This window comes from Dipteris shenzhenensis, chromosome 22 (assembly GCF_047967505.1).
Source record: "Dipteris shenzhenensis isolate YYH24624 ecotype China chromosome 22, Dip_SZ_1.0, whole genome shotgun sequence".
Lineage (NCBI taxonomy): Eukaryota > Viridiplantae > Streptophyta > Polypodiopsida > Gleicheniales > Dipteridaceae > Dipteris > Dipteris shenzhenensis.
This window is the reverse complement of record NC_141617.1, coordinates 33,867,919-33,924,891: the sequence shown is the minus strand read 5'-3', so window position 1 is coordinate 33,924,891 and position 56,973 is coordinate 33,867,919. Positions and strand designations below refer to the sequence as shown.

At 42.7% G+C, this 56,973-nt stretch overlaps 1 protein-coding gene and 1 pseudogene across 1 annotated transcript; one reads left to right on the top strand and one right to left on the bottom strand.

Annotated features, from left to right (window-relative positions):
* Positions 1-7,350: 7,350 nt before the first annotated feature.
* LOC147888028 (long chain base biosynthesis protein 2d-like) lies at positions 7,351-34,810 on the top strand. The gene is made up of 12 exons (XM_087393120.1): positions 7,351-7,651; positions 7,923-7,988; positions 10,402-10,490; positions 10,696-10,841; positions 10,940-11,064; positions 11,723-11,816; positions 20,355-20,518; positions 21,020-21,181; positions 21,291-21,417; positions 21,623-21,789; positions 21,884-21,991; positions 34,531-34,810. Exons 1-12 carry the CDS (start codon positions 7,529-7,531, stop codon positions 34,618-34,620), a joined length of 1,461 nt encoding a protein of 486 aa, XP_087249246.1. The 5' UTR covers positions 7,351-7,528; the 3' UTR covers positions 34,621-34,810.
* LOC147888029 (secreted RxLR effector protein 161 pseudogene) lies at positions 27,933-28,652 on the bottom strand (annotated as a pseudogene).
* Positions 34,811-56,973: the final 22,163 nt, after the last annotated feature.

Sequence of the window (56,973 nt, the reverse complement as noted above, 5' to 3'; positions counted from 1 at the left end):
ATGATAGCCCTTATGATCCAAGAGGCTAGCAATTTATAGGTTGCTTGTTGAACGTTGATGACTCCTAGCCCTCCTTCGTTTATGAGTCTTGCACAGAAAGACCACCTCACTTTGGAGATTGTCCTCTTAGTATCATTGCCTCCCCATAAGAAAGATCTGCATATTTAGATAAACTTTTTCAACCACTTTGTGAGGGCACCAACAAGAGAGGTAAAATATGGCTCTAGGATAAATGCAATGATTAAGAACAACTCTTCTCCCAGTTAGGTTTGCTTGGAAACCTCTCCATCTAGCTAGCTTAAGCTAGAGTCTATCAAGGAACCATTCCCATCTATCTTCAATACAAATGCCCAAAAGCCTGAAAATCTTCCCCTTGTTGACTTTTTTTACAACACAGTTGTGTTAGCTGTTCCTGATCCTTTCTTGAAAGGAGAGCATACCCTGTTTTAGCATGATTGACTTTGGATCCTGAGGCTAGGCAAAACAGATCCACACATTGTAGAGAAATTTGGATGTCTTGTGCTATGTTCCTTATAGTGAGATTGGTATCATCAACAAATTGTTGATTTACCAACTGTTATCTAGAGGGCATTCTATTGCTAGAATGTTGCCCTCAGCAATCTGCTCTTTGATCAACTAGCCCAAAGCATCTATTGCTATAGCAAAGAGGAGTGGGGCCAAAGGACATCCTTGTCTTATGGATCCTCTGAGCATTATGCGCTAAGACATATCCCCATTTATGCATACTTTTGCTCAGGCGTTAGATAAAAGTATAGCCACATAGGTAGAAAACTTTTCTTCCAAGCCAATATCTTTGAGTGTTTGGAGTAGGAAATCCAAATTGAGCCTATCATAGGCCTTATCAAAGTCAATCTTAATGAAGCACACATCTTGATGGGTTTCCTCTACATGTGCACATCCTTCCCATATGTTAATAATTGCTTCCAGTAGATGTCTACCCTCGATGAAACCTTTTTGTTCCTTAAGTATCCATTTGTCCATTTTGTTCTGCAATCTTTAGTAATAGCCTTGGAAAAAATCTTGTAACTGCAATTCAACATTTTCAGTGGCCTCCAATTCTTTAGTTCAGTTCTATCTCCCTCCTTTGGTACGAGCTTGATGATTCCTCCATTTACATGTTATGGGAGAGCATCCAATTCCAAACACTCCTGCCATAATTGAAGTAGGCAAGGACCTATTAATTCTCAAAAACTTTGTAGAACTCTCTGCCCAAACCATCCTCTCTTGACGTTTTTCCATCAGCCATCTAAAAAACTACCTCTTTGAGCTCTTGGAGAGTAATGTCAGTGTCTAGTTGCATCTTATCTAAGTTTGAGACCACCTTCTTCCTAGCTTCCTAGCTTTTTTTTCCAGCCTCAACAATCTGAGGACTAAGATGGTCTATGGTGCTCAATGGACTACTGAAATGGTCGAGTATTATTTTCTCATTATCCTCCTTAGAAAGAGCAACAGGTTCCTCTGCATTTTTGAGAAGAGGTATCACCTTATGGTGTCTTTTCTTCCTTATGAGTCTAAAGTTTTCCTTGGTTGGCGTGTCTATTTTACTAGCCCACCAAACTCTGAAGTAAATTTTGGCATTCTGATTTTTTATTTGTTCTTGTTGTCTAATCTCGCCTCATTTTCTTAGTAGCTACTTCTATGCATTGATATCTTCGAGTCTGGTCTTAGCCTCCAACTCTTCAACCTCGTTTTTAAACTTGTCCATTCTTTTAGCTCTTATAGCTGCTCTCGTTTTCCTTATGTCTTTCAAGATTCTTTGAGTGCATGTTACTACATCTTGCCACCCCTGTGCATAACTGTTAGTAGCATAAAAAGTAGTCACCCATTGAGAGCTAATCTCTTGATGAATAGCTTTGAGCTCAAACAATGATGGATTTGCTTTAAACCAGGAAGCCCCTTTTTTCCGCCAGTTCATATCCAACCAAGTAAGAACTGGTTTGTGATTTGAAAGATGAGGGAAGAGAAAACTCTATTTTTTGCTTGGAGGGACAGATCTAACAGTCCTTGAGAGATGTAGACCTTGTCTAGCCTAGCCTCTCTCCTCAAGTCTCCATATTGCCTGTTGCACCAAAGCATCCTGTATCCACCAGTTGTTGTTCTTTTGAGTCTTTCCAGATCTGCGATTTGGAGCCTCTAGGACTGCTGATCCTTTCTGAAGCCATCTATCTTGATGCCCTTCGACCATGTTAAAGTCTCCTAATAAAACCATGATTTCTATCGTCTTAAGTGTCTCCCATGTTAGACGCCTTTATCATGCACCAGTAGGGGCATACACAAAAGTGACTGAGAAGTCAATACCTCTAATCTTGCACTGCAAAGAAATCCATCTATTACTTGCATCTCTGTGAATGCTAGTAACACCCTCATTGTAGTGAGAGAGTATCCCTAATGCAACACCTCCTTTTCCTTCCTCATGGGTAGTGTAGTACCAAATTCTTCTTTTATCTATGACTTTCTAGAAGTTCCTCTGTTACCTTGACCTCTTGGAGGACCAAAAAGGTGGGAGAGAGTAGATTTCCCTTAAGCCATATGGCAAGTTCCTAAGTCCTAAGTGGGTCAATTAAACCACATACATTCAGGGTGAGAAAAAAAAAGGGCTACTTAATTTTTGCTTTTACCCTTTTTAGCCTTGGGGATAGAACTTTTTGGTGGGGCTTCTTGGCCTTTCACTTGGGATATCCTTCTTTTGTTTTGAATAATAACTTGTTGCTTACCCTTAACAATCATAATGTCTTTCTTTGAAGTGTTAGGCATAGGTAGTTCTTCCTCTGAATCATCCAGCTATGTGTCACTCATAATGGCATCAAGTTGATTGAGATCATTCTCAAACTCTTGAGACCACCCTAGTTTTAAAGAGTCCAGAGCTATCTCATTCTCTCTTATCCAATCTTTTGCTTCCTTATCCTTCAAAGCCTAAAAAACATTGTTTGGAACAAGTGGTAAGGGGATCAAATTTTGCTTAGTCAATCCCTTTTCTTCTTCTGAAGACTTTCTAGTATCTACTTGATTCCTCCCTATCCACTGAATCCTGTTTGCTTTCTTCCTACTTCCCCTTAGATGTCCACTTTGTTTTTGGGGATGAGGGTGCAGGAGTCTCCTCGTGGGATTTTTCCCTGCTTCTCTTGAGAGGGCAATCTTTAACAACATGAGAAGTCAAACCATAGAGGAAGCAAGAGTTGGGAAGTTTTTTTTAAACTAGAGGTTGTTCCCTATAGATACTACCATTTCTATTGACACAATAACTAAGGTATCTGGTAGCTCTTCAGCAACATCAAGTTTGACACATACTTGAGGATTTCCTCTGGGGTTTATAAATTAATCTTTCTCTCCTCACATCAACAGAGGTCTTCCAACTATTGACCTCTTCAAGGGTGTATGTGAAGACCACTACAACTTAGCTTGATATCATGGAGCTTTTTTTATTACGCCAGCTATGCTTTAGGATTCACATAAGTTTTTGATATTTTTACCTTTGACAATAAATGCTAGGTGGCTGTAGTTTTTGAATTGCATCTATCCCTGGGGTGCTAACTCAATATGTAATATGTTACTACCCTTGTCCAAAATCCAGGGTATGGGGGGACAAGGTCCATAAATAATATGCATGGATTTCCTTTAAAAATTTTAAATATACAAGGAAAAATATGAAAATTTCATGTCCCCCCTCCCACAAAATATAAGGTATATACCTTGAAAAATATGCAAGATTTTAAGATTTGTACATACTTTTCATAATATGTGAGGCCCAAGGGGGAGGTTCTTTTGGATGGGGGGGGGGGTAAAACAAAAAATACACTAAAATATGAAAACCCATCTCTTTTCAAATGAATGTAACTTTTTCATGTGTTACCCAAATTTCAAGGTGTAAAGACATATTTGAAGCTCTTTTAATGTAAAACACAACTATGTTAATTTGAATAATTTCTACGCATGGCATATTGTGAAATTCATCTCATACTCAAGATTTTGATATGTTTTCTTACTAAAGGGAGTTGGCGCCCTAGGCATCTATCAAAACATTTGGATTGTTTTTGGATCAAGTGGGTATGAACGCACATGGAATTCATTTGAACTTGCACCCTGAATTACACTCAAGTTTGATGGTTGAAATTGCTATCACAAATGATGTTTGACTCTAAAAGGTGGGAAAAAAACTCTCAAGCTCGCTACCAAAAAACTCGTAAAAAAACCACCCCCAAGTTTTTGACAAAGAGACATCTTGGTAAAAGGGAGGATGTCTCGCCAGTTTGTGCTTTCTGTAATGCCAATTATTTTCAGCCATTTTGAGGTTACATGATTGCACACTTTTTGTGGAGGTTCATTCAAGGTGGCTGGCTAGGGCCTAGATCATTGTGTTGTTCAAGGTGGCTAGGGCCTAGATCACTGTGTTGTTCAAGTGGAAATGTGTTCTTCCTTGGGATAAAGGCATTTGAAATGACTTCCAATACCGTGTTTGGAACCTGATAAGGGTTGCAGTGATTTAGCAAATATGGAAGAATAGAAACGTAATAATTTTCAATCATAGGAAGCTTCCAGATGACTTCTTTCAGAGAGTACAAGTAGAAGCTGTAGAATTACTAGCGACTTCGAGAATACGGTAGCACATTTTCAGTTGGCCTTTAGTGCTCAAAAGCCTTCTCTTTAGAATCACATGAGTCACCTACATTCTTTTCTATTTCTTGTATATTTCACCTTTAATTTGTAATGAAATCTCCTTCTTCACTGCAAACAAAAACAAAATCATTATCACATATGGTGTTATTAGGCACAATTCCCAAAATAAAGGATAGATCGCTTTCATTTTCTCAAATATGGTTCAATCTTGGCAATCCTGTTTAAAATTCGAGTCAAAATTGTGAATTCTCTCATAGTCAAAGGCGTAGTAATGATGATAGGCCTTTAGGCAAGTGGGTTTATATTCCTTACGATGATGATGCTTTCTAGTATGCTTGTTTCAAGTCTCTTCTATCGATCTTACAAAGTTATGCTCTTTAAATCTATTGCTAATATCTACAATTTAAGATGGTTCTTAATGGTTGGTATTCTTTCCATAGAACATTTGAATTGTGGTAGTCCACTAATGTAGTTTAAATTTGTTTCATGTGAAAGATATACATGCTAGAATATGCTTAGCCCCTCCCCTCCAAGATGTATGCATTTCACCATTGGGGGCTAGAATAGATTAGGGTTGATGTTAGCATTGAGCAAAGGTAGTTAGACCTTGGGCGTGTGATCCGATATGATGTGTTATTATCATTGAAATGGCGCGCCTAGCAAGAAAGTGCTTTTACTAAATGTAACTATGTTGCTATAGATGGGTCGTTAAAATTTTGCTTATGTCACATAAGAGCACATTCCCATGAGGGCAAATTCTTAGCCACGAATGTGGTGCACCTGAATTTGGGAGGTTAGGCTTAGGGCCTTTGTTAACATCACAGTTCCATCCAAAAACCTTTGCTACTTCTTTAGGATTGCTTGTTCTTATGCTATTCCTTTGTGTTCTCCAAACTTCAATGGAAGATGTGTGAAGACACTCTAAGGACCCTTTCCCAAGTTGTGGTGACGTGGTGTGGGTCTACACATCTCGTTTGGTAGGTGTGACCATATTACCATTGGCCATTCAAGTCACAGGTAGGCTAATGGTGCTCTTGCCCTACCGATGACCACTGCAAATGTGATGACTAGGTGGCCATGTGTTAGAATGGTTGGGCTCACTGCCCGAAATTTGACTCATGTGAACACCTAGGTGCTTAGGCGGAGGGGTGATGCCCCTTTAACAAGCGATATGCCCAAACGTGGAAAGTTGAGGTCACACGTCTGAACCGAGGAGGTGGCGAGACTGCCACCTATAGCATGGGAAGAGGCCCTAAGAGGCCGTCCCCATCAATACTAGACTATTGTGGTGAGTTTGGCTGTCTGGGGAGTGTCCCCATAGGTTTAACTTCACCATCTTAATTGTCTACATCGCTCTACATTGACGAAGGTTTGGGGGATGGGGATGGGTACCCTCCACAGCTCCATCCCAGGATGTGCCAGCTATTGGGAGCCTTGCGCTACCAGCCTGCCTTTCTTGAGCCACACAAAGTTAAAGTTTGTAGGCGCAACGTGAACTGGGGGGTGAGGCAAAATTTATTAGTTGCATCATTGGCTATAGCCAGCACCTCCTTCTTCCTATGCATTATCTGTCCCACACTTCCCCTAACAAGGGTCATCTATGATGCCCATGGTGGAGTGGAGTCCCTAAACACCACTCAATGCTATGGGGACGGCCTCTAAGGGCGTGTTTCCACTGAGCTAGGTGCGATGTTAGTCTCGCCATTTGAACCCTGTGGGGTGGTTCGGCATTCATGCCACACACAGAGAGGAGCAAATGTGAGCAATATGCAGGGAGGCAAAGTCTAGACTCAAGGAGAGATGACAGGAAGCCGAGGTGGAGGAAGATGGTTGGCAGCCCACCTTGAAAGCGACTTGTGCACTCGGAATGCTACATTGTGGATCCAATGTTGCACCTAGATGCTCCAAAGGCCACCTCGGTTCAGCCATGGAAATCAAATAAATGTCAGCGCTACGACTGCAGGGAAACGGGACCAAAGAGGACGTTCTCGTGAGGTAACAGAGAAATAGGAAGAATCACCATTCTATATCCTAGGAACATCCAGTGAATATTTAGCTACTCAGCTTGTCAGTGAAATTCTAGGCAAGGAGCATCAAAAACCATGGCGGTTCATTGGATGTACTGTCCTGAAATCTTCAGTGAAGCAACTTTCACAGCTAAATTACCATCAAAATCCTTGAAGTTAGCTGTGAAAGGAGAGAGCTATCGTGCAAACCTACGAAGAGGGAGGACAACTATTTTTGGCCTGTCGTAGGTAGCCTTAGTTAAGGCTTCAGTTTTGGAGATGGGCAAAATTCAAAAATTTTTAAAATTTTTATTATGAACTGTTGACTGGTCCACTTGTGTGTTTTTTATTTTTTATGATTGATTATCTCCACTTATTCCTCCCTCTTTCTCTCTCTTTCTATTTGAAGGCCCCCTCCCCCTCTCTCTCTCTCCCCCTCTTCTCCTTCATGCACATTGAAGTTGTCTCTCTCTCTCTCTCTCTTCCAAGCTAAGCATTTGAGGCACGTGTTTTGAATGCTTTACGAGCATTCATCACTATGCTTTAAGTGTGAAAGGGAGAGAAAGGGACTCGAGTGTAAAAGCGCTCTAAGTGTGAAGGGGGGGGGGCTAAAGATAGGGGGAAGGGCAAGGCCGAATTGGGAGGTATTAACTATTAAAGGGTCAAAGGTGTGCTATTAAGGGTCAAAGGTTACAAAGAAAGGGGGGGGGATCCCGAAAAGGGACAGTTAGAAAGAGAGGGGAAGGAAGGACAGGCTTTGTCCGCCATAGCCAGCCCTTCAAAAGCAAATCAAACAGGCTATGGCGGTTTGCTCACTTTTTCTTCCTCCGATTTGTATCTAGATTTGTTTCCCTCATATCCTCTTGCTCCTTTTCCATCCGCTCGCCATGGTTGAGATCCCTTACTTCGCTGCCATCACCACCTATTTCAGCTACGGCTTGCTCTTCGTCCTCGGCCATATTCGTGATTTCTTCCGCACCCTCTTCCGCACTGACCATTCTCACCCCCCGGTATGCTCCCTTTCCCTTTTCCGGTTTTTTGCAGCCCTGCATTAACATTTTTTCCCGTTTCCTCGGCATTGCTGTCCCGCCCCTGCATTTCCTGCGGATCTGATACGATGCGTCGCACGAGTACTTGCAACATTGAATCGTTGGCTTTTCTCCTGCTTGACGTTTTTCCCAATGCCGTTATGGTGGAGGAAAGGAATGGACAATATCATTTCAATTTGATTGCACGGACCCGCTTTCCCTCAGTAGCGCTTGTACTGCTTTTTTCTCGCAGGGATATGCTCCTCTTTGCCGCGATTTTGAAGACTTCTACACCCGAAGGCTGTATCACCGAATCCAGGTACTTGCAATCTCCGACCTGTTTCGAGCTCTCCGTTGCTTTGTGAGTGTTTGACTGTAGTCTCTTTTTAAAAGTGAAGAGAGGTTGCCCGACTTGTCGAGCTTAACGATATTTTCGATTCTGGATAGAGGCCCTTCTTGACAAATTTGCACTGGAAGAGACTTAATGTTTCCATACGTGCAGACATTCCATTACAAGTTGCAAGATCTTTATTTGTTTACATTCCTTTTGACCATAGGGAGAGACTTCTGTTTAAGTACGATTCGACAATTAAGAAGCCTTCAGCTCGAATCGTTCGTATTATAGTAGCTCCTTCTAAGCGATAAGCCCTATCATCGTCTGCTGGCGACCCAACCCAGAAATTGACATTTGCTTAATAGAAAGGTGTGGCAGAATATGAAAGTAGGGCCATGGTGGAGGAGTATGACATTTGCAATATCCTTTGTGGGCTGAAGCTGTAATCATCGCAGCATAATTACATTAGATGCCTGACAATAGATCTCATTAACAAACAACTTATCCGATATGTATCAATGCTCCAATTCGAGATAGCATTACTGGAGAGAGGAAACAAACTTTATCAAATTTGAAGCAGCGACACCTGCCGGTGTCTCACGGTCTTTCACTTGAAGAGAAACAAGTATGTGTGTTTCTAGCACGTTGGCTTGTTGGACCACCAAGTTGAAACAGCCGGGCTAGTAGGGGATACATCCAAAGGCTGAACCCTGGTTGTACGCTTTGGTGCTTGACATAATTCAAATGTCATCTGTTTAGGTCTCCGCAGTCATAAGTACTCAAATAGGCTAATTTTACCACGCTTTACACAAAGATCGAGCTGGAAGACCTGAAGTTTAGAATAAAAAAGCTAGTGGCTGAAGTTTTCAAGCTGAGATTTGACAAAGATAGATGCAAAGTGCTAAAAGTTGAGAAAACAGCCTTATGCTTTGACTTTTTGTGGCTAAAAAATAAAGATCATGACATAGGTTTCAAAAAGAAAAGATACTCAAAGGTAGTAAGTGTGGAAGATGTTTGCTCTTGGATAGATTTTCTTTTAGATAATCTTTACATCACAATAGGTGATTCTTTGTTTCAACAAATTATAGGAATCCCATGGGCACTAATTGGAAGATGTTTGCTCTTGGATAGATTTTCTTTTAGATAATCTTTACATTACAATAGGTGATTCTTTGTTTCAACAAATTATAGGAATCCCATGGGCACTAATTGTGCAGTCTTTTTAGCAAACTTTTATCTTTTATTTAGCACTAATAGCAAGCGGGGAGCTGAATAGCCCGTTTTTCTTTTAGTTTCAAAAGAGAGTTTGTTTGAGTATGCTTGTGCTTTCTTATTTTTGCCTCTTTGTAGAAACGATGCGCACAATCTTAGATATGAAGTCTTTTATCTATGGTGTATCGGCCTTAGATATGCTTAGAATGATTGAACATAAGCTGAAAACAAAAAGCGGGGAGCTGAATAGCCCGTTTTTCTTTTAGTTTCAAAAGAGAGTTTGTTTGAGTATGCTTGTGCTTTCTAAGTTAGAAATGTATTTTTGCCTCTTTGTAGGAAACGATACATAAGTGTAAAGGGCCATTTAGCTTTTTATGTTTTAAATAAGAGAGAGAGATTTTGTTTCTTGACTTGCTTGTTTATTTTTGCTTAGTCACCTGCTTTCTTTCTTCTTTATTTATTGTTTTCTTTCTCTTTTGTTTATTTGACGTATTTTAGTAAGCATTGGGTTTGCCCAAGAGACTCTGCGGGTCTTTAGAAACCCAGTATAGCTGCTTATGCTTGGGCACTGATGATGACATAAGTGTTGCTTTGCTTGCTAAGTATGTCTTCCTTTTGTTTTTCATAAAAGTTTTTGTTTACCTCTTTTTTCTTCTCTTTCATTTTCTCTTTAATTTTCTGTGTAGAATTTTGATCTTTAGAACAACAAAAAATCTAAATTTGTATGATTGGACTTATTCTAGTCTTACAAAGGTATATAATTCTACTGAAGCTCCGACTGAGTCAAACACTAAAGTCGGGTGCTACTTTGGTTTATTTGTAATTTTAGGACTGCTATGCATTTCTAGAATATATCTAGAAATGGGTACCTCGTTGTCCGTCAGTCTTTCCTCAATTAACGAACACCTGTTTTTTCTACGATGCTATTGCTTTTCTTGAGCAGTTGGTGCCACGTGTTAGGATTCTTTAAGCCTTGAAGGCTCTCAGATTGATGAAGGCAACAAATACCTGCAGGTTGATTTCTGTGTGGAGTGTAGTATTATGACTCAATTGCTGGGAGGGAATGTTGCATTTTACACCCCATCTTCAAACAAAAGTTATGTTAAACTTGTTGTCTATAAGCCAATGTGCTAGCAGCAGGGAATACAGTATTCTCTGTTTGATTACATTTTGTTGCTGTGTGTAGGATTGCTTTAATCGGCCCATTGCAAGTCCACCAGATGCATGGATTGATGTGGTAGAGCGTTATTCGAACGACAACAACAAGACTCTCATGTAAGTGATGCGTTTCATTTGGGATGTATCAAATATTATAATTTATATACATAAATGTTTTGGATGACCATTATCGGTGCTGTGGAGTTATTTCCAGCTAAATTCATATGTTGAGAAATCAAAATCAAAATGATTTTCTTTAGATCATATGTCTGCTTTTTCCATGCGTGACTTGCTAATGAACTGGAATGTGTGTTTCACGCAGTCGAACTGAAAGAACACGCAAATGTTTGAATCTTGGTTCGTACAACTATCTTGGTTTTGCTGCTTCTGATGAGTACTGCACACCGCAAGTGATCCAATCACTGCAAATGTTCTCTCAGAGCACATGCAGCAGCCGAGTGGATGGTGGTGAGATTTTGGAAGCTCATATCAGATATTCACTGCTACTGTCAAAATACCTCTGTGTGATCCATGTTCAACACGTGTATGTGGTTTAAACGTGACAGGAAACACGATATTGCATGAGGAGCTTGAAGCGTTGATAGCAAAATTTGTTGGAAAACCTGCAGCAATGGTCTACGGCATGGGTTTTGCTACCAACTCAACAACTTTGCCTTCTTTGATAGGAAGGGTAATCTTGCGCATATTCTAATCCATTTCAATGTTTCAAGAATGTGTCGCTTTCAAATGTTCTGGCAGTGGAGCTTTTTTGGGTGTGGAGAATTGTACTTTTGTAATGTTCCCTGTGCTTAGTCAGTTGATCTTTTGTGTACCTTAAAACATACACACTGCTATGGGAGCAATTTTAAGTTATATGTGCCATTTCACATACACTTTTGTAAGAGCCTTGATGGAGCATGTGCCTAGGCTTCTTGTTCTCATATGCAATCAGAGCTCTCTCCTTAATCTCTTAGATCTTTGCCTAGCTCAAAAAAAGGACTCTTCCTGTGTTATCTCATGAGAATGGGACACAAGCTGTCCCTCTCTTTTATTTTTTCAAAGTCCAAATTCTAAATTTCATCTGCGAAGTCCAAGTCTGTTTCTTAAAATCTTCATGTCACATGTATTATTTTATTATGATGAAGTTTTCGGCTTTGCTTAACATTCTAGAATTACTGAAAATTATGGCCTTAAGCTTATTTCATAATTAGTTGTTGCTTATCCTTATAAGAGGCCTAGCTTTGTTTCGCTTCAACCTGTCCTGAGTATTTTCCTGTTACACGTTTTGGCACAAGCTCAAATTTGGATCTTGAAATGATTATGTGTCACATTGATTGATATTGGTGCAGGGGGGCCTTTTAATTAGTGATTCGCTTAATCACTCGTCAATTGTTGCTGGAGCACGCGGTTCAGGTGCCAGAGTTTTTGTTTTCCAGCACAATAGTAAGAAGCAACTGTTCTTTAATATCATTTGTTGCTTGGTGTGCCTTGGCAAGTCGTATTCTTATGTAGTTCATGTGTTTCTGTGACAAAGGCCAATCCACTTAGTAGTTTTCAGCCTTTAAATGGCTTTGTAATAGTAGTACTTTTAGTAGGATTGCTACGTGGCATCCTTATAAGCATATTCCTATAAAAGGGGGCCTTGCTGTACCTTGTACTCATACTTGAATACCACTTAATGTACAGTCATTACAGCTGAGCCTATTCGCTCTAAGACAAACTGAACTAGGATTCCCTTTCCTAAACAGTTGCTTGTCACAAGCTTTGGATACCTCGGGTTTCCAGGTATCTTCCTAATGATTTGCACTTTGATTCATGTGTAGTTGCTGTTCTGTCAGATTTCTAATGGCTGCTACACTCTAGAGTTAGCCTTTTTAGTGGAATGAAGGCTGGCTGCTAGCTGGCTTAGCTACATTCGTATCAGAGCACTTTTCATCGGATTTGGTGGGGTAAATTTTTGTCAGTCCATTCTGAAACAGGCACCGGAGGCATTCACATTTGTTATGCCTTGGATTTCAGAACAGCCCCACAGAGGCCACTCCTGATGTCTGGAAGAGCGAATCAGATTTTGTGATTTTAATAGTTATGTGGAGCAAATTGCAGCTTTCAAAGCTGATTTGCAGAAATCATTTGCTATGACAGATATGGGCAGGTTGCATTACTATCTGGGCATCTAGTTTGCTAGTTTTGAGGGGGTTATAGTGATGAGCCAATCCAAGTACGTTGGACAGCTCTTACAATGCTTCCAGTTTGAGGATTGTAAGGCGGTTTCTACACTGTGTTTTCACTAGTTATGCATGCCTTCTCCTTTAGTCTTCACAAGAAGTTGTAGCTTGAATGAAGAGATTTTGGACTGCTTTTTGATTTGCCTTCTCCTTAGTGCTAGCCTTCATCATGTGAGTCTGCCCTTCACCTCCGGAGTGCCGATAGAAACTCAGTACGAAGACTTTGTATAAATGGATGCTCAATTATGTGTGGGTGTGTGGGTTGTATGTGCGAGAACATATGTTTATACTATGGTCTGCACCCACTGTTGGGCGTTGATGATGTCAGTGGGGGTGTCATAGTAGGGAGCCCCTGCTATGCGTGATGGAGTTTATGGTTTTCAACGTTATGAGTGACTATCATGAAATTGAAAATGCACTTTGTTGTGTTTTTAGAGGATGAGTTTGGGCATGTTCTTGGATTCATCTAGATACATGCCTTCTCCTTTAGTGCTAGCCTTATGCCTTCTCCTTCAGGGCTAGCCTTCACATGCGGAGTGCCGATAGAAACTCAGTATGAAGACTTTGTATAAATGGATGCTCAAGTATGTGTGGGTGTGTGGAATTGTATGTGTGAGAGCATACCCCAGTTGTTTATTCCTACTGCAACACCAGGAAGGCTCCAAGACATTGTCCTAACCGAAACAAGCGCATCCTTATTGCCTCAAGCAACATTTATTGATTCATCCTTCTCACAAGAAGATGAAGCATCAGTGATTGCAAGGCTAGATTGCTTCTTCTTCTTTGATCCAGCATTCAGAAATATCATGATCTGGTTTTCTACAATAGTTGCATCTCGTCCTTTTCATGGCATCTAAAGCATTACCACAATTCCACATGATGTTGCCATCTTTGCATTACCCTTATGATAGGTAGCAAATGCATGATCACCAATGATAGAGGCAGGGCTTTGCTCTTCCTTTAACAAAGTTGAAGCTATAATGGATGGGATTGCCCATGGCCGCCTCCCTCAATGTGGTTGCAAACCCTATGATAAGAGTTAGGGACTGCACTAAGTTTCATGGACACAATCTGACCATTTGGCATAAGTTTATCAATGTTGGCCAACTGCTCTTTGAAGTCCTTGACCTTGGTCAAGTAGGCATCCATCTCATCCATTTTCAAGGCATCCAATTGCTTTTGCAAGTGTGCAACTCTTGCTTCATTGACAAAGAGACAAATTTATCCCAAGCATCCTTGCTGTTCTGCAAGATTTGATGTAAGGAATTTCATAGACGTTGCTCAGCATGAACTTGTACTCTTTGCCATCCCATCTGGACTGATCTTGAGTTGGAGGCAAAGGAGCAATAGTGCTAAAAGAGCATTACCACCACCCTTAGGTGCATGTGATGCAAAACCTGCAATGATATTGTCACGAGGACGTGAAAGGGACAAGGGACAATAGGGCAATTTAGAGGACCTTTAGAGGCCTCTTAGGTGGGAAATGTGGAGGGACTATATAAGTCCCCATCCACCACTATTTGTGTACTTTTTGATGTGCATCTACTTCCATTTCCTTCCTCCTATGTGCTGCCTCTCTCTCCCAAGCTCTCTCTATCTCTCTTCCCCTCTCTCTCTCTCTCTCTCTCTCTCTCTCCGCAAGGCATTTGACACGGTTCCGAGAGCCCACCTCATACGGCGCCTACAAGACGTGGGTTATGACCAGGAGATCATTTGGCCTGTCATGGCACTTTATGAGAGAGTCTCAGGGAGAGTCCGGGCAGGATTTGGGTGGACAGACGAGATCATGAGTACTATTGGGGTCAAACAAGGGTGTCCTTTATCACCTACCCTGTTTGGCCTCTACATTGACGAGCTTGAGACAGTAATGCAGACACAGGGGGGTTGGTTGCTCTCTTGCTAGCACGCTGATCTGAATATTGCTTTATGCAGATGGCGCGGCTCTTTTGTCTTCCTCAGCAGAGGGGCTCTAGAGACACCGTGACACAGTACAGTCCTTTTGTGTTTCTCATGATTTGAAGGTCAACTTGGGTAAAAATAAGGTTATGATCTTCAATACATCTCGAGCCGTCATGCGCTAGGAGCACTTCGCATTTGATGGGTCACCTGTTGAGTTAGTTTCATCATACACGTATCTTGGGGTTGTCTTCTCCGGACCCATCTTCACTATGAGACCTGCGATGTAGGCATGCTTGGGCAGAGGATACGTTTCATTGGCTAGACTAGAGAGCCAGTGCTTCCACTCGCATTTTTAGGATCCACGGACCAAGGGGCTGCTTTTTGACTCACTGGTCTGCCCAGTGGGGATGTATGGCAGCCCTTGCTGGGGGCCAGACTTGTTGGATACAGAGTGGGCTCGTGTGAAGTGGCTACTGGTTCTCATGTTATCACAGATGATTCGCGGTAAGCCATCCGTTCCTCACCAAATCATTGAGGCTGAGTTTGGGTCATCCCCATTACAGCTAGATGCTGCATTTCAGGTCATCACGTATCTGTACTGAGTCAGGGGGTATGGGGATTACACTTCTGGGCGCAGCAGGCTACCATGGCTAGCATTGTCCTCCACTTTCAGCAGGAGGGGACTAGAGATGCTGGTATGCACCCACAGAGAGATGGTTTGAGTGACTGGGGCTCCACACGGATAGACTCCTTGCCTTCCAGTACAGCATGGACGCTTTGTTTTCTCCCCTCCTGTCACACGAGGTCAACTAGGTTATCTGTGAGGATTTCTTACAGCTACACACATGGTTGGGACCGAGCGAAGTCCGAGTGAAGCTTAGCTTCTGCTTACATATCACAACGGAGGGTTTCATTGACCCACTAGGATACACACATATCTATTTACCCCACTCATTGAGGATCGTTATAAGGCAGTTTCGGGTCTCTTCACATAGACTTCGTATCGAGAGCAGTAGAGCAGAGCGGCTTCCTAGGGAGAGGCGCATATGCACATTATGTGACATGCAGGAGGTTAAGACAGAGGAGCACTTCATCTTCAGGTGTCCTGTTTACTATGAAATCCGAGGGCATTTCTACTGCCTTTTTAGAGATAGCTATGGGGTTTTGTCCCGCCCAGACCAAAGTTGCTTGGCAGGCTTCATTCATGAGATACTCAGGCACCGCAAGAGGATACTTCGATCACGGAGACAAGAGCAGACTTCTTCCTTGGCTGAAAGCTCTCACGGAGTTCTTTCAGCCAGATCACATGGACCCCCACGAGACGAGGCCTCGATATGACCGTGACCTACAGCCAGTGACTCGATAGCTCAGACAGAGGGTTGATTTGCAGATTACACTTGGGGATATTCCCTCCCTGTTTAGAGTCGGAGCCCGACCTACAGGGGTTACTGTAGCACTTGTTAGGCGCAGAGCTATGACCAGGAGACGTCACAGGTTCGCACCCGTGAGTGGCCGACAGCACTCTATCGCCGATTTCATGCCTCCATTGCCTCATCCACCCTGATGTCTTCATGATGATGATGATGACTATGTTGTACTTAGTACTTAGTACTACCATTCTGCACTTTTTGCATTCTGCATTGGTGTGGATGCTCGTTTAGTAGCTCCACCCTCACATCTCTTTTCTACCAAGATTTTCACAGTCTCATAGACCCATCGGTCTTTCGAAGACTTAAATAAACTCTCTTTCTTTCTTTCTCTCTCCTCTTTCCTCTCCCCTCTCCTCTTCCCCCTTTCTTGCCATCTTTGGCCTTCACTAATGCTCCTTCATTGCATTGGTATTAGAGCTCCGACATTGGCACCATTCTTGCCCAATCCATATAGTCTTCATAGTGTGAATGGCTCCAACCTTACGTCAAAGAAGTAGCAGCCCGGACGTGAATGGCTCCAATCCCAAACTCTTAGGCGTGGAGTGACGGGTTAGTGTGATTTGCAACTCAAATGAATGACTCCCGAATCAACATGGTTGGTGAACCCGACGTGGTTTGGAGAAGCAGACGAACTAGATGACCAACTCTCCCAGCCCCAAACATATTTGCTGTGTGCCACGCTCGTGTTAGACGAGAACTGACAACATGCCCTCATCCGCACACGCTCGTTGTTGTCAGGTTGCTCTGCCACGCTGTCCTTGTTAGCCTACCATTGTCGCCCATTTGTCACCCCGCTATGTGCTCTGTCCAATCGCAGCCCACCTCTGCTCTGTCCTCGCCGTGCTTCTTCGCCGCCACCCGTCAAGCTTGCAAAAAACCTTAGTCTTCATAGGTTAAGTTAACCAAGGTTTGATTGATTGGGTTAGTTACTTGGTTAGGTTAATTAGGTATGGTTAGCTAAGTTAGGTTAGTTGGACAGCTGCATTGACCTAACTAGGGTTCAATTAGTCGTGAGGTTGGGTTAGACTAAGTCAGTGTAGTAACTGTCATAGAGTTCGTAGGTTAGTGCTGTCCTAACAGTCCTAGGTGACATATAGAACACCTTGGGCCCTTGGAAATTGTGAATGTGCAAGCCAATTACTAGGCAATTAATTCCTAGGACTAGTGTGCAACAATGGGGCAAAAAAGTGGTGTAATTAATCGCTATTATTGGCATAGGGCTCCAAAATCAGCACATGACACCTGTTGGGCATGCAAGAGGCCAAAAAGCAGGGTAGAAAGAGAAGAAAATTCGCAATTTTCTCTGGAGCCTTCCTGGGCGACTTGTTTTTAGGCTAGATTCTGGACTTCTGCTGCTACTGGTGACCTCCAGGCTGGTGGGCGACCTGTTTGGATGCTGTTTCTGCTGCTGGAAGCTGACCAGGAAGGACACTGGCTGGATTTTGCTATTTTTGGGTTCTAGGGTCGTGGCAATTTCTCCTACGTGCAGTTTTCACTGATTTTTGGGCACCAGGAGGAGAGGCGATTCATCTGGTGGCTTCCTGGGTTGCAGACAGGGATCATAAGATGGGGCGAAATACCTTCTGGCTGATTCCTGCTAATCGCTGCTGATTTTGGGACCTTTTCTAGGTGGGGCGACCTATTCTGTGTTTTGCTTTCAGGTTGTTCCGGGGTGAATCTTCAGTGCCTTGCTGGATTAAGGGTTTTCGAGACCAAACGACTTGTTTTTTTAGGGTTCCTGGCAGAGGAAGCTGGTCTTTGCCTAATATTGCCGTTCCCGGACTGGTTGTGGGATGGTTATTGCGTTTGGTACTGTTTTCAGGCAGGGAAAGGCTGATTTATGCTGTTGGGCAGTGGCTACAGATTGGGGCGAACTGTTTTGGAAGGGTTTCCTTGGTCGGTTGTGCCAGATTTTGGACGTCCTTGTCTTTTCTGCAACTGTTTAGCCATGCTTGGCTGGTTGGGCACTTGGTTGTGCGGGTGCAAAGGACAGAGAGATAGTTGATGCCTTTGGGATCTGTTGCACGCAGGAAGAGTGTGTGATTGCTAGTGATTGGATGCATATTCGCCATATAAAGTTGAGTAGGAATTACAGGGTGTGCAACATTTTGGGAGTCTGCGGGTAGTGGTTTGCCTGTGGTGCGGCTTTGAGGAGACCTTGTAATCAACCTCATGAATATTATAGAAATACTGCAAGGGGCGCTAGAGTTTGGGGCCAATCGGTGTCTTTGCTTTTGAGTAGGAGCGCTCTAGCTCCATGTGATTTAATCTCTGGTGATTAATAATTGAGTTTGGGGCCAATCGGTGTCTTTGTTTTTGAGTAGGAGCGCTCTAGCTCCATGTGATTTAATCTTTGGTGATTAATAATTTGATTATTTACCGTGTATGCTATGGTTAAAGTGGATTCTACCACCCTTTGATTAGTGAAGGCTGGTTTCAGCTATTCTAGAAGTTCTTGGCCACCAACACATGATGGATCATGTATGACCACTTGGTGCCATCAAGCTTGTCTTCGGGAGCAAGCATGATGAAGAGGTCAGAAAGGATCTCATTGATCCAAGCTCAAGGAGCAACTACCTTCTATATATGAATATGTGCATCCTGCACAATGCAGCAGCTGAAATAACCTGAAATTAACCCTGAGGCACAAGGGCCTTGTGCAAAAATTGAGTCCAATTTGTACATCCTAGTAGAGTTTGCGGCGAGATCTTTTCCCATAGATGTAGCAGATCATTACCTATCCAGATTGTCAAATAGCTCGGATGATAGATGCAGGGAGACAGAGTCACCATAGTCACGTCTGTTGGACCTCGACACGATGAAAAGCCCCGTTTTTTCTAGAATCCGTATTCTTTTAAGTTTTGACTCCATAAATATTAAATGATCTAACGTTGAAACTTGAGAAAGGAGAATGGAAGCTTGAATTTAAATAAATTTGAAGAATGTGTTTGTGTCTTGAATTTTCTTTTTAGGTATCTTGACTTGTATTTCTATTTGTTCACTGTAAGCTGGAATCTAATATATCTCATTTGCCCCTATTCTTGTATATATTCAAGAACATTTCAAAACCTATCAGAACTTGAGAAAGGAGGTTGAAAGCTTGAATTTAAACTAATTTGAAGAATGTGTTTGTGCTTTGAATTTCTTTCATGTCTTGACTTGTATTTCTCTTTGTTCACTCTAAACTTGAAAATAACATATCTTATTTTCCCCTATCCTTGTATATATTAAGTATCAATTGGAAACTTATCCGTTTTGTCCGAAAAGACGAAACAGAACGAAACGTGTCGAACGACGAAACGAACGAAACATTTCTCGTAGCTATGGGGAAAGCATTACCATGGCTGGCCCCTCTCATCATACATGCGCTATATCATTTTGGAATTATTATTTGGAATCAAGAATACCCACTGCAAGCATTCGAAGGATTAACAATTCTTATGTTATAGTATATGCACGAGTCTCCAAATGGTTCTGCTCGAAGGGCATGCCTATTGACCATTACTGCCATATCACTTTTTAATAGATGGTTCCTTCTTGTGCTTGACATAGCAGGAGATTCATCAAGTCATTAGGGACAATCTTTGGCAGGTACATACCCATAGGACATGGGTGCGGCAGCCACATGCAACGAAAATGCCCTTCATCAAAGAGCATTTCCTCCATCTCAGTGAGGACAGCTTCATCCAGGGACAAGGGGACTTACAGATTCACCTTTCCTATGCAGTATGGATCACCAAAGGCCAGCTCAAGACTTCATCCCACAGATTCTAAATTCAGGTGGGACGTCCGTAGATTGTTGCCACCCGACATTGTAGAGATCTGAGGCTTTGTGCTCTTTGCTCCACACAGGAGGTGGAGACGGAGGAGGATGCGATGCCCCAAACACTACAAGATCCAGGGGAGATATCATTGTCTTTTCACACATGGGTAGACAGACATGGCTAGAGTCATTCATTTACCAGACCATAGGTGTGCCGCACTATTGATACACGAAGTTTACTTACCCATGTCTAGACTTGTAAGGCCTGCCGCGAGCCCTAGATCAGAGTCTATCTGAGTTTCTCTCTTAGTCTAAACTGGATATTTGACAATTTGCTAGTCTATGTAGAAGTTCCAACAAAGAGATCACATAGGATTTACGAACTATTGTTGCCACTCTTGGCTCTGCTGAAACTATGAGATGCATACCTTGAAATAAAAGCAATTCTTTGCCATGGTTCGCTCTGCTGAAATGTGACCATGAGATGCATGCCTTCAAATAATATCAATTCTATATCTTATGTGTGGATTGCATAATTGATTGCCCACCTCAAATTACGAAAAGAATTTGACATATAACTCTTGAAGCTTGATAGAATACACAGGTGACCTCATTTTGTGTAAGGATGCCTTTTGGGTGTAAATTTTGTAATCTGTCCCTGTAGCACCTGAGCACCTGGAGGAGGTCCTGCGCGATGCCATTGCTGATGGGCAGCCGCGGACTCATAGGCCTTGGAAAAAAATCATAGTTGTTGTTGAGGGCATTTACAGCATGGAAGGAGAACTGTGCAGGCTCAATGAAATAGTTGCGATCTGCAAGCAATACAAGGTTTGGCCTCAATTCCCTCTATTTTGTCGAATTGGCTGTGGATGCCTGTTCTATGCTCGTTACACATATAATGAGTGGACTTCTGTGAATTTGTCCTTGTGTGGGAGGATGTCCTTGTTGCTCTTGATGCATGCATACCATGCCGTTTAAGTTTTTTGTTCCCTGTGGTCTTATTCAATAATAGCTGCCCGCATGCAGTGTATTTATATATGAAGCACTATAAGGATTTCTGTACCTTCATGTGCAGGCATATTTTTAAATCAATGTGATGATCAGGTTTTGGTATAGTGGATATACATATTGCCCTTGATGCATGCATACCATCCTTATATTTATCCTGTTGTCTTATTCAACAAAAGATGTCCACATGCTATTCTGAAGCAGTATGAAGGATTTCTGGCACCTTCATATGCAGCCAATTTTTTAATCAATGTGGGTGTCAAGACAATTTTTGTCGGGTATGTCTTACCAAGCTTGATTTGATTGGATGTTTTAAAACAGGCGTATATCTATCTTGATGAGGCACATAGCATTGGGGCTATTGGTAAAACAGGGAGGGGTGTTTGTGAACATCTTGGTGTGAATCCAGCTGACATTGATATCATGATGGGGACATTTACAAAATCATTTGGCTCATGTGGAGGCTACATTGCTGGTTCTATGGTATGTCATGCCGATTGGAGAATGCACATGCTGTGAAGTTGTTGGATTGCCAACATGCACAATTGTTTTGTTTAAATGGTGTATTTGTGACTGTCTTTAATTTGTACAGGAGCTCGTGAAATACCTCAAATATGTAAGCCCAGGCCATCTTTATGCAACCTCAATGTCTCCTCCGGCAGTGCAACAAGTCATCTCAGCTCTGAAAGTCATTCTTGGTGAAGATGGTTCTGATAGGGGTGAGTTTGTAGAAGCTTTTCTATTCTCTTAGTATTGTGTAGAATCAGTATGGATATTCATTGGTTGAAGACTGTTATGCAGCAATGTAAGTAGTGATATTGACAGCTCTTTTGTAGTCTCTAATTACAGTTGCATGTCCCATATCATTGTGGGTCAATGCGCAACATGGGCTGCTAAAAAAAGGAATCGCTTATCTCTTACCAGGTGCTCGAAAGCTTGGTCAAATTCGTGAGAACAGCAACTTTTTCCGGGAGGAATTGAGAAAAATGGGGTGTGAGGTGCTTGGGGACCCAGATTCACCAGTGATGCCCGTTATGTTGTACAATCCTGCCAAAATCCCAGCCTTTTCACGTGAATGCTTCAAACGCAATGTATGTGAGGCTTTAACAGATTTTGTATTCATTTGGTCCTGGGGAGTGTTCATACTAAAAAAAAATGGACTGCTTGTGCTCAACAATCAAACAGGTTGCTGTTGTAACTGTTGCGTTTCCTGCGACTCCACTGCTGTTATCAAGGGCTCGTATTTGTATTTCAGCTGCTCACACCAGGGAAGATTTGCAACGTGGACTGGAGGTAAGCATGGGCTACAGATAGTTGACTCATTCTTCTGTCACCCAGCATTTCAATTTTCTATGTGAACATTGCTGCATCTGTGGGCCAGCTCTTCTTATTTAGGACAGTTTTTATCTTGATTTGTGCTATGACATCCAGGATGAGAGGGGGGCAGTCAAGCAAAGGCAAAGGGTAGCAGCAGGGTGTGATTTTGTGACTGTTCCGTCCAGCTACCAGCCAACCTAAGACATCCTTTTCACCCAGACTGATGGATCCAGTCGAAAGTCTCAGCAGCAAATAGGAACAAGAAAGGGGCCAACGGCACTATGGGATAGAGCATGAGGCAGAAAAGGCTTCTTTCGTGTGGCAAGTGATTATCATGTGATTCCCCTTATAAGGGGTTGCAACTCCTTTGATGCACTAATTGTGTTTGTATCATGAATAACGTCAGGGAGGAAGGGTGCCAAGTGCAGAAGCAAGACCTCGACTAAGATCACATAGGTTGGATCCATAAGGGTGATCGCATGGCACTGCCTCATGTCATCTCATCCCACCCCTTGGGGATAAAACATCCAACTGTGTGAAATGGAGAGTTGCATCAATCCTCTCTCTCCTCTTCTCTTTTGATAGTCCTAGAATCAATAGGCACTCTGTTTCAAGTGGCCTAGCAAAAGGATCTCTCTTGGATATTTTTGCATGGAAAGAGCCTTGAGACCTCAAGCAATTCACAGTCTAGGAAAAGGGACACCAGGAAGCTCATCGTTGTATTTAAGACCACCCTAGTTATTTGGGCCCAAAGCTCCTCCTATGCAGTCTCTACCTGAAGGGTAGACTTCTCTACCTTGAAGAACTACTTGTAGGAGGAGGTCGTCATTGGAGATGAAACAAAGAGCGCCACGTGTTAGTGGGGGGACATTGGTTATGAGGGGTCCCACACCCTAGCCATGCTAATCTCTCTCTCTCTCTCTCTTCCAAAAAGCTGGCGGGGTGAGAAAGAAAGAAAGAAAGATGTATTAACGTCCATGGGAGAAATTGAAGCCCGGCACCGTGGTGGCTTGTTTGTGAGCGGCGAAAATGTCTCGGATCTACGTCTGTCGGGCTGTCTCACGTTGTGGTGGCGGGGGAGGGCATGGTCTTAGAGTGACCCCTCGTCTCGGGCGGCTCCCTTGAGGAAAGTTGTGATAGGCCGGACCTCAATAGAGTGTGCTCTAGTTGCCCTCTGTGTTGCAAGTGATCTTTGTGTCTCGCTCTTAGTGATCTAGGCTGACTGCGCATCAGCTAGCTCCTCCTCCACCCTGTTGTGTCTTGGAGAACACTTAAATGCAAAAAAGTATGTGACATGTGTCGTTGTGCCCTGTCAGCCTCTATATCCTGTGGTCTGCTCTCCTCCTGCTGCTCTCTAATTTATCGTACTAGAGTATCCTCGTGTCGGCGCATCTCAAGCAGATAGAGGCTAATGCAGACTTGGTCATGGAAGTGGATCAGTCATGAGAGTGGGCCGAAGCCGCTCCCCTTTTGGTAGAGGCAATGGTATATAGTAAGCTGGGTAGGCACATAGAAAATGCTCCTTTGTCTCAACCACTCCCAATGTGCATAGCATATAGGTCCGCTGCTCTCGAAGTATACCTGCTGCTCGTCTCGTCTCGTCTCAATTGGCAAATGATGGGATGAAATAACATTTGTCCAACGATCCTCAGTGCATGTGAGACTCGTGTCCTCGAGATGTTGGGGTTTGATGATGGATCGCTCCTCTGATACTCTCAGGAAGTGGTCACGATAGAATTGGGACTTGGTGGGGAGCTCCTGATCCCCCTCCCAAGTCTGAGATGTATGAAGTTGGAGGAGATTTAATTGTATGATACAGTTAATCTCATCTTGCTGGATCAACTTACGGGGTGCATTCATGCCGTACTGAAAGGGGGGGGAGCTTGTCCATTTGAATACCGTGCTTGGCAAACCCAAGAGGAGTCATAGTCCTTTACAGATCCACACTTTTGGGGGCCATTTCAGTGGAGCAGAGAGATCCACACTCCAGGTTTCTTTGGATCCGGATTCGACACATGGATAGTCGGGATCTGTTTATTGTAGTTTGCTACTTTCCCCCCGAGACCTCCCGCTTTGCTAGAGATATTCGAGGGGAGGATGAGACATTACCATTTGCTGCTCTTTATCAGTCCATTGTTGACTTCTGTAGCCGCGGGGAAGTCGTCCTAGTCGGGGACTTCAACGTGAGGACAAGCGCTCGTCAGGCACCACTCCTCGACTTCAGGGATGATTCCACTCTACTGCCAGACATTGACCTTGAGGAGGCAGGTATGCTACGAGTTTCGGTTGACAGACGAGGACCGCTCACATCTTATGGACAAGCCCTATTAGACCTCGGTAAGATGCATGATGTCATTATCTATAATGGTCTTGATAGATGACCCGGTTCAGGTGGCTTCACTTGCTTTCCACATGGGGGTGGCTTCAATGTTGTGGACTACATCATGGGTTCCCTTGCCTTCACATCTCGCATCACTGACTTTACCGTAGCACCTCTCCCTCTAGGGGTTGATCATACATATCTCTTCTTTAGCATTTCTACCCCCCGCCGCACATCACTTTCTACCCTGTTGAGTTCTTACTCCACCTACCATGATATACGCTTTAATTGCGATCACTCACCTACTTACTTTGGCCGTCTGTACATACTGATTACGCACGCACGTTCTATGATATCCCAAATCAGCCAGCCCCTAACCTATCACATATGCCACGCCCCACATCCTGCACCCTCTTCACTAGGGGGGGGGATAAGGATGCTGTAATGAAGCTTCATAATGGCTGAGCGAAGGATCATGCATTGAGTTCATTGCATATGGGATTAAGCTCCTAGTCCCGATCTTAGCCAAGCTATTTAATGAAGCTGTTTGCTTGGGGTTTCCACGCACCTGGACCATCAACACTATCTCACCCATCCACAAGGCAAGGGATCCCATGAACTTGGAGAACTACAAGACCATTATGATTGGACATGTCATGTCCAAGATTTATGCATTAGTACTTGATTCTGAGGTCAACAGATTTGCGTAGTATCGAGGACTCAAAGCAACGGGACAGGTTGGTTTCAGACGGGATCATGGGACCATGGACCATATTCTCGCGCTCAGATGTATCATTGAGGAGGCGAGGGCATGGAAGCAGAGGGTTAACTGTTGCTTTAAAGATTTCTGCAAGGCATTTGACACCATTCCGAGAGCCCGTCTCATACATCGCCTACAAGATTTGGGTTTCGACCAGGAGATCATTTGGGCTGTCGTGGCACTTTATGAGTGAGTTTCGGGCAGAGTCCGGACAGGATCTGGATGTACATACGAGATCATGAGCACTATCGGGATCACACAAGGGTGCCCATTATCGCCTACCTTGTTTGGCCTCTACATCGATGAGCTCGAGACAGTGATGCAGGCACATGGTGGGGTAGGTTGCTCTCTCGCCGACACGCTGATCCGGATATTGCTTTACGTAGATGACGTGGCTCTCTTGTCTTCCTCAGCAGAGGGGCACATACAGACTTCAAGAAAGGGTGAAGAGCACACACAAGCACTTGCAGCGAAGTTTTCATCAAAGAGCAAGTACAAGGCATGCAAGCATTGTGGAAGACCAATCATCTTGAAAAAGATTGCTACAAGATCAATCCTTGCACTTAAGTGATTGTGCGGTGAGGTTACTCACAATTGGTCGGCTATGGAGCCTTGCTGCGCATTGCAATCCATTGGTTGTTAGTCGAGGGGCACGGTAAAAGCTAAGGGTTGAGTGCAGATCAATCCTTGCACTTAAGTGATTGTGCGGTGAGGTTACTCACAATTGGTTGGCTATGGAGCCTTGCTGCGCATTGCAATCCATTGGTTGTTAGTCGAGGGGCACGGTAAAAGCTAAGGGCTGAGTGCCGGCCTTGCATTCCAAGGGATTGATGCAGTAATAACACCTTGCCAGGGTTGAGATTGTTGGGCAATCTCTACTGTGAGAGCTGGAGGCAGGTTGTCAGAAGGGTTTTGCCCTAGGATTGGATGCCCGTATTGTAATGGTTGGCTGAGTTTGCTGGAAGCAGAGTTTACACTGTTATCTGGATGTGTGTAGGAAGGATTCAGAATTTGTTGTAATTTGTTTTTAGTGGAATAAATAATAAAAAAAGAAATACCGCAAGGGGCACTAGCTGATTTGGGACCAGTCGATGTACCGTGTTTTGAGCAGGAGCATTTTAGCTCCCTTGTGCTATTGTATTTGCTGTGGTTGTCTTGCCAGTGGGATAATACTTGCTAAGCTTTGTTTTTACTGTCCTTATTTTAACATAGGCTGGCTGCAATGAAGTCCTTCTTCCCAGTTGGAAGGTGATGCTTGGTCTCGAATCAAAGCTAACAATGCAAGACTATACACTCATCATAGCAGCTATTGGAGGGGACTGATCCACCGGTGGCGTGCCGGGTAGGTGGATTTGGTGGCATCATGGAGGTAGCGGGTGATAGTAGTGGCTCTATCCTCTAATAGGGGATATCATGGAAGTAAGCAAGCATAGTAGAGAGGCGGGCAGTATAGGCGGGGGTTGGCTCTTGATTCTTGATAAGTGGTATATGTGGGATGGGATGTGCTTGGTGGTGGGAGTGAGATGGATAAGCTAAAAAATAGGTAGGTATGATCAACTCCAGGGGCAACATGTCGAGGCTATCAAGGAGCTGATGGGAGGGGGGTAGACCACACATGAATAATAGCTGGATGTCAGAAAAGGCACATGAATTGGGCTTTTGTGTCTCACATCACAGACTTTTCCATCAGTGGATCCCATGATAGTCAACTCGATTAGACCCTCCATGTGGGAAGCAAGTAGGCCCATCGGAGACACATTATAGATAATCAGATCATGCATCGTGACCATGTTTATGAAGGTCTGCCCATATGAGATGATTGGGGATCGTTAGTCTGGAAACTTGAGAGATGTGTACCACATCTAAGTGAATGTCTTGCATTGGGATTGTGCCGTGCTTGAATTAGTGTGATCAGTACCTTGCAGTTTGCGGTCCTGTTGTTGAAGTCTCTAAGAATAGGAAATTTCTCTTGAATGGAGAAGTCCCTGATATCTATACATAGGACGGAGGTGCCTCTACCTCCTCTCAGAGCTCCTTGGCAAAGTCCGAGGAAAGTAGCAGAGTGTGACGATGAAGGTATCGCACGAGGATGTGCGAATTTGGCAGTGGGCACGTGGGTCGCCTTGCTCCATAATGATATCCCAATGAGATGACTAGGCTTTGGGTTTTGATGAGTCTTTGTGTAAATGTCATAGACATCGACTCTCGAGGCAGGTGCATCAAGGGCCTTTATCTAGGATCAGTGAAGAGGTGTCCCTCATGTACCGCTGCTCACTTTCCCTCTATGCGGGTGGCAACCTGCTACTTTAGGATGACTCATCTCTCCTCTACTTGCAGAGCAATAAGATCCTCATTCATGTGAACGTGTGGGTAATCTTGGAGATTGACCGCAATGTCGCCAGTTGAGTGTTGGTGCAGAGACGAGACACACGAGGAGAGAGCAAGCACAAAAAGCTCGAATGATTGATTGATTCAGAAGATGTGACTAAAGTCACATCATATACATGGATAAGGTTGTGCTGGTGCAGAGACGAGACACACGAGGAGAGAGCAAGCACAAAAAGCTCGAATGATTGATTGATTCAGAAGATGTGACTAAAGTCACATCATATACATGGATAAGGTTGTGCTTGCTAAGCACACCCTGAAGGTCACATGGAAGTGTGCCTGCCAAGCTCGGGGGAAAAAACCTCCACTAGTTGGAGTAAAAAGTGCCGCGGGCCTACACCTAAGGTGTCACCCTACACTCCCAACACATAGGTGCTAACTCCCAACACATAGGTGCTAACAAACCCCCCTGGAGTGAAGTGGTGACAGTGTACAAGGCAAATGTGATATCAATCACCAAAAGGAAGTAAGTTCAGAAGCTTGCGAAAGCCTTCGAACTTCTCACGAGACAATGCTTTGGTGAATATATCTGCCACATTGTCATGTGTAGGTACATAGATCATGCTGATTTCTGAGGCAGACAATCTCTCTTTGACATAATGATAATGAACCTCAATATGCTTTGTGTGAGCATGGAAGACGGGATTCTTCGCAACTGCCAAAGCACTCTGACTGTCTGTAAAAATAGAGGTAGCAGACTCCTGTCTCATACCCAAATCAGCAAATAATTGCCTGAGCCAAACACACTCAACGGTGGTTGTGAAAGCTGCCCTGTACTCAGCTTCACAACTGGAAGTGGCCACGGAGGGTTGCTTCTTACTCAACCAAGAGATGCATGTGTGCCCAAAGTAGAAGCAAAAACCTGAAGTGGACACTCTTGTGTCAAAGCATCCTGCCCAATCGGAGTCACAGAAAGCATGCAGCTGTGGATCAGCCCCCTTGGGAAAGAATAAACCAAGGTGCATAGTACCGTGCAAATAGTGGAACACCCGCTTAACAGCCTACCAATGCTTGGTTCCTGGGCAATGCATGAATCTGCTCAATAAGGAGACCCCAAACTGAATATCTGGCCGTGTATTGCATAAATAAATCAAACAGCCCACAGCCTGCTGGTACAATGTCTGATCAAAAGCATCCCCAGAATCTTCAATGCTGAATTTCATCCCAGTCTCCACAGGAGTTGCAACTGGCTTGCAATCTTGGAAAGAGAACCGCTGAAGCAACTTCTGGATGTACTTAGTTTGTATCAGAACAATACCATCATCCCGCTGTATAAACTGAATGCCCAAATAAAAATGCAAAGGGCCCAGATCACTCATCTCAAATGAGGAATGTAATTCAGCCTTGAAGGCTGCAATATTTTGCTCATTGGGGCCTGTGAGCAGCATGTCATCAACATATAAAACAATGACCAAAAAACATCCTGAGTCCTTTTAACATAGAGGGTACTCTCAGTTGGACTGTTGCTGAATCCCTGGGCAACCAAATATGTGTGTATCTTTTCATACCAAGCTCTAGGTGCCTGCTTAAGGCCATACAGAGCTTTGCGAAGCCTGCACACCAAGTGTTCCTGTCCATCCTGCATAAATCCACGAGGCTGTGTAACATAAACCTCCTGATGCAAGTCTCCATGTAGGAACGCTGTTTTGATGTCCAACTGATGTACTTGCCATCCATGATGGGCTGCCATGGCGATCATGCATCTGATAGTGGTCATGCGAGAGGTAGGGGCAAAGGTTTCATCAAAATCAATACCCTTTTGCTGAGCATACCCTTTCGCAACGAGTCTTGCTTTGAAGCGGTCTACTGAACCATCAGCCTTCCGCTTAATCTTGTAGACCCACTTAGTACCAATGGCCTTTTTGCCTGGAGGCAATTCAGTTAAGTGCCATGTTTCATTTTGCATGATGGAATCATATTCTGAATGCATGGCTGCCATCCAATTACTGTCCTCTGCAGCATCCTCAAATGTCAGAGGTTCTTCATCACTACATGTGCTCTGAAAGGCATAATCAGTAAACAACCCAGATGCATGATGAGATTTTGCACGAGTCCTCGCAGGTAAAGGAGTATGTAACCTGCTGTCCCGTAATGTTTCAATCAGCCACCTGGGCACCCGTTTGGATGACTGAATGGCTGTCCTTTCCTCATCAACTGCCTGGTCAATATTTGCCTCATCTATAGGCATATGTGGTTCAGCCACAATAGGCTGATTAGTTGCTGTACCGGCCTGCGTAACAGCATGGGGAATCAAACTGGAATGTTTTGAAAATGAGGGACCTTCAGTTGTCATGGGCAGCATTTGTTCAAACACATCCCTGGAGTAGACATCAGGCTGTTTTTGACAGGACAGCAATGGCTGAGTGGAATCCTCAGCAAAAATGACATCCCTGCTTGTAATAATCCTCCTGTTGGATGGATGATACAGCCGATACCCTTTGCTTTCAACACTGTACCCCACGAAAATGCATTTGAGAGCCTTATCATCAAGTTTAGTACGATGTTGCTGTGGCACATGTGCATAGGCCAAGCAACCAAATACTCTGAGATGAGCAACAGAAGGCTTCTTACCATGCTATGCCTCATACGGGGTGAGATTATGCAAGGCCTTTGTAAGTACATAATTTGCACACATGAGAGCTTCCATCCAGAACCTGTTGGGCAAACCTTTGCCTTTGAGCATACATCTACCCATCTCCATTTCCGACCTGTTTTTCCTTTCAGCGAGCCCATTTTGCTCTGGGGTGTATGGAGTGGTACACTGATGGATGATGCCTCTCTCTGCAAGATATGCATGAAATTCCTTGGACATGTATTCTCCCCCTCTATCAGTGCGAAGTGTCCCCACTTTTTCTGAGGCATAATTCTCAACCTGAGTAATAAAATGTCTGAATTTTGTAAACACCTCTGACTTCTCCTTCAATGGGTAGAGCCACGTGAAACGAGAGAAATCATCAATGAAAGTGACAAAATACAGATATCCCCCAATAGATGGAGTCCTCATAGGACCACAAACATCACTGTGTATAAGCTGTAATCTATGGACAGCTCTGACAGTCCCATCTTTGGGAATCGGTGTGCGATGCATCTTCCCCAAGATACATCCGTCGCATACATGGCGAGTCGGAGTATGTATGTGTGGCATCTCGGACACCATTTCATGGCTGTGTAAACGCAGCAAACTTCTGAAATTGAGATGGCCAAATCGGGGTGGTGGTGAATAAAGCATCATGCAAAGCACTCTCATAGTGATCAAGTCTGTAAAGACCGTGGCATAAAGTTCCAGAAGCCACAATTGTATCACCATCACTAATGTCATATACGGTGCATCTATCATCCAAAAACTTCACCATTAAGCCACCACAGGCAATGGCTCAAACTGAAAGCAAATTCTTTTTGATGCCAGGCACCCATAGCACATCAGAGAGTGTAAATGCACCACCATTTGCTGCGGTAAGTACAATCTTTCCCACTCCTTGCATAGGATGGGAGGAGTTGTTGGCACATGTCACCGTGCCTCCATGAGAACCAGTTGCATAAGATGTAAACAAATCCTTCTGTGAGGTAATGTGCTTGCTAGCACCACTATCAAAATACCATACATTGGCATCACTCACAGATAGGCATGCATCATGAATAGACGGATTGTAACTGCATAACACTGCAAAAGCCCATTCCTCATCATGGGAGGATGTATAAGTGATTTGCAGCCTCTTTGTTATCCGACTTGGGGACATTATCCGTCACTGCCATGCTGGCCCCTTTGCTCTTTTCCTTCTCAAGCCTCTTGCGACATTCATTAATGTAGTGTCCTGGCTTCCTGCAATAGTTGCACTTCCCCTTTTTCTTGGGTTTATCACCCTCTTTTTCATACTTGCCAGATGGCTGGCCTGCATCTTTCTTGGGCTTGCTGCCCCCTTGAAACGCAGCCTTACCTTTGCCTTTTTGGCTGGCAATAAAAGCCTGATCAGCCACACGCATCACAGTCCTATTATATCTGGACTGCTCCTCTTGCAAGAGTACATAAACAAGCTCATCGAAGGTAATTGAATTGGGATTACCCTTCATCATAAGCCGCATAGTAGTGGACACATTCTGATACGTGTTGGGGATGGCCTGCAACACTTTAGAAACCAACGAGGCATCCGGAATAATCTCATCCATAGATGCTAATTGCTCCCGTAAATCCTTTACCTTCGTGAGATAATCATCCATGGAATCACCATCACGCATAGGAAGAGTCTCCAATTTCCTCTTCAAGTATGCCACACGGGCTTCATTCTTGACTTGGTACAACTTTGCCAAAATTTCCCAAGCTGCCCTTGCTGTTTTGCATGACCGGATGTGAGGAATAATGCTTCTTTTAACAGATAATGCAATCAAGGCATGTGCATTGGCATCTCGGCCATCCCATCGACTCTGCTCTGGAGTAGGTGATTGTGATATCTCTGTAATCCGAGATGACTCACCCTCTGAACTAGGTGAAGGAGTAATTGTTGGTGCATGTGGACGCAACTGAGTGCCATCCTCAATGCCCCAAAAACCTTTGGCCACAAGCACATGTCGCATCATGTACGACTAGAGAGGATAGTTGGTCCCATCCAATTTATCTTCTGCAGAGAGCAATCCAAAAACATCCCTTTCTGCCATTGCAATTGCACAGAATTTTCCCAAATTTCTTCAAGAAATTGTACTGCAAAACTGAAAGCCCCAAATTTCGAGCTTGAAATTGCAATCAGAAAGGGGCAAATTCACTAAAAGCCCCAAATTTGCAATTTCTGAACAAAAGCCCCAAATTTTAGACCAAATCTGCAGATCTGTCTGCAATGTTTGCTTTGCAAGTAACTGTGAACCTGAGAATACCCAAATGACAGCAAAGAACTGCAAATATTTGCACAAGTACCACAAGATCTGCTGGTACTGGAACTGTACGGAAGCAGGACTGACGACCTATACGGAAGCAGAAATGAAGGAATGACGACCTGCTGTACGGAAGTAGAAATGAAGAACTGACGACTTGATGTACGGAAGGAGAAATGAAGAACTGACGACCTGATGTACGGAAGCAGAAATGAAGACTTGTTGTGCGGAAGCAGAGCCTGTACGGAAGCAGGAATGAAGACCTGCTGTATGGATTGTACACGCAGGTACAGCTGCTACGTACGGTGATGACGCAGTTGATGATCGCAGCAAGTAGATCAGGTACACGATGGTATGGCAGGTACGACGACGATTACGTAGAAGGTACATCAGGTACCACACGTACGGTAGATACGAAATCAGGACCTGTACGCAAACAGGTACGACGACCTGTTGTACGATGTACTCGTGTAGGTATGGCAATAGCAGGTACAGTGCTCGTACGGAAGGTACGACGATGGTACGGATGGGGCAGGCGTACGGCGTAGACACGTACGTGCCTTCAGGCTGTATGGCGCACTTGCAGCAAGCTGTACGGCAGAATCATTCGAAATGTACGGACGACGATTGTACGGATGGCGTGCTCCAATGAGAATGCAGCGTACAGACAGAATGCAACAGGAAGAAGAGCACGAACTATCCGGGCAGGAGGAGCTTGGGCTGGAAGCATGAGCTCAACGAGGCTCTGATACCATTTGTTGGTGCAGAGACGAGACACACGAGGAGAGAGCAAGCACAAAAAGCTTGAATGATTGATTGATTCAGAAGATGTGACTAAAGTCACATCATATACATGGATAAGGTTGTGCTTGCTAAGCACACCCTGCAGGTCACATGGAAGTGTGCCTGCCAAGCTCGAGGGAAAAAACCTCCACTAGTTGGAGTAAAAAGTGCCCCGGGCCTACACCTAAGGTGTCACCCTACACTCCCAACACATAGGTGCTAACTCCCAACACATAGGTGCTAACATTGAGCTTGTGTCTCTCTCTGAAACGTATCACTAGGGGTTGATCTCTAGTTGGATCTCGTCCAACCTGCCATGCCCCTTCAATGTGATGCTTTGTACCCCAAGGGTGGAGGTTGCAAAAGTGGTGGCATCTGAGACACATTGTGTGAGTGGGTGAGGGGACAGAGTTGGAGTCTGGGTGAGCCAGGAGGGCCCTTCTGAGGGGCCCTAGGACTAGGGGAATCGCTAGGAGGTGGGTGGGCTGAGATGGCATATTGGAACTCCAGAGCGCCATATCATGGTATGTGGTGGCGCTTTCCCCTGCTCTACGAGTCAACCTCATGTTGTACTGGTCTTGGTACTATCCCTACCCTGTAACTTTCTTTGTCTTTGTCTTTCGTCCTTAGGCTTCTCTTTTTCCCTTTTCTTTTTCCATTGTGGGAGAGTCCAAGTCCATGGATAAAGTGGAGGGGAGAATGTCCACTTGTCCGTTTCTCGGGCAGTGAGGGAGAAAGAGAAAATGCAGCTATAGGGAGCAAGGCTGCAAGGCCCGAAAGGGCTAGGGATAAGTTGAGCTAGTGGAAGGGGCCTGGAGGTGTAAGGGGCTGGGGGCCAGGGGAGACCGGTTGGAGGAGTAGAGATTACAGCAAAGGAGGCTGGAGCGAGGAGGAATGGATCAAGGGAGGGTGGGCTGGAGCAAAGCGGGGGCCGGCTGAGAGTGAGGCAGGGGGGGAGGGCTGGAGGGAGGCAGAATGGTTATATGGATGCAGGCACAGGCGGGCTCTTGATTGTGCCAAGGCTGGAGCGCATAGGAGGCAGGCTTGGAGAGAGAGAGAGAGAGGGAGAGAGAGAGAGAGAGAATCTTGGCAGTAGTTTTTTGGTCCAGATTCTGCATTTGATAGTGTCCTATAGGTTGCTAAAAGGTTTTGGAACCCTCTGATAGTGGTACAATGAGATAATTTTGCAAGGGTTTGTTTCACACGGCTCTGTTTTGTCAACACAGTTTCACCAGTGATATCGGCTTGCCTAATTTGGATTAATTTCAGCATTTGAATTTTGTACGTCTATACTGATTACTACAATGCCATTCATCTCATTGACAATGGCCTTCCAGTAACACGTCTGTCTCTTTTTTTAATGTGCTAGTCCTCTAAGCATTGGCATCGGTCTAATGTGTGCAGGTAATAAATGAAGTTAGTGACATGGTGCACTTAAAATACTCTCTCAATGCTGCTCAGCAGGAGGAGAAAATGAGAAAAAAACTGAGCTGATACAGCTATTCTGTGTTAGCTGGGATACAGTTCCCTGAATGTATGAGAGGAGATGGCTTATTTTGTGGGAAGTTTTTTGGAGACTGGTGGTAGTTAGGTTTCCATTACTATGTACAATATGCTATTCAAAGCAGAAGTGTAATCATGAAAGGTGATTATTTCATTTCTAAAGTGCAAAGTTTTGGTCTTTCTATGTGCAAAGTTTTGGTCTTCATATGTTATGATAGCAATTGTTCAACTCTTTATAATAAATGATTGAGCTGTTGGGCGGAGGCTTCAGAATTGTAAGACATGGTGGGCAAAGCATGGCTGCATGCTTGTTCTCAAAGTAAAGCAAAGCCATATCAAGCAAACAAGGCTGACATTCACTTTAGTATCTTAAACTCACAGTTCTGTATTCCGTGCTCAACCTTGCTGTTCCTACCTTTTTCTTGCAAAGCCAACCCTTAAGTAAAGCTATTACAGTCGCTGTTCACAACAAGGTTGATATTGGCTTCAAGATTGATAGGTGATCAGATGATCCTGCTATTCAACAAAGCAATCTTGTTGCATGTGCGTGTGTTAACTCGCACGTGTATATATTATAAAATTTGAGCCACCGTGGTTGTTGGAGTCCGGGACACAAATATAAAAAGATGCCCCTTATTGAATGTGGTGATTGTATCATTGAGAAGAGAGGCATTTTAGTGAGTCTATTGATTCAAAAAATGAAACAAAATTTGAGGTTTACATAGCTAGGCCTAGACAAAGTTGTGCAAATTATCAAGGATAATGCTAAGAGTTGTAAAAAAGATGGTAGGCTACTACAAAGAGAGCTTTCCCAACTGTATGCATCAGTGTGTTGCACTCACAGCTTGAAATTGGTGTTGAAACATTGGTATAAGAGTGTTTTGTGGTTCAAGAAGATTATACATTGTGCTCGTGAAATTGTGAAGTTTGTGCGATTGCATCAGTGCCTCAAGATGATATATATAGTTCACGAGTTCAAGGAGATTAGACAGGATGCTCAAGAAATTGTGAAGTTTGTATAATCGCAACATCATCTCGAGATGATGTATAGTTCACGAGTTCAAGAGTTGGATCCACAAAGTTACGATTGCCTACACAAAATAACTTTTGCATGCACTTTTACACATTGCAATCATTGATTAAAATTTTAAAAAATAATGATTGAGGCGTATCATTGTGACATTTTTCAAAGATGATGGAAATAAGTTACACATGAATGCGATGTTGTGAAAGTAATGATATCATCATTATGAATGTGATGATGAAATATAGGACATCATCATTAGCATTATGGAAGCCTTTTGAGGATGTCATGACGATAATGTCACCAACAATGGTTGCACTGAGAACTTTGTACTCAAAAGCCCACACTGTAGAAAGTCTTGGATACAATTTTGGAGGATAGAGCAAGCACTCATTTTCTAGATTTTCACCCATGCACCCAGATGAGCAAAATGTCAAGAAACAAGCGCTGCTATGTGCACTAGATCAATTTTAGATTTGTGTGCTTCTATGCATTGAGGATCCACCTAAAAATTTGATGTTGTGTTCCATATGGCTTAGATCTACTATCACTACACCAAAAAGATAGCACAATAAATCTTTCTTTTGCTTTATGCTGATGACTTGATCTACGAGGTCCACCAATGGACACATTATATCATAGGTCAAAGGTCACCTCAATTGACATGAAGGACAAGGGAGATCTACATTATTATATTGGCATAAAATTTTGAAAATATGACAAAGCCATTATGCTCACATAGGGAAAATAATGTACTTAAAAATTTCTTCAACAGTTTCATTCACATGACTGCAAGCCCTTCGGAGCCGTTTTTCAATCTATTGCCACCCCATTTTCTCTTTCTAACACCACCGATTGTGTTAGCCTCTTCTGTATCTGCTTGTCCTTAGATTATTTTTAGCCATTTGTAGCCCATTTTTGGGGTGGGATTCTTTCTATCACTACCACTCCTATATATTTCCCATCCCTCTTCCTTTGCAAGCCCTTGAGCTCGCTTTAAGCCCCCTTTGCCCTTGCCCCCCCCTTGCTATTTCACATCCTTTAGGGGCCTTTCTTTCATTTGCATCCCCCTCCAATATACCCCTTGTTGTTTCCCATTCTTACTGTTTCCCCCCCTTCCCTCTTAGCCCCCCTTTCCTTCCCTTGTCTTCTTTCCCTCCTTTTTTCCTTCCTTCTTTAAGCTAATAAGTGGTGGTTTTCTTTGACAAGGTCTCATGATCTAGAGGCACCCTCAATCATCTAAATTTCCCTTTCTCCAGAGAACAAACTTGTAGCATTGATCAAAAGTAGGGCACATTGTTGAGCTTAACCCCACATGATGCCAAGTTCAAGAGTGGATCCAATCAAGTCTAGGTCTAGAAGGTGATCACATATATGACATGTATGGGAGAGGTATTTTTCTCCTCTAAATTAGTTCTGTAAACACCATTCTGGAACCTGTGGAGCAAAGTCCATTGTATCTTTAGTCCACACTTTGGATTTTCTCAGCCCCTAGTATGATAGTTTCATAGATGGGTTGTTTGGCCACTGAGGCATCCGCACACTTTGCAATCTATCCTACCTCTAGATATCATACTAGTAAGATGGGAGGGGAGGATGGGACTTGGACTCAAGTGGAAGGTAGGAGAAGAGTGAAAAATGCAGCAAGGAGGCTTGAGAAGGAAGAAAGCAAAGATGCAGGTTCAAACAATGAACTCCCTTGGGTGAGCAGATGGGTGAGGTCCCTTCAACATCTAATGGCCTCTCTAGATGAGGACTTCTTAGAACGATTTGCAGTAGAATCCTCAGGTGCAAGTTTACTGCATTGCGCAGCCACTTCCATAGGTCTCCTAACCTCCATAGTAGCTTGCTCACCTCCCCCCCAGCTTGTAGTATAATAGTTTCATAGATGGGCTGTTCGGCCACTAAGGCATCCACAGACTTTGCAATCTATCCTACCTCTAGGTAAGATGGGAGAGGAGGATGGGACTTGGACTAGAGTGGAGGGTAGGAGAAGAGTGAAGAATACATCTGAGAGTGCTCTCAACGGAAGCAAGACCGGAAGAGGGAGAAAGACAAACAGAGAGCCACACAAGTTTTGGTGGGTGAAGAACCACCCTAATCTTCTTTTTCATTCAATTATATATGTGTTTGAGTATTGTACATAACCGGGGTAAAGGCACAGTGACCTTTAACCCCCACAACCTCCCACTTAAAGGGCAATGTGCCTTTAAGGGAGAACAACCAGTGAGCATACTATCCAATGCCCATCAATACACGACAATACTCAAACCGCTGACTAGGTAGACTCTTCGTCAGCATATCTGCAGGGTTATCATCTGTATGAACCTTGACAAGCTCTATGCGCTTGTCCTCAAGTACCTCCCTGATGAAATGATACTTGACCTCAATGTGTTTGGTCTTTGCATGAAAGACCGGATTTCGTGCTAGCTGAATAGCACTCATGGAATCACTATGCAATGTCGATACACTTGTATGAATCCCCGAATCTCCCACTAGCCAATCAAGCCATATAGCCTCCTTGCAACCCTCTGTGGCTGCAACATACTCAGCCTCTGTGGTAGACAAAGCAATGCACTTCTTTGTGCGAGACATCCACGACACTGCACCACCTGCAAAGGTGAACACATAACCAGAAGTGGATCTCCTACTATCTACATGCCCTGCATAGTCTGAATCTATGTATCCAAGTACACGCATGTCTCCTCTACCAAAGCAGATGCACATCTCCTTGGTACCCTTCATGTACCTCATGATCCACTTAACTGCCTCCCAATGCCTCTTTCCTGGATTAGCCATATACCGGCTAACAACTCCCACTGCAAATGCAATGTCTGGTCTAGTAGCTATCATAGCATACATAAGACTCCCAACCGTTGATGCATAAGGAACCTTGGCCATCATGGCCGTCTCCTCATCTGATTTGGGACTATCTGTATGACTAAGTTTCACATATGGAGGCAATGGAGTACTCACTGCCTTCCCCCTTCCATATTGAAACGCTGCAATACTTTTGTAACATACTCTTTTTGTGAAAGTCAAAGGAGTTTCCTACTCCGATCACGCGTGATGCGCATAGCAAGAATATGACCTGCAAGTCCCAAATCCTTCATATCAAAGGCCTCATGCAACTTGGCCTTTAATGCATCTAGCTCATAAGTATTCTTGCTAGCCAATAGCATATCATCCACATATAGTGCCAAGATTATCAGGCTATTATCCTTAGCCCTTTTAGTGTAGAGGCAGTGATCAATTTCACTCCTTCTAAAACCCTGGGACCGAATGAAAGCATCAAACTTCTGATACCATTCTCTAGGCGCTTGCTTAAGACCATAGAGACTCTTCTTTAGCTTGCAAACTAAATGCTCTTTGCCCTTTTCTTCAAAGCCTTCCGGTTGCACCATGTAAATTTCCTCATGCAAATCCCCATGCAAGATAAGCTCCATATCCTCTGATGCCACTGGTCCAAGCATGCATCTAAGTGTGATCATCTTCACAACCGGAGAGAATATCTCATCAAAGTCCACACCCTTCTCTTGCTTGAACCCTTTAGCGACTAAATGGGCCTTGTACCTAGGCACATCATCACTTGTGACCTTCATCTTGTAGACCCATTTACATGGCAATGCTTCCTTTCCATGTGGGAAAGAAACCAAGTCCCAAGTCTAATTCTTCATAAGTGAACTCATCTCTGATTGCATTCTCTGATTGCATAGCATACTCCCACTTGCGTTGATCCTCGTGCATCATAGCCTCTCTGTAGCAAGAAGGCTCCCCGCAATCAGTAAGCATCACATAGTCTACCCCTGGAACAAACCTATCAGGCGGTCTAGACACTCTAGATGATGTTCTCAAGGGCATTTCAGCTTGTTGTCCCACCTGCATATCAGCCACATTTGGCTCATCATTTCCACCAATAGATGATCCATCATCTACCCTTGATTGTATACCTGTGGGAGTATTTGGTGGTACCATTTCTTACACATTTGGTGCATGGACAGCTTGCTGTCTATCAACATATGCAGGTGGATTCACATCCTGGAAAGTGATTCTCCTCATTTCCACATCCCTCATGGGTGACTTATGCATCTTCTTCTCATTGAAGACTACATCATGGCTACGTATGATCTTCTTTACTTCTGGATCCCAGAGACGATAGCCCATCTCTCCACTTTCACCATAACCTAGAAAGACGCATTTCCTAGACTTAGGATCTAGCTTCTTTCGAAGCTCTTTTGGCAATGAGAGTAAGAGGGCTTCTTGCCACTCCATGCCTCTTCAGGAATACCACCATCCAAACTCTTACTAGGTCATCTATTGATCACATGCACTACAGTCTTCATTGGCTCAGCCCAAAAACCACCAAAAAGACTTGCATTGGAAAGCATGCATTGCAACCTTTCTTGAATAGTACGGTTCATCTTTTCTACAACTGGATTTTGCTTTGGAATACGAGGGGATGTGAGCTCCCTCTTAATCCCACGTGTATCACAAAAATGCTGAAAGTCATGAGAGAGATACTCTCCACCATTGTCAGTCCGTAGGCATTTAAGCGTTCTACCTGACTGATTCTCAACCAAGGCTAGCCATTTCTGAAATACCTGGAACACATCAGTCTTCCGAGCTATAGCATAAGCCCACACTTTCCTAGTTGCATCATCAATGAATGTCACATAGTATTCAGCCCCGCCTAATGACCGTGTAGGCATGGGACCACATACGTCTGAATGCACCAAATCAAGCTTTTCAAACTCTTTCTTTCCCCTTCTTTTATGGGCTGATTTAGTCTGCTTCTCATAGAGACAGTGCTCACAAAATTCAAAATCAGAGAAACTCAAATGCGGTACATAACCCAAATGGCATAAGAGTTTCATTCCATTCTGGCTCATGTGCCCCAATCTGCAATGCCACAAAGAAGTGCTTGGCTACTCGGTTATTGCAACAACATGATCAAATACCCCTGATACATGTAAGGGATACAAAGTCCCACACTTGGCACCCCTGGCCAAAAGCATGGAGCCCTTCTGAATTTTCCAACTCTGAAAGCCAAAAGTGGTGTGAAAACCAGCATCATCTAGGTGACCCACTGAAATAAGACTCTTGGTCAACATAGGCACATGTCTCACATGTTTCAAAATAAATGCAGACCCATTTGCAAAAGAAAACTTTGTCACCTACTCCCACTATGTCACATGCATAGTCATTTCTAAGATGCACACAACCTGTCTTTCCACTGTCATAAGTGGAGAACCATTCCCCATGGGGAGTAACATGGAATGAAGCACCAGAATCCAAAATCCAATCTTGGGAATATGCATCATCTGAGGTGGTAAGCGACTCTGCAGATAAACTAGACATGAAGAGAACGTTATTGTCACTATCATGTGTGACTGCATTGATCTCCTCGATCTTCACTTTTCCTTTGTCCTCCCTTGGAATCTCTTCCTTTTGATTTGCACCCCAATTTGCATTCTTTTTCTTATCCTTTTGCTCTCTTTTTAGCTTGTAGCAATCCTTTTTCATATGACCCTTCTTGCCATAGTGGTAACACTCAATGTTCTGTGCCCTGGATTTGCTATGAGACTTCCCTCTTTCTTGGGACTTCCCCCTGAATTGTGATCTGCCCCTTTGCACATTTAAGGCTGCATCCTACTTGTTGCCATCCATAGACTTTTGTCTAATCTCTTTGGCCAACAAGCTACCCACAACATCATCAAATTTCAATACTCCACCAGGTGCAGAGTTACTGACAGCTGTACGGAAGGTATCCCATGAGGATGGTAATGAACATAAGAGAAATATTGCCTTAGTCTCCGCATCAAAATTCATCTTCTGAGCCTGAAGCTGGCTGAAAATAATATTGAATTCATTCAAGTGAGAAGCAATGGAGACCCCTTCCTTCATCTGCAGCTCAAACAACCTCTTCATGAGGTAAACTTTATTAGAGGCAGTTTCCTTTTCATAAGTGGCACACAGTTTCTTCCACAAATCTTCCATAGTCTACTCATTTACTACTGTGAAATAAACTGACTCTACAAGATGAAGTCTAATAGTAGATTTTGCTAATGCATCCAACTCATTCCAATCATCCTCATACATATTTGCAGGCTTAGCTTCAATCCCTGCCAAGGGTTGTGGCATAAATCTAAGGTTTCAAAACCTTAGAATGAAAAATGCATAACAGAGAGACGAAATCGAATACACAGAGATCTATAACTCTAAAAATCCTCCACCGAATTGCGTAAGAACTGACAGGTAGGGGTTTTGGGCATCCGGAATGCAATGGGACAGACGGTTTTGGAAACCGTGGTCTCAATCACTGGGTCCAATACATGGACTGAAAAACGTTTTTAGAAACAGAGCTGTTTGTAAACTCCACCGGAGTGTGAATGATGAGCAACATAGAAGTTTTAGGACCTCCTGAGTCCACCGAAACTGACAGATCTGCAAATGGTTGCTCCAAACTTGAGTTCCAACACCCGGGCAGAAAAACACAAAAACTGACACAGTGAGTCAGAAATCCAATGAAATGATCCCAAATTCAAGAATGAAGGTGTTTCCAAGCTCCTGAAGTGAAGTGAGCACCAAAAGAAAGCAATAATTGCCTCTACAAGTCAATACGGACTCTCTGTCATTGAACGGAACATGGAAAAGCTCAAAAAATGACTTTTTCTTTGAAAACACTTAACAGGCTCTCAAAACCACTTCGCAAAGCCAAAGTGACTTTTCCAAAGGTTCCTCCAAGGTCTCTACACACTCACACTCGGATGCAAGTAAAGTCACCCACAAAGCTTCCCACAGAGCTTCTCCTTCCTCCCATAGAGATGTTGAGCTTCAAGCATTCACGCACGCTCAGCTAGATCACCCGGGCTCTAATACCAGTTGACAATGCTCTCAACGGAAGCAAGAACGGAAGAGGGAGAGAGAGAAACAGAGAGCCACACAAGTTTTGGTGGGTGCAGAACCACCCAAATCTTCTTTTTCATTCATTTATATATGTGTTTGAGTATTGTACATAACCAGGGTAAAGGCACAGTCACCTTTAACCCCCACAACATCAAGGATGGCAAATGGTAGGCTTGAGGGAGCCAAAAAGCAAGGATGGCCTTGAGGACTTCTTCGGACAATTTGCAGATTGAATCCTCAGGTGTAAGTTTAGCTCATTGCACAGCCACTCCTGTAGGTCTCTTCGCTACCTAACCTCCATAGTAGCTCGCTCCCCTCTCCCCCTTGGCCACCAATTGTCACATTTGTTACCCAACCCCACTCCAAGCCTCTCCCTTCTCCCCCACCCCCCTTGAGATTCAAAGCCCCCATTGTAAATCTCTTCACCCAACACCCCTACAAGCCTCGATGTTCTTCCCCACCCCTACCCCTTGAGATTACAACCCAAACATCATATTGGCCCATGTTCCTATTTTTCACATGCACATGCAACCCTTTATTCACTTCAGCTATCTCCAGCTTGCACTCTGCCGCTATAAGGGAGTCAACCTCTTCTTGTGTAAGAGATGTCCCTTCCTGCACAGGCCACACATTTGGGATGGTATCTGATATAGGATTGATGTTGGAGTCAACCTTCCATACATGCATACATGTGGTATTGTGAAACCACACCATTTGAGATATTGGGCGACCATATGGATGTTTCCTTATAGCAAAGAAACATGGTGCTAGTACTACAAGGCCATTTTTGGAGATAATTACATTGTAAAAAATATACCTTAGATATTAAACATTGCAAGAAAATATCCTCTAGCCAACCACTCCTTCTATGTAATCATCCATCACCCAACTAGCTTTCAGATCACTAGAACCATCTCGATTCATGCGATTAACTAAATCATCCCTTAGAGCTAGACCTCTTGTAGACATTTTGAAAACAAAATCCTCAAATCCCTGACCAAGGAATCGACGACAAGAAAAGAACTCATACATGCACTTTTGTTTGAGCTCCAAGGTAGTATCTAGTCCACCACTGCTAGGTAAACTAGTTCTCTTTGCTTTGCCAACAATGTCTTGCATTAAAATAGTAATAACAAAATTGTTAATCCTTAGCACCTTGCAAGAATCACTATATTTAACACTAAGCGATGGCCACTTCGTATGTGTTTTTGCTAGTGGCTCCAATTGTTGTAGAGGATGTTGCACAATTTAGCATCGCCATAATGAGCCTCACATCAGTTTACATTCAATACTGTTTCTTTCGTGTCACATCTATTTGAACTTTCCTAATTCCAGCCTTGTTATTTGATTGCACGGATTTCGTCACCAACAATGTTACCTTCATCAAGATCTTCCTTGATGTTCCAAGTTGTACTTTGTGTGAATGCCTACCCCTATGTATCATCAACCGAGTCAATGTTGCATCATGGGGCATCACATAGTGAGCTGCCCTGTGACATATACTAAACACACATGGCTACTACCTTGCAAACATGACACCTTAAGGACCCTTCATCCTTGCCGGTCGCCAGCTTGCCAATGTTACATTTACTTCCCAGTAGAACTTTGAAGAGTGCATCATTCTTTATTCTAGTATTTAGTAGTCTAGGGCATGATGGATTGCAACATTCGAATGCACCTACACATAAACTCTTGCAAACCGTGCCCTAAAATGCAATATTGCATAGGTTTTGTCCACAGATGGCCATCATATTTGAGCTCCATTCCCTCCATTGGCCATTCCTTCCTTGAGGGGGGTAGCTCAAAGATACAATCCCCATCGTACTCTCGTGGGAGCTCCTCCACTCTCACAATGTGTCCAATCCTTCTCACCAAGGTACTAAACTTGTTGATGCACCTCAAGAACGTATGGAAGCTACAACACTACACCCAAGAGATATTACATTTCTGCTTGCTTTGGGAATTTCTAAGGAGGGTTCATGCTTGTCTCTTTTCACTATCTCTACTCTAATTGCATTGGATAGTTTTCATCAACAGTTAGAAAAGGAATCCTCTTGGATGATCTAACTTTCTCTACACTTTCTTGAGGAAGATCCACTTCCAATTGATGTGGGAACTATTCCCAGCCAATTCCAAAATATTTATATGCATGTGGAGAAAGGACCTTGATATTGAGGATTTCCAATCCATTGTGGAGTACATGCTCCAATTGTGTTTGTGTGTGTGTCTATTTTTGCCTTTGATGAAGCCCTCAATGTTTCAATGAAAAATTAATACACAAAGAAATAAATATTTAGTGATCATTAGACAAACCCTTTAGAAGCTCTCATTTCTTTGGGAAAAAAAGAAAACTTTTTGTAGGTGCATAATTTGGCAATTTTAACATCGTAAATGAGATCAAAAAGCCCAAAACTCTAAAAATGATTGTAAGCATGGGTACCATTTGATGATTTTTCAAATTCAATATGGAAAAAAGATGCATCTATAGGGGTTAGTCATTGGCTTTCACTCGGTGGTGAAAGCTAGAGGTTGGTTCATGGTTCACTAAATTTTAAATTCATGATCCAATTCGTGGCTTTTGCCTCAGAAGTTTTTTAAATTCATGAGCCAATCCATGGCTTTCATCAGGCGAAATCCATGCATTGGCTCATGATAAATTTTTTTTTCTAGAAACTTAGAGCAAAAGTCATGGAAAAGTGAAAAGTTTTTAAGTCATAAGCCAATGTACATGACTTAAAAAGCCACGTAGAAGACTTAAAAAGCCATCTAGAAGTGAAAATTTTTAAGACCTAAGTGCATCATATTTTTTAAGTCATGAGCGAATCTATGGCCTTCGCCCGACGAAAGCCATAGATTGGCTCATGAGTTAAAAAAATTCAATTTCTACATGGCTTTTGCTCTAAGTTTAGGGAATTTATTTTAAAGTCATGAGCTAATACATGGCTTTCACAGAATGAAAGCCATGGATTCGATCATGGCTCATTGAAATTATAATGAGCCATGAGCTAATCTCTTGCTTTCGCCAGGCGAAAGTAGCGACTGGTCCCTATAGGTGCACTTTTTTACAGATTGGAATTTGAAAATTCATCAAAAGGTACATGTGTTTACAATTGTTTCAGGTTTTTTGGGCTATCGGAGCTCATTTTTCTGTGTCAAAAATGACAAATTTTGCATTTATAAAAAGTTTGGGTCAAAGGAATTAGACCTTCTAAAGGTATTGTCTAATGATTACTAACTATTTATATCTTTGTGTATCAATTTTTCATTAAAACATTAAGGGATTCATTAGAGGCATCAAGGTCACTAAAGACATCGTTGCATTAAGAGAGCTCATACATCCTTCATTACCATATATTTTAATGATGTGATCATGATCATGATCATTTTGGAATAATGGTGTGTTAAATCCTCAGTATAGTCGTGTATATATAAATGTAATTATATATATAAATATACATACGTACATTACATACATACATACATACATACATACATACATACATACATAGATGCATGCATGCGCACAGGCGCGCGCACACACACACACACACACATGTATACTTTTCCAACTATGAATTATTCTTTTAATAAACCCCCTGAGAATTCTCTCCTTTACACTATCTTTTTAATCAACCCACACACCAAGCACACTAATCCTCCCATAGCTTCACTAATCCCTTCTCAATCCATGCACTCATTCGCTCGTTGGTCCACTTGTGACTTAAACTTTATATAAAGTCTAAGAATCCATATGGTTGTCTATATTCCTAGGTAAAGCGATAACAAGCTAGGGGAAACATGCATTACCTGTCTACCCAATCGTAACTATGATGTTCTTACATCTAGTTTGTTTGGATGGTGGTAGGTAAGTGGACCTTGACCTTGGAACATGGACTGCTTAAGGATTGACATCTTTTTTCAATATCGTGTGTGTCAAACTCAATATTATTAAAAATTCTTAATTTTGGTGAAATTTTTTGCAAACTTTGGTTACTGCATTTTGCAACTTAGATGTCTTAAAATTTTTTTCCTTATAAGTTTCCCTTAAAAAAAAAAAACTTTTTATCCAATTGATGGAATTAATTGTATGGCTCAATTATTGATGGGACTTTTTAATCGAAACACACACACACACACACACACACACATTAGCTCCTTACTCCACTTGTGACTTAAACTTCACTTGTGACTTCAACTTTTTTTAATTATCTAAAAATCCATATGGTTGTCTATATTCCTAGGTAAAGCAAGAACAAGTCGCGGAAAAGAGGCATTACCTGTCTACCCAAATGTAACTATGTGTTCTTACACCTAGTTTGTTTGGATGGTCACAGGTAAGTGGACCCTGACCTCGAAACCTCCGAACCTCAACTTAGATGTCTCAAACATTTTTTCCTTATATGTTTCCCTTTCTTTACTTTTTATCCAATTGATGGAATTAAATGTATGGCTCAATTATTGATGGGACTTTTTAATCTAAACACACACATATATGTACACACACACATGTACATACACACTTTTTTTTGGTAATTTTACATATATATATTTTAAAATATGTACACACACACACACACACACACACACACACACACACACACACACACACACACATGCATCATTGACTAGGTAACAAGGGGAAAATGTTTTGGCGAGCGGACCTAGGCGAGCGGTCACCATTTTAGGCGAGTAGTCTCATTGTTTTAGGTTAGCACAGTTAGGCGAGCGACCATAGTCTAGGCCAAATTTTGTGAGTGACTTATCTTCTCTATGACAAGCTTGGTATGTGAAAAGGTGTTGAGTGATGTTCTCCATGTCCTGACTTGTGCAAGAATGTGCATTCTATCAGCCACAAGTTAGCGAGAATGGGATGATCATTGTGTGTCAATGAGGACACATTGCACATTAAATCCAAGATGATACACAAGTGACTACTAAAGGAATGGAAGAAGAAGGGCTCTAGAAAAGCAGCACATCATTGGCTTTAGGAGACAAAGGCACGTTGAGATCTTTCATTTATATAAATTGGAATGCTGCATTAATTAAAAAAACAATATTTACAGCCCCCAAACATAATTTCAAAACAATAACAAGCATATTTCATTTTAGCCCACTAGCTCAAGCATGTGTTCTTCATCCCATTTCTTAAGCATCTTCTGTTCCAAGTAAGAAGGAATTCTATAGTGAAACATTTACATCCCATAGACATTGTTCCACAATAATAAAGTGATCTGTCATAAGCTATATTGAACAATCATAACCTCCCTTGAAAAGTCATACATGTCCTTCGGCCCACTATCCTAAAAGTATCTCCTACTCTAAGTAATAAGGAATGCTATAGTAATAAAAGCCCCCAAACATTGTTCCAATACCCATAATTAAAGATGATTAATAAACAACAAGCTTGAATGATATCGCAGAATGCAAACCTATCTTGTAAAAGTAAGAAAGATAATGCAATCTCAATCTCAACATAATCAACCCACAAAGTAAAAAACCATGATCGTATTATTTTCCAAAGCCATGACTACAAGGGTTGAAATAAATTGAGAAAACTGCATAGTATCAATCCCTCATTTTTGCAGTCCTATAGCACCAAGGATGAGGTGTCCACTTTGTCCATCTCCTCTTTATACTTACACTGGTGGTACTCCTGCAAAAGAACCACCTGTAAATTCTTAAGATATCATGTGGCTTTTACAAAGCATTGCAATGCAAGGACCTAAAAGCACATTATGGAAGAACAGCCCCCATTGGCAAGTTGTACCAAGCCTTAGTGGACCCACTTTCTTATGTTGCTTGGGCATTCGAAAGACCCAGAGGCCATATGGATCGATGAGGACAAACAATGCAACATGCACTTGTGCAAAATGGTGAACCAAGAATATGAGAATAAGCTTGATTAGAAACTATAGTGGGGCCACTTGAATGGCAAAAAGCTCTTGGTTTGGGATGGCAACCACAACAAAACAACATAGGTATCTTCTTTTGCTTTCAATCTATGCAACATTTCTTTGCTGCCATGTACTGGCTTACAGTATATGAAATTCTACACATCGACATATTCTTATAGTTCAAGTGCTCACAGGAGGGAGGGCTGTCCTGTGCGCTTGCTGAGAAACAAGTATCATTCTATGTACTTAGAAGTGTTGTGCTTTAGATTTTTGGGTCTACTTCAATCAATCATCTCACCCATTGCATCTCGATGTGCAGGCTGGCTCATCTACATGTCCCACACACAATAGCATGTTACATCTTCATAATGCAAAACTTTGGCACGACAAAAAGAGACACGCTCATGTGTTGTTTTGTTGACGAGGACAAAAGACTAGTAGAGTCCATGCTTGTGAAGGAGAGGAGTGGGTCCACTAAGGCTTGGTACAACTTGCCAATGGGGGCTGTTCTTCCATAATATGTTTTTAGGTCCTTGGGGAAGCACTGGCGGGGAGGGAGAGGAGGGGTGTACATGATGTAGGAGGAGAAAATGAGAAAGAAACAGAGCTGATATAGTTATTCTCTGTTAGCTGGGATACAATTCCCTGAATGTATGAGAGGAGATGGCTGATTTTGTGGGAAAATTTTTGGAGACTGGTGGTAGTTAGGTTTCCACTACTATGTACAATATGCTATTCAAAGCAGAAGTGTAATCATGAAAGGTGATTATTTCATTTCTAAAGTGCAAAGTTTTGGTCTTTCTATGTGCAAAGTTTTGGTCTTCCTATGTTATGATAGCAATTATTCAACTCTTTATAATAAATGATTGAGCTGTTGGGTGGAGGCTTCAGAATTGTAAGACATGGTGGGCAAAGCATGGCTGCATACTTGTTCTCAAAGTAAAGCAAAGCCATATCAAGCAAACAAGGCTGACATACACTTTAGTATCTTAAACTCACAGTTCTGTATTCCGTGCTCAACCTTGCTGTTCCTACCTCTTTCTTGCAAAGCCAACCCTTAAGTAAAGCTATTACAGTCGTTGTTTAGCTGAAAGTAGATGCACAACAAGGTTGATATTGGCTTCAAGATTGATAGGTGATCAGATGATCCCGCTATTCAACAAAGCAATCTTGTTGCATGTGCGTGTGTTAACTCGCACGTGTTTATATTATAAAATTTGAGCCACCATGGTTGTTGGAGTCCGGGGTTCCATCCATATTAAATACAGGCCACTGCAGTGGAATCTTAGGCACCACTCCAGATGGGCTTGTAATCATGAAGCACACACCTAGTGGTGGGTGAGCAGGCCACTTTGGTGACTAGTAATTAACTACCAGCCCAGTGGAATGTTGGCCACGATAGATGTCGCTAATGAGAGCCACCACCATCAGACAGTAATTTCCACAAAAGTAAATCATGAAGCCTAATCACCTCTAATCACTCATTATCGGGCACTGAGCATGCAAGCCCAATGATTGGTAATTTTTATTGCACTCATAGTCATCATGCATGCTACATCTTAGGATATTTTGTCTCATGCTAGGGTCTCTACCATTGATGCGCTCCCACGTGCTTTGCTCGGAGAAGGGCATGGGCATTGTGCCCGCCCCCTCCTTCTCTTCTTCCCTCTTTTAAGCTTGTCATCCAGAAACTCTATATAGTTCAAGTCTCCTTCAATAATGCAAGACCACATTGGGTAAACAATGTTTGTTGGTGGCGTGTAGGTGCATAAGCATTCAAGATCCAAATCATGGCATCCCCATGAAACATAAGACTCTAGCTTCATCCGAGTGTCGGAGACCACATCTTTGGGTCCCTTTTGAGGAGTCAGCTATGTCGGTATGTCCAAGGCAGAGAACATATACTTGTGAAGCTTTACAATATCCATTGTTTGTCCAACAAGGGTTGGCCATAACTTTCGTCTTAAATTGAAGTCCTATGGTTGCTCATGTGCTCAATCGTATAACATGCTCATGTGAAAGATGGGGGTGACAAACAAAGTCTTTCGATGCTTAGGAGGGTTTGAAGAGTCTAGATCTGTGTGGCAATGCGCTGTAGGCATTGTAAGAAATATTTATCTCTAAGGCAGTGGCCATTGTTATAAGGGTCTCTGGGCACTTTTTCCTTTTCTAAGGTTTTTCCCTTTTAAACTCAATTAGAGATTGATTTTGTGGGTGAGTTAGTCACTATACATGTTTTTATCCTAGTTAGGGTTCATCATAGGTTTTTGTCTCTATGACTATCCTAGTACTCTTTCATTGTTGTAATCTCGTTTTAATTTTGAGCTTCTTTCTGCTTTGTATTCTCTTGAACTCTTGCTTCCATTTCCAATATTTGGATCAGAGCAGGTTGCCCTTGATCCCTAGTGCCTCCCCCACACCCATGGAGCATTAATCTCAAGTTTTGTCGTGAAGAAAGTCTGTTATCAGCCTCCACTTCTTCATCTCAGGAGAGCTCGTGGAGTTGTTTTCTTCATATGCGACTGATTCTGGATCTAAGTTCCTACAGCTATTTTCTCTGTTGGTCAACTGGTTTTTCACCTATTTGAAGATGTTTTTACTTTCAACCGCCCCTTCTAGGCGACTTGCTCTCTATCCCTATTGCAGTCCGATGGAGTAGATTTCTCAGGAGGCAGCTGAGCTGTTTTATCAGTCCCTAAATAGGTTGGACTGCTTTTTCACCTCTTACAAAACTATGCAGCAGCACGAATCTTTATGGAGGAGATTTGGTTGCTGTTTTGACGGTTTTGGAACTACTCCAGCACTTTCAGAGCTGGGAGCAGCACTTCGAAAATAGGCTCGAAACACTGTTGCTAGTTGAACTTGTTTTTGAATTGCTGCTCCTATTTTGAGGAGATATTCAGATTTGTTTTGCTGATTGCCGGCTGGTTGACTCACTTGGAGACTATTTTCAAGATTTGGAGTTGTCTCTTTGCTATTTTGAACCTGTTTCGTGAAGGGACAGCTTGTTTTTTTGCTCTCCTGAGTGCATAACCACCTCTACAGTCCTGCAGTTTGCTGTTTGGTTCAAAACATTAATGCTCGACTAGTCAAGGTTTGACTGAGGGGAAGATTGTGCTTCGATAAGAGCAATTTTTAGTCATTGTTTGGACTATTTTTGGAAGGCATTTCGCTGAGTACATACAACAGTTAGTGGGTATATGCCTTGTTGAGCCAAGCATACGCTAGTTCAAGCAGGCAATACATCCCAGCAAGGGAGTCTTATGAATTGTTTTGAGGTGCATCCTCAAGCTAAGTATTGGCTTTGAAAGTGGACATATTTTTGGTTGTGTAGGGTGTTTATAGTACGTTCACTTTGAGAGAGTTTGTTGTCTTTTGTGGAATGGGTCAGAGTGAGATTTTTGGCGTGCTGGAGGATAAGTTGGATGGCACCAACTATTCTCTCTAGTTAACAACACTCTGATTCAGATTTTGCTATACTCCTATCATCCTTAGTAGAGGGCCTCAAAGAGGCACTTGGACATGATTTGAAGGTCCACTTGGCTTATCCTTAATGAAAGTAGTTAGTTTTGATGTAACAAAAGCTCTATGTATGGTGTTGCATGCAAGTCAATGATTAAAATGGTACCTTGTGCACATGGCATGCTCCTTTGTGAATACATTATTGAAGCATACCTCTCTCTCTCTCTCTCTCTCTCTCTCTCTCTCTCTCTCTCTCTCTCTCTCCCTCCCAATATTATCTTCTCTTTGTATATATATACAACCTTGTATATAACCCTAACCCCTAAGGTTGTATATATATAGCTTATGTATACACAACCTTATTTATAACCCTAATCCCTCTATAATGGAAGCAGTTTTTGTAGTCATGGGGTTTTCAAGTCACATCATATGCATACTATGATCAAGGTAAACAACTATTGCACAATTGAGTAAATCATCACTTACCTAAACTACAAAAGGTACTCAAAAATTGCAACCGCTTGCTTGGGTTTGCTTGGCCAAAATTGCAGCCGCCTACGTCCACTCCTAAAATTTTCACTCATCGACAAGCAAGATGCATGGAATCATATCTCAAAGTAGGTGTAGGTTCAAACCTTCTACTTATAATGCCTTGCGAACAACTATACTAGACAAAGCATTTGTTGAGTAGAGACATCACATCAACCAAAGTATTTTTCGGCTCTTAACATAACACAATTGTTCTAGATGGATGGACAAATATAAAAAGATGCCCCTTATTGAATGTGGTGATTGTATCATTGAGAGGAGAGGGATTTCAGTGAGTCTATTGATTCAAAAAATGAAAGAAAATTTGAGGTTTACATAGCATATATTTTGGTAAAAATCATAAGGGAGATAGGCCCAGACAAAGTTGTGCAAATTATCAGGTGTTGAAACATTGGTATAAGAGTGTTTTGTGTTCAAGGAGATTATACATTGTGCTCGTGAAATTGTGAAGTTTGTACGATTGCATCAGTGCCTTGAGATGATATATATAGTTCACGAGTTCAAGGAGATAAGACGGGATGCTCATGAAATTGTGAAGTTTGTATAATCGAAACATCATCTCGTTCACGAGTTCAGGAGTTGGATCCACAAAGTTACGATTGCCCCTACACAAACTCACTTTTGCATGCACTTTTACAGATTGCAATCATTGATTAAAATTTTTAAAAAATAATGATTGAGGCGTATCATTGTAACATTTTTCAAAGATGGGTGTGTAGTCTAGGAAATAAGTTACACATGAATGCGATGATGTGAAAGTAACGATATCATCATTATGAATGTGATGATGAAATATAAGATATCATCATTAGCATTATGGAAGCCTTTTGAGGATGTCATGACGATAATGTCACCAACAATGGTTGCACTGAGAACTTTGGACTCAAAAGCCCACACTTTAGAAAGTCTTGGATACAAATTTGGAGGATAGAGCAAGCACTCATTTTCTAGATTCTCACCCATGCGCCCAGATGAGCAAAATGTCAAGAAACAAGCACTGCTATGTGCACTGGATCAACTTTAGATTTGTGTCCTTCTATGCATTGAGGATCCACCTAAAAATTTGATGTTGTGTTCCATATGACTTAGATCTATCACTACACAAAAAAGATAGCACAATAAATCTTTCTTTTGCTTTATGTTGATGACTTGATCTACGAGGTCCACCAATGGACACATTATATCATAGGTCAAAGGTCACCTCAATTGACATGAAGGACATGGGAGAACTACATTATTATATTGGCATAAAATTTTGAAAATATGACAAAGCCATTATGCTCACATAGGGAAAATAATATACTCAAAAATTTATTCGAAAGTTTCATTTACATGATTGCAAGCCCTTCCAAGCTGTTTTTTAATCTATTGCCACCCCATTTTCTCTTTCTACCACCACCTCTTGTGTTAGCTTCTTCTGTATCTACTTGTCCTTAGATTATTTTTAGCCATTTGTAGCCCATTTTTGGGGTGGGATTCTTTCTATCACTACCCCTCCTATGTATTTCCCATCCCTCTTCCTTTGCAAGCCCTTGAGCTCGCTTTAAGCCCCCTTTGCCCCCCCCCTCCCCCTACTATTTCACATCCTTTAGGGGCCTTTCTTTCATTTGCATCCCCCTCTAATATACCCCTTGTTGTTTCCCCTTCTTGCTATTTCCCCCCCTTTCGTCTAAGCCCCCCTTTCCTTCCCTTGTCTTCTTTCCCTCCTTTTTTCCTTCCTTCTTTAAGCTAATAGGTGGTGGTTTTCTTTGACAAGGTCTCATGATCTAGAGGCACCCTCAATTATCTAAATTTCCCTCTCCCCAGAGAACAAACAATAAAATGAAAAAACTTGTATAGAATTTGTAGGATTGATCAAAAGTAGGTCACATTGATGAGCTTAACCCCACATGATGACAAGTTCAAGAGTGGATCCAATCAAGTCTAGGTCTAGAAGGTGATCATATATATGACATCTATGGGAGAGGTATTTTTCTTCTCTAAATTAGTTCTATAAACACCACTCCGGAACCAGTGGAGTAAAGTCCATTGTATCTTTAGTCCACACTTTGGATTTTCTCAACCCCTAGTATGATAGTTTCACAGATGGGTTGTTTGGCCACTAAGGCATCCGCACACTTTGCAATCTATCCTACCTCTAGATATTATACTAGTAAGATGGGAGGGGAGGATGGGACTTGGACTAAAGTGGAGGGTAGGAGAAGAGTGAAAAATGTAGCAAGGATTCCAAATGGTAGGCTTGAGAAGGAAGAAAGCAAGGATGTAGGTTCAAACAGTGAACCCCCTTGGGTGAGCAGATGGGTGAGGTCCCTTCAACATCCAATGGCCTCTCTAGACAAGGACTTCTTCAAACGATAGAATCCTCAGGTGCAAGTTTAGTGCATTACGCGGCCATTTCCATAGGTCTCTTCTCTGCCTAACCTCCATAGTAGCTCGCTCCCCTCCCCCCTCCAGCCCGTAGTATGATAGTTTCACAGATGGGCTGTTCGGCCACTAAGGCATCCACAGACTTTGCAATTTATCCTACCTCTAGGTAAGATGGGAGAGGAGGATGGGACTTGGACTAGAGTGGAGGGTAGGAGAAGAGTGAAGAATACATCAAGGATGGCTAATGGTAGGCTTGAGGGAGCCAGAAAGAAAGGATGGCCTTGAGGACTTATTCAGACAATTTAAAGATTGAATCCTTAGGTGCAAGTTTAGCTCATTGCATAGCCACTCCCGTAGGTCTCTCCTCTACCTAACCTCTATAGTAGCTTGCTCCCCTCTCCCCCTTGGTCACCAATTGTCTCATTTGTTACCCAACCCCCCTCCAAGCCTCTCCCTTCTCCCCCACCCCCCTTGAGATTCAAAGCCCCCATTGTAAGTCTCTTCACCCAACCCCCCTTCAAGCCTCGACGTTCTTCCCCACCCCTACCCCTTGAGATTACAACCCAAACATCTTATTGGCCTATGTTCCTATTTTGCACATGCACATGCACATGCAGCCCTTTATTCACTTCTTCCAAGCCCAGCTATCTCTAGCTTGCACTCTATTGCTATAAGGGAGTCAACCTCTTCTTGTGTAAGAGATGTCCCTTCCTGCACAGGCCACACATTTGGGATGGTATCCAATATAGGATTGATGTTGGAGTCAACCTTCCATACATGCATACATGTGGTATTGTGAAACCACACTATTGAGATATTGGGCGACCATATGGATGTTTCCTTATAGCAAAGAAACATGGTGCTGGTACTACAAGGACATTTTTGGAGATAATTACATTGCAAAAAATATACCTTAGATATTAAACATTGCAAGAAAATATCCTCTAGCCAACCACTCCTTCTATGTAATTAACCATCACCCAACTAGCTTTTAGATCACTAGAACCATCTCAATTCATGCGATTAACTAAATCATCCCTTAGAGCTAGACCCCTTGTAGACATTTTGAAAACAAAATCCTCAAACCAGGGAATCGACTACAAGGGAAGAACTCATACATGCACTTTCGTTTGACTCCAAGGTAGTATCTAGTCCACCACTGCTAGGTAAACTAGTGCTCTTTACTTTGCCAGCAATGTCTTGCATTAAAATAGTAATAACAAAATTGTTAATCCTCAGCACCTTGCAAGAATCACTATATTTAACACTAAGCAATGGCCACTTCGTATGTGTTTTTGCTAGTGGCTCCAATTGTTGTAGAGGATGTTGCACAACTTAGCATCGCCATAATGAGCCTCACATCAGTTTACATTTAATACTGTTTCTTCCATGTCACATCTATCTGAACTTTCCTAATTCCAGCATTGTTATTTGATTGCACGGATTTCGTTACCAACAATGTTACCTTCATTAAGATCTTCCTTGATGTTCCAAGTTGTACTTTGTGTGAATGCCAACCCGTGTTGTATCATCAACCGAGTCAATGTTGCATCATGGGGCATCACATAGTGAGTTGCCTTGTCACATATACTAAACACACATGGCTACTACCTTGCAAACATGACACCTTAAGGACCCTTCATCCTTGCCGGTCGCCACCTTGCCAATGTTACATTTACTTCCAAGCAGAACTTTGAAGAGTGCATCATTCTTCATTCTAGTATTCAGTAGTCTAGGGCATGATGGATTGCAACATTCGAATGCACCTACACATAAACTCTTGCAAACCGTGCCCTAAAATGCAATATTGCATAGGTTTTGTCCACGGACTGCCATCATATTTGAGCTCCATTCCCTCCTTGAGGGGGGTAGCTCAAAGATACAATCCCCATCGTACTCTCGTGGGAGCTCCTCCACTCTCACAACGTGTCCAATCCTTCTCACCAAGGTACTAAACTTGTTGATGCACCTCAAGAACGTATGTAAGCTACAACACTACACCCAAGAGATATTACATTTTTGCTTGCTTTGGGAATTTCTAATTAGGGTTCATGCTCATCTCTTTTCACTATCTCTACTCTAGATTGCATTGGACAGTTTTCATCAACAGTTAGAAAAGGAATCCTCTTGGATGATCCAGCC

Bases quoted from the DNA above. Each gene is read 5' to 3' on its own strand.
- LOC147888028 (XM_087393120.1), top strand. From the start codon at position 7,529: ATGGTTGAGATCCCTTACTTCGCTGCCATCACCACCTATTTCAGCTAC. The intron at 7,652-7,922 runs GTATGCTCCCTT...TTTTTCTCGCAG, and splicing joins CTGACCATTCTCACCCCCCG to GGATATGCTCCTCTTTGCCG. The intron at 10,842-10,939 runs GTGAGATTTTGG...TAAACGTGACAG, and splicing joins CAGCAGCCGAGTGGATGGTG to GAAACACGATATTGCATGAG.